The 72,089-nt window shown below is 37.3% G+C and overlaps 2 protein-coding genes across 3 annotated transcripts in view; both read right to left on the bottom strand.

Annotated features, from left to right (window-relative positions):
• Positions 1-20,084: 20,084 nt before the first annotated feature.
• slc22a31 (solute carrier family 22 member 31) lies at positions 20,085-49,488 on the bottom strand. The gene is made up of 9 exons (XM_067452124.1): positions 48,989-49,488; positions 46,707-46,810; positions 43,590-43,744; positions 29,400-29,568; positions 26,611-26,756; positions 24,667-24,775; positions 23,617-23,831; positions 22,894-23,005; positions 20,085-20,666 (listed from the first exon to the last, which is right to left on the bottom strand). Exons 1-9 carry the CDS (start codon positions 49,376-49,378, stop codon positions 20,234-20,236), a joined length of 1,833 nt encoding a protein of 610 aa, XP_067308225.1. The 5' UTR covers positions 49,379-49,488; the 3' UTR covers positions 20,085-20,233.
• Positions 49,489-52,210: 2,722 nt separating this feature from the next.
• ankrd11 (ankyrin repeat domain 11) overlaps positions 52,211-72,089 on the bottom strand; it is a 218,477-nt gene continuing 198,598 nt past the window's right edge. The window contains exons 7-13 of one of the 2 annotated variants that reach the window (XM_067452027.1): positions 70,798-70,940; positions 69,514-69,661; positions 62,403-69,418; positions 60,614-60,712; positions 60,130-60,273; positions 59,941-60,033; positions 52,211-55,243 (exon numbers count right to left, since the gene is read on the bottom strand). In XM_067452027.1, coding sequence (XP_067308128.1) covers positions 55,058-55,243; positions 59,941-60,033; positions 60,130-60,273; positions 60,614-60,712; positions 62,403-69,418; positions 69,514-69,661; positions 70,798-70,940 — 7,829 coding nt within the window. In that variant the 3' untranslated portion in view covers positions 52,211-55,057. The remainder of the gene's footprint in view (positions 55,244-59,940; positions 60,034-60,129; positions 60,274-60,613; positions 60,713-62,402; positions 69,419-69,513; positions 69,662-70,797; positions 70,941-72,089) is intronic. The other variant, XM_067452034.1, reaches the window with a different exon arrangement.

The raw sequence follows: 72,089 nt of genomic DNA, 5'->3' as shown, positions 1-72,089 counted from the left end.
TTATGACTATATCTCACAATTATGACTTTATATCTCACAATTATGACTTTATATCTCACAATTCTGACTTTATATCACTCAATTATGACTTTATATCTCTCAATTCTGACTTTATATCTCACAATTATGACTTTATATCACTCAATTATGACTTTATATCTCACAATTCTGACTTTATATCTCACAATTCTGACTTTATATCACTCAATTATGACTTTATATCTCTCAATTATGACTTTATATCTCACAATTCTGACTTTATATCACTCAATTATGACTTTATATCTCACAATTATGACTTTATATCTCACAATTATGACTTTATATCTCACAATTCTGACTTTATATCTCACAATTCTGACTTTATATCACTCAATTATTACTTTATATCACTCAATTATGTCTATATCTCACAATTATGACTTTATATCTCACAATTATGACTTTATATCACTCAATTATGACTATATCTCACAATTATGACTTTATATCTCACAATTATGACTTTATATCTCACAATTATGACTTTATATCACTCAATTATGACTTTATATCTCTCAATTATGTCTATATCTCACAATTATGACTTTATATCTCACAATTATGACTTTATATCACTCAATTATGACTATATCTCACAATTATGACTTTATATCTCACAATTATGACTTTATATCTCACAATTCTGACTTTATATCACTCAATTATGTCTATATCTCACAATTATGACTTTATATCTCTCAATTATGTCTATATCTCACAATTATGACTTTATATCTCACAATTATGACTTTATATCTCACAATTCTGACTTTATATCTCACAATTATGACTTTATATCTCACAATTATGACTTTATATCTCTCAATTATGACTTTATATCTCTCAATTATGACTTTATATCTCTCAATTATGACTTTATATCTCTCAATTATGACTTTATATCTCACAATTATGACTTTATATCTCACAATTATGACTTTATATCTCACAATTATGACTTTATATCACTCAATTATGACTATATCTCACAATTATGACTTTATATCTCACAATTCTGACTTTATATCTCACAATTATGTCTATATCTCACAATTATGACTTTATATCTCACAATTATGACTTTATATCTCACAATTATGACTTTATATCTCACAATTATGACTTTATATCACTCAATTATGACTATATCTCACAATTATGACTTTATATCTCACAATTATGACTTTATATCTCACAATTATGACTATATCTCACAATTATGACTTTATATCTCACAATTATGACTTTATATCTCACAATTATGACTTTATATCTCACAATTATGACTTTATATCACTCAATTATGTCTATATCTCACAATTATTACTTTATATCTTACAATTATGACTATATCTCACAATTATGACTTTATATCACTCAATTATGTCTATATCTCACAATTATGACTTTATATCTCACAATTATGACTTTATATCTCACAATTATTACTTTATATCTTACAATTATGACTATATCTCACAATTATGACTTTATATCACTCAATTATGTCTATATCTCACAATTATGACTTTATATCTCACAATTCTGACTTTATATCTCACAATTATGACTTTATATCTCACAATTATGACTTTATATCTCTCAATTATGACTTTATATCTCACAATTATGACTTTATATCTCACAATTATGACTTTATATCACTCAATTATGTCTATATCTCACAATTATGACTTTATATCTCACAATTATGACTTTATATCACTCAATTATGACTATATCTCACAATTATGACTTTATATCTCACAATTATGACTTTATATCTGACAATTCTGACTTTATATCACTCAATTATGACTATATCTCACAATTATGACTTTATATCTCACAATTATGACTTTATATCACTCAATTATGACTTTATATCTCTCAATTATGTCTATATCTCACAATTATGACTTTATATCTCACAATTATGACTTTATATCACTCAATTATGACTATATCTCACAATTATGACTTTATATCTCACAATTATGACTTTATATCTCACAATTATGACTTTATATCTCAGAATTATGTCTATATCTCACAATTATGACTTTATATCTCACAATTATGACTATATCTCACAATTATGACTTTATATCTCACAATTATGACTTTATATCTCACAATTATGACTTTATATCTCACAATTATGACTTTATATCTCACAATTATGACTTTATATCACTCAATTATGACTTTATATCTCACAATTATGACTTTATATCTCACAATTATGACTTTATATCACTCAATTATGACTTTATATCTCACAATTATGACTTTATATCTCACAATTATGACTATATCTCACAATTATGACTTTATATCTCACAATTATGACTTTATATCTCACAATTATGACTTTATATCACTCAATTATGACTATATCTCACAATTATGACTTTATATCACTCAATTATGACTATATCTCACAATTATGACTTTATATCTCACAATTCTGACTTTATATCACTCAATTATGTCTATATCTCACAATTATGACTTTATATCACTCAATTATGTCTATATCTCACAATTATGACTTTATATCTCACAATTATGACTTTATATCTCACAATTATGACTTTATATCTCACAATTATGTCTATATCTCACAATTATGACTATATCTCACAATTATGACTTTATATCACTCAATTATGACTATATCTCACAATTATGACTTTATATCTCACAATTATGACTTTATATCTCACAATTATGACTTTATATCTCACAATTCTGACTTTATATCTCACAATTATGACTTTATATCTCACAATTCTGACTTTATATCACTCAATTATGACTTTATATCTCACAATTCTGACTTTATATCTCACAATTCTGACTTTATATCTCACAATTCTGACTTTATATCTCACAATTATGTCTATATCTCACAATTATGACTTTATATTACTCAATTATGTCTATATCTCACAATTCTGACTTTATATCACTCAATTCTGACTTTATATCTCACAATTATGTCTATATCTCACAATTATGACTTTATATTACTCAATTATGACATTATATCTCACAATTATGACTTTATATCTCACAATTATGACTTTATATCTCACAATTATGACTTTATATCTCACAATTATGACTTTATATTACTCAATTATGTCTATATCTCACAATTCTGACTTTATATTACTCAATTATGTCTATATCTCACAATTCTGACTTTATATCACTCAATTCTGACTTTATATCTCACAATTATGTCTACATCTCACAATTATGACTTTATATTACTCAATTATGTCTATATCTCACAATTCTGACTTTATATCACTCAATTCTGACTTTATATCTCACAATTATGTCTATATCTCACAATTATGACTTTATATTACTCAATTATGACATTATATCTCACAATTATGACTTTATATCTCACAATTATGACTTTATATCTCACAATTATGACTTTATATCTCACAATTATGACTTTATATTACTCAATTATGTCTATATCTCACAATTATGACTTTATATTACTCAATTATGTCTATATCTCACAATTCTGACTTTATATCACTCAATTCTGACTTTATATCTCACAATTATGTCTACATCTCACAATTATGACTTTATATTACTCAATTATGTCTATATCTCACAATTATGACTTTATATCACTCAATTATGACTACATCTCACAATTATGACTTTATATCTCACAATTATGACTTTATATCTCACAATTATGACTTTATATTACTCAATTATGTCTACATCTCACAATTATGACTTTATATTACTCAATTATGTCTACATCTCACAATTATGACTTTATATCTCACAATTATGACTTTATATCTCACAATTATGACTTTATATCTCTCAATTATGACTTTATATCTCTCAATTATGACTTTATATCTCACAATTCTGACTTTATATCTCAGAATTATGACTTTATATCTCACAATTATGTCTATATCTCACAATTATGACTATATCACTCAATTATGACTTTATATCTCTCAATTATGACTTTATATCTCTCAATTATGACTTTATATCTCTCAATTATGACTTTATATCTCTCAATTATGACTTTATATCTCTCAATTATGACTTTATATCTCACAATTCTGACTTTATATCTCAGAATTATGACTTTATATCTCACAATTATGTCTATATCTCACAATTATGACTTTATATCTCACAATTATGACTTTATATCTCTCAATTATGACTTTATATCTCACAATTATGACTTTATATCTCACAATTATGACTTTATATCTCACAATTATGACTTTATATCTCTCAATTATGACTTTATATCTCACAATTCTGACTTTATATCTCAGAATTATGACTTTATATCTCACAATTATGTCTATATCTCACAATTATGACTTTATATCTCACAATTATGACTTTATATCTCTCAATTATGACTTTATATCTCTCAATTATGACTTTATATCTCAGAATTATGACTTTATATCTCACAATTATGTCTATATCTCACAATTATGACTTTATATCTCACAATTATGACTTTATATCTCACAATTATGACTTTATATCTCACAATTATTACTTTATATCTTACAATTATGACTATATCTCACAATTATGACTTTATATCACTCAATTATGTCTATATCTCACAATTATGACTTTATATCTCACAATTATGACTTTATATCTCACAATTATTACTTTATATCTTACAATTATGACTATATCTCACAATTATGACTTTATATCACTCAATTATGTCTATATCTCACAATTATGACTTTATATCTCACAATTCTGACTTTATATCTCACAATTATGACTTTATATCTCACAATTATGACTTTATATCTCTCAATTATGACTTTATATCTCACAATTATGACTTTATATCTCACAATTATGACTTTATATCACTCAATTATGTCTATATCTCACAATTATGACTTTATATCTCACAATTATGACTTTATATCACTCAATTATGACTATATCTCACAATTATGACTTTATATCTCACAATTATGACTTTATATCTGACAATTCTGACTTTATATCACTCAATTATGACTATATCTCACAATTATGACTTTATATCTCACAATTATGACTTTATATCACTCAATTATGACTTTATATCTCTCAATTATGTCTATATCTCACAATTATGACTTTATATCTCACAATTATGACTTTATATCACTCAATTATGACTATATCTCACAATTATGACTTTATATCTCACAATTATGACTTTATATCTCACAATTATGACTTTATATCTCAGAATTATGTCTATATCTCACAATTATGACTTTATATCTCACAATTATGACTATATCTCACAATTATGACTTTATATCTCACAATTATGACTTTATATCTCACAATTATGACTTTATATCTCACAATTATGACTTTATATCTCACAATTATGACTTTATATCACTCAATTATGACTTTATATCTCACAATTATGACTTTATATCTCACAATTATGACTTTATATCACTCAATTATGACTTTATATCTCACAATTATGACTTTATATCTCACAATTATGACTATATCTCACAATTATGACTTTATATCTCACAATTATGACTTTATATCTCACAATTATGACTTTATATCACTCAATTATGACTATATCTCACAATTATGACTTTATATCACTCAATTATGACTATATCTCACAATTATGACTTTATATCTCACAATTCTGACTTTATATCACTCAATTATGTCTATATCTCACAATTATGACTTTATATCACTCAATTATGTCTATATCTCACAATTATGACTTTATATCTCACAATTATGACTTTATATCTCACAATTATGACTTTATATCTCACAATTATGTCTATATCTCACAATTATGACTATATCTCACAATTATGACTTTATATCACTCAATTATGACTATATCTCACAATTATGACTTTATATCTCACAATTATGACTTTATATCTCACAATTATGACTTTATATCTCACAATTCTGACTTTATATCTCACAATTATGACTTTATATCTCACAATTCTGACTTTATATCACTCAATTATGACTTTATATCTCACAATTCTGACTTTATATCTCACAATTCTGACTTTATATCTCACAATTCTGACTTTATATCTCACAATTATGTCTATATCTCACAATTATGACTTTATATTACTCAATTATGTCTATATCTCACAATTCTGACTTTATATCACTCAATTCTGACTTTATATCTCACAATTATGTCTATATCTCACAATTATGACTTTATATTACTCAATTATGACATTATATCTCACAATTATGACTTTATATCTCACAATTATGACTTTATATCTCACAATTATGACTTTATATCTCACAATTATGACTTTATATTACTCAATTATGTCTATATCTCACAATTCTGACTTTATATTACTCAATTATGACTTTATATCTCACAATTATGACTTTATATCTCACAATTATGACTTTATATCTCACAATTATGTCTATATCTCACAATTATGACTTTATATTACTCAATTATGTCTATATCTCACAATTCTGACTTTATATCACTCAATTCTGACTTTATATCTCACAATTATGTCTACATCTCACAATTATGACTTTATATTACTCAATTATGTCTATATCTCACAATTATGACTTTATATCACTCAATTATGACTACATCTCACAATTATGACTTTATATCTCACAATTATGACTTTATATCTCACAATTATGACTTTATATTACTCAATTATGTCTACATCTCACAATTATGACTTTATATTACTCAATTATGTCTACATCTCACAATTATGACTTTATATCTCACAATTATGACTTTATATCTCACAATTATGACTTTATATCTCTCAATTATGACTTTATATCTCTCAATTATGACTTTATATCTCACAATTCTGACTTTATATCTCAGAATTATGACTTTATATCTCACAATTATGTCTATATCTCACAATTATGACTATATCACTCAATTATGACTTTATATCTCTCAATTATGACTTTATATCTCTCAATTATGACTTTATATCTCTCAATTATGACTTTATATCTCTCAATTATGACTTTATATCTCTCAATTATGACTTTATATCTCACAATTCTGACTTTATATCTCAGAATTATGACTTTATATCTCACAATTATGTCTATATCTCACAATTATGACTTTATATCTCACAATTATGACTTTATATCTCTCAATTATGACTTTATATCTCACAATTATGACTTTATATCTCACAATTATGACTTTATATCTCACAATTATGACTTTATATCTCTCAATTATGACTTTATATCTCACAATTCTGACTTTATATCTCAGAATTATGACTTTATATCTCACAATTATGTCTATATCTCACAATTATGACTTTATATCTCACAATTATGACTTTATATCTCTCAATTATGACTTTATATCTCTCAATTATGACTTTATATCTCAGAATTATGACTTTATATCTCACAATTATGTCTATATCTCACAATTATGACTTTATATCTCACAATTATGACTTTATATCACTCAATTATGACTTTATATCTCACAATTATGACTTTATATCTCACAATTATGACTTTATATCACTCAATTATGACTTTATATCTCACAATTATGACTTTATATCTCACAATTATGACTTTATATCTCACAATTATGACTTTATATCTCAGAATTATGACTTTATATCTCACAATTATGTCTATATCTCACAATTATGACTTTATATCTCACAATTATGACTTTATATCTCACAATTATGACTTTATATCTCACAATTATGACTTTATATCACTCAATTATGACTTTATATCTCACAATTATGTCTATATCTCACAATTATGACTTTATATTACTCAATTATGTCTATATCTCACAATTATGACTTTATATCTCACAATTATGACTTTATATCTCACAATTCTGACTTTATATCTCACAATTCTGACTTTATATCACTCAATTATGACTATATCTCACAATTATGACTTTATATCTCACAATTCTGACTTTATATCTCTCAATTATGACTTTATATCTCACAATTCTGACTTTATATCACTCAATTATGACTATATCTCACAATTATGACTTTATATCTCACAATTATGACTTTATATCTCACAATTCTGACTTTATATCTCACAATTCTGACTTTATATCTCACAATTCTGACTTTATATCTCACAATTCTGACTTTATATCTCTCAATTCTGACTTTATATCTCACAATTCTGACTTTATATCACTCAATTATGACTTTATATCTCACAATTCTGACTTTATATCTCTAAATTCTGACTTTATATCTCACAATTATGACTTTATATCTCACAATTCTGACTTTATATCTCTCAATTCTGACTTTATATCTCACAATTCTGACTTTATATCACTCAATTATGACTATATCTCACAATTATGACTTTATATCTCACAATTCTGACTTTATATCTCTCAATTATGACTTTATATCTCACAATTCTGACTTTATATCACTCAATTATGACTATATCTCACAATTCTGACTTTATATCTCACAATTCTGACTTTATATCTCACAATTCTGACTTTATATCTCACAATTCTGACTTTATATCTCTCAATTATGACTTTATATCTCACAATTCTGACTTTATATCACTCAATTATGACTTTATATCTCACAATTCTGACTTTATATCACTCAATTATGACTTTATATCTCTCAATTCTGACTTTATATCTCACAATTCTGACTTTATATCTCACAATTCTGACTTTATATCTCACAATTCTGACTTTATATCTCACAATTCTGACTTTATATCTCACAATTCTGACTTTATATCTCTCAATTCTGACTTTATATCATTCAATTATGACTATATCTCACAATTATGACTTTATATCTCACAATTCTGACTTTATATCTCTCAATTATGACTTTATATCTCACAATTCTGACTTTATATCTCTCAATTATGACTTTATATCTCACAATTCTGACTTTATATCTCACAATTATGACTTTATATCTCACAATTCTGACTTTATATCTCTCAATTATGACTTTATATCTCACAATTCTGACTTTATATCACTCAATTATGACTATATCTCACAATTATGACTTTATATCTCACAATTCTGACTTTATATCACTCAATTATGACTATATCTCACAATTCTGACTTTATATCTCACAATTCTGACTTTATATCTCACAATTCTGACTTTATATCTCACAATTATGACTTTATATCTCACAATTATGACTTTATATCTCACAATTCTGACTTTATATCTCTCAATTATGACTATATCTCACAATTATGACTTTATATCACTCAATTATGACTATATCTCACAATTATGACTTTATATCTCACAATTCTGACTTTATATCACTCAATTATGACTATATCTCACAATTATGACTTTATATCTCACAATTCTGACTTTATATCACTCAATTATGACTATATCTCACAATTCTGACTTTATATCTCTCAATTCTGACTTTATATCTCACAATTCTGACTTTATATCTCTCAATTCTGACTTTATATCTCACAATTCTGACTTTATATCTCACAATTATGACTTTATATCTCACAATTATGACTTTATATCTCACAATTCTGACTTTATATCTCACAATTCTGACTTTATATCTCTCAATTCTGACTTTATATCTCACAATTATGACTTTATATCTCACAATTATGACTTTATATCTCACAATTCTGACTTTATATCTCTCAATTCTGACTTTATATCTCACAATTATGACTTTATATCTCACAATTCTGACTTTATATCTCACAATTATGACTTTATATCTCACAATTCTGACTTTATATCTCTCAATTCTGACTTTATATCTCACAATTATGACTTTATATCTCACAATTCTGACTTTATATCTCACAATTATGACTTTATATCTCACAATTCTGACTTTATATCTCTCAATTATGACTTTATATCTCACAATTCTGACTTTATATCACTCAATTATGACTATATCTCACAATTATGACTTTATATCTCACAATTCTGACTTTATATCACTCAATTATGACTATATCTCACAATTCTGACTTTATATCTCACAATTCTGACTTTATATCTCTCAATTCTGACTTTATATCTCACAATTATGACTTTATATCTCACAATTCTGACTTTATATCACTCAATTATGACTATATCTCACAATTCTGACTTTATATCTCACAATTCTGACTTTATATCACTCAATTCTGACTTTATATCTCACAATTCTGACTTTATATCTCTCAATTCTGACTTTATATCTCACAATTCTGACTTTATATCTCACAATTATGACTTTATATCTCACAATTATGACTTTATATCTCACAATTCTGACTTTATATCTCACAATTCTGACTTTATATCTCTCAATTCTGACTTTATATCTCTCAATTCTGACTTTATATCTCACAATTATGACTTTATATCTCACAATTCTGACTTTATATCTCACAATTCTGACTTTATATCTCACAATTCTGACTTTATATCTCACAATTCTGACTTTATATCTCACAATTCTGACTTTATATCTCTCAATTCTGACTTTATATCTCACAATTCTGACTTTATATCTCACAATTATGACTTTATATCTCACAATTATGACTTTATATCTCACAATTCTGACTTTATATCTCACAATTATGACTTTATATCTCACAATTCTGACTTTATATCTCACAATTCTGACTTTATATCTCACAATTATGTCTATATCTCACAATTATGACTTTATATCACTCAATTATGACTTTATATCTCACAATTATGTCTATATCTCACAATTATGACTTTATATCACTCAATTATGACTTTATATCACTCAATTATGACTTTATATCTCACAATTATGACTTTATATCTCACAATTCTGACTTTATATCTCACAATTATGACTTTATATCTCACAATTATGACTTTATATCTCACAATTATGACTTTATATCACTCAATTATGACTTTATATCTCACAATTCTGACTTTATATCTCACAATTCTGACTTTATATCTCACAATTATGACTTTATATCTCACAATTATGACTTTATATCTCACAATTATGACTTTATATCACTCAATTATGACTTTATATCTCACAATTCTGACTTTATATCTCACAATTCTGACTTTATATCTCACAATTATGACTATATCTCACAATTCTGACTTTATATCTCACAATTATGACTTTATATCTCACAATTATGACTTTATATCTCACAATTCTGACTTTATATCACTCAATTATGACTTTATATCTCTCAATTCTGACTTTATATCTCACAATTCTGACTTTATATCTCACAATTCTGACTTTATATCTCACAATTCTGACTTTATATCTCACAATTCTGACTTTATATCTCACAATTCTGACTTTATATCACTCAATTATGACTTTATATCTCTCAATTCTGACTTTATATCTCACAATTCTGACTTTATATCTCACAATTATGACTTTATATCTCACAATTCTGACTTTATATCTCACAATTCTGACTTTATATCTCACAATTCTGACTTTATATCTCACAATTATGACTTTATATCTCACAATTATGACTTTATATCTCACAATTATGACTTTATATCTCACAATTCTGACTTTATATCTCACAATTCTGACTTTATATCACTCAATTATTACTTTATATCACTCAATTATGTCTATATCTCACAATTATGACTTTATATCTCACAATTATGACTTTATATCACTCAATTATGACTATATCTCACAATTATGACTTTATATCTCACAATTATGACTTTATATCTCACAATTATGACTTTATATCACTCAATTATGACTTTATATCTCTCAATTATGTCTATATCTCACAATTATGACTTTATATCTCACAATTATGACTTTATATCACTTAATTATGACTATATCTCACAATTATGACTTTATATCTCACAATTATGACTTTATATCTCACAATTCTGACTTTATATCACTCAATTATGTCTATATCTCACAATTATGACTTTATATCTCACAATTCTGACTTTATATCACTCAATTATGACTTTATATCTCACAATTCTGACTTTATATCTCACAATTATGACTTTATATCTCACAATTATGACTTTATATCTCACAATTATGACTTTATATCACTTAATTATGACTATATCTCACAATTATGACTTTATATCTCACAATTATGACTTTATATCTCACAATTATGACTTTATATCACTTAATTATGACTATATCACTCAATTATGACTTTATATCTCACAATTATGACTTTATATCTCACAATTATGACTTTATATCACTTAATTATGACTATATCTCACAATTCTGACTTTATATCACTCAATTATGTCTATATCTCACAATTATGACTTTATATCTCACAATTCTGAATTTATATCACTCAATTATGACTTTATATCTCTCAATTCTGACTTTATATCTCACAATTCTGACTTTATATCTCACAATTCTGACTTTATATCACTCAATTATGACTTTATATCTCTCAATTATGACTTTATATCTCACAATTCTGACTTTATATCACTCAATTATGACTTTATATCTCACAATTATGACTTTATATCTCACAATTATGACTTTATATCTCACAATTCTGACTTTATATCTCACAATTCTGACTTTATATCACTCAATTATTACTTTATATCACTCAATTATGTCTATATCTCACAATTATGACTTTATATCTCACAATTATGACTTTATATCACTCAATTATGACTATATCTCACAATTATGACTTTATATCTCACAATTATGACTTTATATCTCACAATTATGACTTTATATCACTCAATTATGACTTTATATCTCTCAATTATGTCTATATCTCACAATTATGACTTTATATCTCACAATTATGACTTTATATCACTCAATTATGACTATATCTCACAATTATGACTTTATATCTCACAATTATGACTTTATATCTCACAATTCTGACTTTATATCACTCAATTATGTCTATATCTCACAATTATGACTTTATATCTCTCAATTATGTCTATATCTCACAATTATGACTTTATATCTCACAATTATGACTTTATATCACTCAATTATGACTATATCTCACAATTATGACTTTATATCTCACAATTATGACTTTATATCACTCAATTATGACTATATCTCACAATTATGACTTTATATCTCACAATTCTGACTTTATATCTCACAATTATGACTTTATATCTCACAATTATGACTTTATATCTCACAATTATGACTTTATATCTCACAATTATGACTTTATATCACTCAATTATGTCTATATCTCACAATTATTACTTTATATCTCACAATTATGACTTTATATCTCACAATTATTACTTTATATCTTACAATTATGACTTTATATTACTCAATTATGACTTTATATCTCACAATTCTGACTTTATATCACTCAATTATGACTTTATATCTCACAATTATGACTTTATATCTCACAATTATGACTTTATATCTCACAATTATGACTATATCTCACAATTATGACTTTATATCACTCAATTATGTCTATATCTCACAATTATGACTTTATATCACTCAATTATGTCTATATCTCACAATTATGACTTTATATCTCACAATTCTGACTTTATATCTCACAATTATGACTTTATATCTCACAATTATTACTTTATATCTTACAATTATGACTATATCTCACAATTATGACTTTATATCACTCAATTATGTCTATATCTCACAATTATGACTTTATATCTCACAATTCTGACTTTATATCTCACAATTATGACTTTATATCTCTCAATTATGACTTTATATCTCACAATTATGACTTTATATCTCACAATTATGACTTTATATCACTCAATTATGTCTATATCTCACAATTATGACTTTATATCACTCAATTATGTCTATATCTCACAATTATGACTTTATATCTTACAATTATGACTATATCTCACAATTATGACTTTATATCACTCAATTATGTCTATATCTCACAATTATGACTTTATATCTCACAATTATGACTTTATATCTCACAATTATGACTTTATATCTCACAATTATGACTTTATATCTCACAATTATGACTTTATATCACTCAATTATGACTATATCTCACAATTATGACTTTATATCTCACAATTATGACTTTATATCTCTCAATTATGACTTTATATCTCACAATTATGACTTTATATCTCACAATTATGACTTTATATCACTCAATTATGACTATATCTCACAATTATGACTTTATATCTCACAATTATGACTTTATATCACTCAATTATGACTTTATATCTCTCAATTATGTCTATATCTCACAATTATGACTTTATATCTCACAATTATGACTTTATATCACTCAATTATGACTATATCTCACAATTATGACTTTATATCTCACAATTATGACTTTATATCACTCAATTATGACTATATCTCACAATTATGACTTTATATCTCACAATTATGACTTCATATCTCACAATTCTGACTTTATATCACTCAATTATGTCTATATCTCACAATTATGACTTTATATCTCACAATTATGACTTTATATCACTCAATTATGTCTATATCTCACAATTATGACTTTATATCTCACAATTATGACTTTATATCTCACAATTATGACTTTATATCACTCAATTATGACTTTATATCTCACAATTATGACTTTATATCTCACAATTATGACTTTATATCACTCAATTATGACTTTATATCACTCAATTATGACTTTATATCTCACAATTATGACTTTATATCTCACAATTATGACTTTATATCTCACAATTATGACTTTATATCACTCAATTATGACTTTATATCACTCAATTATGACTTTATATCTCACAATTATGACTTTATATCTCACAATTATGACTTTATATCACTCAATTATGTCTATATCTCACAATTATGTCTATATCTCACAATTATGACTATATCTCACAATTATGACTTTATATCACTCAATTATGACTACATCTCACAATTATGACTTTATATCTCACAATTATGACTTTATATCTCACAATTATGACTTTATATCTCACAATTCTGACTTTATATCTCACAATTATGACTTTATATCTCACAATTCTGACTTTATATCTCACAATTCTGACTTTATATCTCACAATTATGTCTATATCTCACAATTATGACTTTATATTACTCAATTATGTCTATATCTCACAATTCTGACTTTATATCTCACAATTCTGACTTTATATTACTCAATTATGACATTATATCTCACAATTATGACTTTATATCTCACAATTATGACTTTATATCTCACAATTATGACTTTATATCTCACAATTCTGACTTTATATCTCACAATTCTGACTTTATATCACTCAATTATTACTTTATATCACTCAATTATGTCTATATCTCACAATTATGACTTTATATCTCACAATTATGACTTTATATCACTCAATTATGACTATATCTCACAATTATGACTTTATATCTCACAATTATGACTTTATATCTCACAATTATGACTTTATATCACTCAATTATGACTTTATATCTCTCAATTATGTCTATATCTCACAATTATGACTTTATATCTCACAATTATGACTTTATATCACTCAATTATGACTATATCTCACAATTATGACTTTATATCTCACAATTATGACTTTATATCTCACAATTCTGACTTTATATCACTCAATTATGTCTATATCTCACAATTATGACTTTATATCTCACAATTATGACTTTATATCTCACAATTATGACTTTATATCTCACAATTCTGACTTTATATCACTCAATTATGACTTTATATCTCACAATTATGACTTTATATCACTCAATTATGACTATATCTCACAATTATGACTTTATATCTCACAATTATGACTTTATATCTCACAATTCTGACTTTATATCACTCAATTATGTCTATATCTCACAATTATGACTTTATATCTCACAATTATGACTTTATATCTCACAATTATGACTTTATATCTCACAATTCTGACTTTATATCACTCAATTATGACTTTATATCTCACAATTCTGACTTTATATCACTCAATTATGACTTTATATCTCTCAATTATGACTTTATATCTCACAATTCTGACTTTATATCACTCAATTATGACTTTATATCTCACAATTATGACTTTATATCTCACAATTATGACTTTATATCTCACAATTCTGACTTTATATCACTCAATTATTACTTTATATCACTCAATTATGTCTATATCTCACAATTCTGACTTTATATCACTCAATTATTACTTTATATCACTCAATTATGTCTATATCTCACAATTATGACTTTATATCTCACAATTATGACTTTATATCACTCAATTATGACTATATCTCACAATTATGACTTTATATCTCACAATTATGACTTTATATCTCACAATTCTGACTTTATATCACTCAATTATGTCTATATCTCACAATTATGACTTTATATCTCACAATTATGACTTTATATCTCACAATTATGACTTTATATCTCACAATTCTGACTTTATATCACTCAATTATGACTTTATATCTCTCAATTCTGACTTTATATCTCACAATTCTGACTTTATATCTCACAATTCTGACTTTATATCACTCAATTATGACTTTATATCTCTCAATTATGACTTTATATCTCACAATTCTGACTTTATATCACTCAATTATGACTTTATATCTCACAATTATGACTTTATATCTCACAATTATGACTTTATATCTCACAATTCTGACTTTATATCTCACAATTCTGACTTTATATCACTCAATTATTACTTTATATCACTCAATTATGTCTATATCTCACAATTATGACTTTATATCTCACAATTATGACTTTATATCACTCAATTATGACTATATCTCACAATTATGACTTTATATCTCACAATTATGACTTTATATCTCACAATTATGACTTTATATCACTCAATTATGACTTTATATCTCTCAATTATGTCTATATCTCACAATTATGACTTTATATCTCACAATTATGACTTTATATCACTCAATTATGACTATATCTCACAATTATGACTTTATATCTCACAATTATGACTTTATATCTCACAATTCTGACTTTATATCACTCAATTATGTCTATATCTCACAATTATGACTTTATATCTCTCAATTATGTCTATATCTCACAATTATGACTTTATATCTCACAATTATGACTTTATATCACTCAATTATGACTATATCTCACAATTATGACTTTATATCTCACAATTCTGACTTTATATCTCACAATTATGACTTTATATCTCACAATTATGACTTTATATCTCACAATTATGACTTTATATCTCACAATTATGACTTTATATCTCACAATTATGACTTTATATCTCACAATTATGACTTTATATCTCACAATTATGACTTTATATCTCACAATTATGACTTTATATCACTCAATTATGACTTTATATCTCACAATTATGACTTTATATCACTCAATTATGAATTTATATCTCACAATTCTGACTTTATATCACTCAATTATGACTTTATATCTCACAATTATGACTTTATATCTCACAATTATGACTTTATATCTCACAATTATGACTTTATATTACTCAATTATGTCTACATCTCACAATTATGACTATATCTCACAATTATGACTTTATATCTCACAATTATGACTTTATATCTCACAATTATGACTTTATATTACTCAATTATGACTTTATATCTCACAATTATGACTTTATATTACTCAATTATGACTTTATATCTCACAATTATGACTTTATATTACTCAATTATGACTTTATATCTCACAATTATGACTTTATATCTCACAATTCTGACTTTATATCACTCAATTATGTCTACATCTCACAATTATGACTTTATATCTCACAATTCTGACTTTATATCTCACAATTATGACTTTATATCTCAGAATTATGACTTTATATCTCACAATTATGTCTATATCTCACAATTATGACTTTATATCTCACAATTATGACTTTATATCACTCAATTATGACTTTATATCTCACAATTATGTCTATATCTCACAATTATGACTTTATATCTCACAATTATGTCTATATCTCACAATTATGACTTTATATCACTCAATTATGACTTTATATCACTCAATTATGACTTTATATCTCACAATTCTGACTTTATATCTCACAATTATGACTATATCTCACAATTATGACTTTATATCTCACAATTCTGACTTTATATCTCACAATTCTGACTTTATATCTCACAATTATGACTTTATATCTCACAATTCTGACTTTATATCTCACAATTCTGACTTTATATCTCACAATTATGACTATATCTCACAATTATGACTTTATATCTCACAATTATGACTTTATATCTCACAATTGTGAGAATTGTCAATTATCTCTTAAATTGTTGTATTCTGTGGTGTTAACTTCCATAACTCTGTGCAGCTGTCATGATGTATTGTTTATGTTTTAAAAGTTCTTATTTTAATCAAAGTTCTCTTGTATTTTATTCTATTTATTTAGTTTCATCTTTTTTTATACACTTTTTCTTTAGACGTCTTAGGCCACAGCAACGATCCCTTCATCAATCAGACATCACTGGATTCAGCACAAGCAGCACTTCTTCAGATTAGCACAAAGTTTATTTCCATTTCAAATGATAAAAGAAATAATAAAAAAAAGTGACAAAACAGTTCCCTTGCTTTGCCAGGTTTGACACACATGGAGAAAACAACAACATTAACAAAAACAGAATAACAACAACAAAAATAACAAAAAAACTACAACAACAACAACACAAATAACAAATTACAACAACATGACACTGAGATGAAACCGTAGACAGACAAGAATGTGACGCAACAAAACTTCACGTGAGGAACAAATGAGATGAGAAACGCTTCCACAAAATCAAACACTTTCACTCTCCAGGCGTTTCCCAGTGATTGCGATCACTCAGAGGAAATAAAACCCCACGCTGAGCTCCGGTCAGTGAGGTGAAGGGAGTTTTTATGCGGACTCTGCTTTAGTCACAAGACTCCATAATGAGAGGCATGAGGCTAAGTGGACAAGCGATGGCTCAAGTGACTACATTACTAAAGCTTAAACTTCATTCAAACGAGGAGGACAGACATGATGTTAGAGCATATAAACTATGGACAGAGTCTCCCAGCAACATCTGAGCATAGAGATACAAAATAACTGTACACTTCAAATGTTTACAAGGTTAGTTCACTCAAAAATGATATGTCTGTCATTAACTCCTCCCCCTAATGTCGCTCCACACCCGTAAGACCTCCGTTCATCTTCACACACAGTTTAAGATATTTTATATTTAGTCCGAGAGCGTATGCAAGTGTATGCACACTATACTGTCCATGTCCAGAAAGGGAATAAAAACATCATCACAGTAGTCCATATGAGACATCAGTGGGTTAATTAGAGTCTCTTGAAGCATCCAAAATACATTTGGGTCCAAAAATAACAAAAACTACGACTTTATTCAGCATTGTCTTCTCTTCCGGGTTTGTTTTCCGCTGCTGACGTGTTATCTGGTGCACGCAAGCTTCTTTATGGTCTGAGGAGACACACGCTGTAAACTAAACAAACATTTTTTTGCCCAGCCATATTTATTTGAACCCGAATACGTCACTGAACAGACCCGGAAGAGAAGCCAATGCTGAATAAAGTCGTAGTTTTTGTTATTTTTGGACCCAAATGTATTTTGGATGCTTCAAGAGACTCTAATTAACCCACTGATGTCTCATATGGACTACTGTGATGATGTTTTTATTCCCTTTCTGGACATGGACAGTATAGTGTGCATACACTTGCATACGCTCTCGAACTAAATATAAAATATCTTAAACTGTGTGTGAAGATGAACGGAGGTCTGACGGGTGTGGAACGACATTAGGGGGAGGAGTTAATGACAGACATTTCATTTTTGGGTGAACTAACCCTTTAAGCACCTAGATGACGTCTTCCCTGGGAAAAGAGGCTGTGACCACATGGCCATGCTGAGATGAGGACCTTTGATTTTTTGGTTAAATGCTAGGATGAGTCCTCATGGGCGTCCGGAGCGATACCATTACTGGCCAGTAGAGGCGCTTGTGGAGACATGGAGATCTTGAATGGCACGGCGTCTTTGGCGAGCATCTTTTTGGTGGCGCTGACGAGACGCGCGTAGCTTTCGCGGTTGTATTCGGCGGCGTGCGGCTGCGTGCGGAGCAGCGGCGGGTTTTCCCGGTTGACGCGGGACAGGAAGAGAGAAGGACGCCGCTGCCTCTCTCCATCTTTCATCGAGTCCGGCAGCGGCTTGTTTTTGCTCTCCGGCAGCAGCATTATGCACAGCACCGAGAGAACGGCGAAGGACGCGAAGACCACGTGATGAAGGAAATAGCCTCCGTTATTCTGCAGCTCCATCAGGGACGACGCAGCCATTCCCACGCAGCCGGCAGCCATGATCAGACCCAGCGTCCCGCCACTGAGGGAGACACACAACAACATCAGTTCACTGTGGTCAACTGAGATAGACTTTTAAAATGTCAAATATTTAGCCTGGATGGCAGCCGAACCAAGCCCACAACTTTTGAGCTCGGGCAGTTCGGTCTGGACTTGATCCATAGAGGAGTAATCGACAGAAACTGACCAATGAGATCATCAGGGCGGGCTTTAGCCGATGACGGACAGATGATCGACAGAAACTGACCAATGAGATCATCAGGGCGGGCTTTAGCCGATGACGGACAGATGATCAACAGAAACTGACCAATGAGATCATCAGGGCGGGCTTTAGCCGATGATGGACAGATGATCAACAGAAACTGACCAATGAGATCATCAGGACGGGCTTTAGCCGATGACGGACAGATGATCAACAGAAACTGACCAATGAGATCATCAGGGCGGGCTTTAGACGATGACGGACAGATGATCAACAGTAACTGACCAATGAGATCATCAGGGCGGGCTTTAGCCGATGACGGACAGATGATCAACAGAAACTGACCAATGAGATCATCAGGACGGGCTTTAGCCGATGACGGACAGATGATCAACAGAAACTGACCAATGAGATCATCAGGGCGGGCTTTAGACGATGACGGACAGATGATCAACAGTAACTGACCAATGAGATCATCAGGGCGGGCTTTAGCCGATGATGGACAGATGATCAACAGAAACTGACCAATGAGATCATCAGGGCGGGCTTTAGCCGATGATGGACAGATGATCAACAGAAACTGACCAATGAGATCATCAGGACGGGCTTTAGCCGATGACGGACAGATGATCAACAGAAACTGACCAATGAGATCATCAGGGCGGGCTTTAGACGATGACGGACAGATGATCAACAGTAACTGACCAATGAGATCATCAGGGCGGGCTTTAGCCGATGATGGACAGATGATCAACAGAAACTGACCAATGAGATCATCAGGGCGGGCTTTAGCCGATGATGGACAGATGATCAACAGAAACTGACCAATGAGATCATCAGGGCGGGCTTTAGACGATGATGGACAGATGATCAACAGAAACTGACCAATGAGATCATCAGGGCGGGCTTTAGCCGATGACGGACAGATGATCAACAGTAACGTAATCATCACGCCATCAAAGGGGCTTGGGTTGAATTCGTTCAAATCCTAAACGGAGAGCTTGTTTGTATCTGCATCACCTTCACAGTTTCTCTCAGAAATGATGATTGTGTTGGTAAGTATCGTTACTCTGTGTATCCTTAAAAGTCTTTTTTTTACAATACCGACAAAGAAAATGCCCTCTTCTCTTTTTTCAGAATCTTTTTTTTCTGCTATACTGTAAAAAATGCTCTTCTTATTTAATATTTTTGTCTTGTTTCCGGTCCAAATATATACAAATTCTTAAATCAATATTCATTTGCTAGATAAGTAAAATGACAACAGATATTTTTGCTTGTTTTCTGGGGGGGAAAAAATCTAAATGAACAGGCAAAATGATCTGCCAATGGGGTGAGAAAAATAATCTTATTTCTGTTTGGGACGGAAACAAGAAACAAGATTTCAATCAGAAGATTATTTTTCTCACCCCATTGGCAGATCATTTTGCCTGTTCATTTAGATTATTAAATTTTTAAGAAAACAAGGAAAAATATCTTATGTTGTTTTACTTATAAAGTAAATGCATCTTGTTTTAAGAATTATTAGATATTTAGACTAGAAACAAGACAAAATGACTGAGTAAGAAGATCATTTTTTTGCAGTGTGACGTTACTTATTCCAGCGCGCGTGCACACGGGGTTGCCAAGTTTTTACAACAAAACCCGCCAACTACTAGCCCAAAACTATAGCTCCTCGGGGGGGTTCTCCAGGGGAAAATGGCATTTGGGGGGTAAAATGTGTGTTATTTTGGCAAGGTTGCTGCTAAAATTGGCATTCGTGGGTCTATATATCACATAATAGTTGCTTCAACCCGCGGACATAGAAAACAACCGGTGGGAAAACCGCAGACTTGGCAACACAGTGCAGTCAAGTTCTGTTGACATTTGACAACTAACATTATGCGTCGCTCCATTGCTCTGATTGGTTGTAGGTCTGTCTAATCGAGGTCTTAAACACGCCCCATAATCACAGCCCAATGGAGCATCAGACTCATATTCTGACTAGAATTGAGTATGACCACGTCAGGCTATCAAATATTGCATGCTGTGTGTGAAAGCTGGAGATTACCGCACAACCGTGGGCATGACTTCACTGCCGAAGAACACGCTGAGCATGGCTAAAGCCTGAGATGAGAGGAGACCCACTACTGACAGAACGAGAACCAGCCCTCCGTGCAGATCTGAGAGAGAGAGAGAGAGAGGAGAGAGAGAGAGAGAGAGAGAGAGAGAGAGAGAGAGAGAGAGAGAGAGAGAGAGAGAGAGAGAGAGAGAGAGAGAGAGAGAGAGAGAGAGAGAGAGCAACATTATATAGTGGTGGATTTAAAAAAAAAAAAAAAGAAACTAAATCGCTTTACAGAAATTCTATCAATAGACCATTAAGAGCTCCGCACACTCAGAGCGGATCTATGTATTTATTCACTAACAAAGAATCTCTGAACTTCAAAAATATTGTGTTATATAGCAGATGTAAGGATGAAACTAGCATCCCATTTCTGGACATTTAGACCTTTTCCCCAAAAAATGGACTAAAATGTATTTTGGATGCTTCAAGAGACTCTAATTAACCCACTGATGTCTCATATGGACTACTGTGATGATGTTTTTATTCCCTTTCTGGACATGGACAGTATAGTGTGCATACACTTGCATACGCTCTCAGACTAAATATAAAATATCTTAAACTGTGTGTGAAGATGAACGGAGGTCTTACAGTTGTGGAACGACATTAGGGGGAGGAGTTAATGACATCAATTTCATTTTTGGGTGAACTAACCCTTTAAGGGGAACTTACACTGCGTGAGGGCCAGCAGCAGCAGCGACGACAGCCCCGTGACGATGGCCGCCAGCAGCAGCATCCCCCTGCGGCCGAAGCGGTCCACACACACACACAGGAATATGCAGGACAGAGCTCCAGTCAGCACACGCAGGAAATAACTGAAGTAGAAGTGCGGCGAGTAGATGTGCAGGTTACGGGTGAAGCAGTACTGGATCCCTGTGCCGATGAAGCTGACGGGGAGAAGTTTATACTTCAATCAGAATGGAAAGACTTAAAGGGCTAGTTCACCCAAAAATGAAAATTGTGTGATTAATTCCTCCATAATCATTTATGAAGAGGCCAGAATAGTTTTTGTGTGCAAAAACAAAACAAAATAACGACTTATATAGTGATGGCCGATTTCAAAAAGATTCGAACGGTTATGAATCAGTGAATCGATTCATGATTCGGATCGCGTGTCAAACTGCTGAAATCATGTGACTTTGCCGAACCGAATCATGAATTGATTCACTGATTCATAACGGTTCGAATCTTTCTTTTGAAATCGGCCATCACTATATAAGTCATTATTTTGTTTTGTTTTTGTGCACAAAAGCTATTCTGGCCTCTTCATCAATGATTGTCGAGCCGCTGTAGTGAGATGGGCTTTGTAACGACGTCTTTAGTGCCTTTATGGGTCTTGAGAGAGGAAATGACATTGGTGTCAATGAAGGCCTTTCTGAGCCATCGGATTTCAACACTAATATCTTCATCTGTGTGTGAAGATGAACGGAGGTCTGACGGCTGGCCAACCACAGGAGGGTGAGTAATTATTGAGATAATTTTCATTTTTGGGTGAACTTTAATACATTAACTAGCAATACATGTGTTACAGCATTTATCCATCTTTGTTAACGTCATTCATTGTTAGTGCAGGTATACACAATATTTCTTTTTCTAAATTTAAACTAAGAGTTAACTAATGTTAAAGGGAGCAACAAAGGTGTGGTCTAGAATTCCACAACACTTTTTAAATACTGCATACTCAAATGTGAGACAGAAGTGTGAGTTTCTAGTGTAACTCACAGAGTGAAGCCCAAAATGAGGCAGTTCTTCCAGATGGATCTGGTGTGGCGTAACTCAACCACATGATGATACTCCGGCTGGACGTCTTCAGGGAATGCCACATCTATCTCTACAGACAGAGAGAAGCAAAGTAGAGAGTTATGGAGGAAAGAGAGATTTCTGACTAGCACATTCCAGTGAGATTCTCAGGGAGGGATGGGCTTGATTCCTCAATTTAAACTCTCTAAATGGGTCTATTCACTCTCCATGATGGGTCTTGATTTGTAGTAATGTGATTCGACTAGTGAGCTGGGATATCATGTATCACAAGAAACAGAGAGCAGTCTCATCATGAGACCAACAATTCCCTCAAGAGCTAGCTGCTTTCCTTCATTATATCCTGTAAAAAGTATAATCACGCCATAACGGCTCAGCTGACTGATTAGACAGCGTTCCAGTAGCTAAGCATAAAATATCATCACTAAAATATCACATCACTGCCCTCAGGCTTTAGGGTCTGTTGGGTAGTACATTTGTGTTAACACGTGCACTTGAAGACTTGGGCCAATGAAAATGCACTATGTTGCCAAAAGTTTTGAGACTCCTGCCTTTACATGCACATGAACTTTAATGTCATCCCATTGTTAATCCGTAGGGTTTAATATGGAGTCGGTCCACCCTTTGCAGCTCTAACAGCTCCAGCTCTTCTGGGAAGGCTTTCCTCAAGGTTTAGGAGTGTGTTTATGGGGATTTTTGACCATTCTTCTAGAAGCTCATTTGTGAGGTCAGGCACTGATGTTGGACGAGAAGGCCTGGCTCTCAGTCTCCGCTCTAATTCATCCCAAAGCTGTTCTACGGGTTGAGCTCAGGACTCTGTGCAGGCCAGTCAAGTTCCTTCACACCAAACTCCTCATCCATGTCTTTATGGGCCGACGCTTTGTGCACTGGAGCGCAGTCATGCTGGGATAGGAAGGGGCCGTCCCCAAACTGTTCCCACAAAGTTGGGAGCATTAAATTGTCCTAATTGTCTTGGCATGCTGAAGCATTAAGAGTTCCTTTCACTGGAACTAAGGGGCCATGCCCAACCCCTGAAAAACAACCCACACCATAACCCCCCCTCCACCAAACTTTACACCTGACACAATGCAGTCAGGCAAGTCCCGTTCTCCTGGCAACTGCCAAACCCAGACTCGTCCATGGGATTGGCAGACAGAGAAGCGTGATTGGTCGCTCAGAGAACACGTCTCACTGCTCTAGAGTCCAGTGGCGGCTGCTTTACTCCACTGCATCCCACACTTTGCATTACTCTTGGTGATGTAAGGCTTGGATGAGCTGCTCGGCCATGGAAACCCATTCCATGAAGCTCTCTCCGCTGTTCTTGAGCTCATCTGAAGGCCACAGAAATCTGGAGGTCTGGAGGTGTTGACTCTGCACAAAGTTGTTGACTTCTGCCTACTGTGACCCTCAGCATGCGCTGACCCCGCTCTGGGATTTAACACTTCGTGGCTGAGTTGCTGTTGTTCCCAATGACTTCCACTTTGTTATAATCCCACTAACAGTTGAGCGTGGAATATTTAGTAGTGAGGAAATGTCAGGAATGGACTTATTGCACAGGTGTCAGCCTATCACGGCCCCACGCTTGAGTTCACTGAGCTCCTGAGAGCGACCCATTCTTTCACTAATGTGTGTAGAAGCGTCTGCAGGCCGAGAGCTTGATTTATACACCTGTGGCCATGAAGGGATTGAACTCCTGAACTCATTTGGAGGGGTGTCCCAATACTTCTGGAAATATAGTGTATATTATGAAAGTAGACAAGTGGTCCAGTGTGTGTGTGTGTGTATTGGGACAGGCCCACCGGGTCTCGGCTACACATATACAGTATACAAGAGAATGTGGTATATCTAAAACCCACAACATAAGAATGTAATTTAGTTTTTTTTGGTGTTTGGGAGGCTGAGACTCACCTGACAGCAGTGTTTCAGCAGGGAAGAGCTCATCACTGACACACATCCCGTTTCGTGCTGAAAACGACTGGAGACACTTCTTTGCTTGAGGAATCTGATACGTGGCCAAAAGCCAACGAGGGGATTCTGGGAACACTGAAGCACAGCTTTGTGTGCACAACACACACAAATCACATTATTAGTGGGCGTTACTCTTACATTTTTCATCTGTCTTAATTTTGGTAATCTAACAGGAATAATGTACGTTTAACAATACACTAAACGTCCTGTTAAGGCCTAGTCATGTTTACATCTTGTTTAAATTATAATTTTTGGTGAACTATCCCTTTAAGTCAGGGGTCTCAAAGTCAATTTACATGGGGGCCATTGGCGGTAGACTCTGGGTCAGGCTGGGTCGCGTCAAGTATTACAACTTGATATTTGCATTCATTTGAATTAAATATATTATGAGTTTATATTATGAAAAAATACGCATGTCCGCTGCTTATATCAGAGTTCCTCAGTGGTCTATTAGTAGACTTTGAGTAAATCGTCTTAAAGTTTTCGAGTTCTATAATCCGCTCATATAGTTTTCTTCTTCATTAAAATGTTCATCAATGATTGTATATTAAGAGCATGGATGGACACGTTGCATTTTTTGTGCATTTGTGTGTGCATTTAGTTTTGTGATTTCACCAGAAAGAATAGTCTCTCCGCAACGGCATTAAGCGACAGATCGACGTGCTCATGTGGGTGTGTGTGAACCTGCCCGAGCCAAAAGAGAATTGATATGTGATTTGATTGTTTCGACTGTCTGATCAGCCTCTGTTCCAGTCAATCACGTGGTGTCAACCAATTATACTGCATGAAGGAGGGAGGGCTGAGCTAACTCTCTCACACACACACACACACACACACACACACACACACACACACACACACACACACACACACACACACACACACACACACACACACACACACACACACACACACACACACACACACACACACAAAGTGAGGCAGAAAGCATGGCAAGCACGGCACACGCAACGACTCCGCAAAAAGATGCTTTTCAGTAAAATACGCAGGCCACACTAACACTTAACTTTGGTGTCAAGTAGGGGGCCACAAAATATCATCCTGCGGGCCCCAAGTTTGAGACCCCTGCTTAAAGTAGTTAAAATGTTCTGCTCCCTTAAAGAAAAACGGTGTATAACACACATGCACATTGACAGCCTCAAGCTGCAGATCCAACTTTTGCATCACGACTGAAGTGTGGTGTCGGGATGCTTCCCCTCATGTGTACATTCATCGGCGTTCCTGAAGTTTACTGCTATGGCCGTGCTTTTGAGCCAGCTGGGAATGAAAATCAAAGGACCCGCGAGAGACTTCCTCCGGTCTCCATGTGCTCTACTTCTATTGGGATAGTCGTGTCACGTTCAATGGATTAATTTGCATAAAGATGGGAATCGGTCAGCTTTTTTGACGCGCAGCATTTTTGTATAATGCAGCACCGCCTTCCGGGAATGCTTTGCGGGTGCGTTAAAGTCGCTTGACGTCACCCATAGGAATAAAGTGGAGTGCAGCGCGACAGAAGTGTTGCATGGACAAGTGGATTCCCATCTTTATGCAAAACAATCCGTTGAACGTGACACAACTATCCCAATAGAAGTAGAGCACATGGAGACTGGGGGAAGTCTCTTGCGGGTCCTTTCATTTACATTCCCAGCTGGCTCGAAGGCACGGCCATAGCAGTAAACTTCAGGAACGCCGATGAATGTACACATGAGGGGAAGCATCACACCACACTTCAGTCGAGATGCAAAGGTGGATCTCACAGCTGGACAGTATCAGCTCATTTCCTCGAGTACTGTACTGAAGTTCACTTTTTGAGTATCTGTACTTTACTGGAGTATTATTTTTTCTGTAAACTTCTGACTTTATCTTCACTCCATCTGAAAGACAAATATCGTCCTTTTTACTCCACTACATTTCTATCAAGGTCCTCGAAGTGGAAAGTCGTTTCTGTCGCAGCTTTGAAAGTCAGTGGATGATTTTTTTCTTCTTTAAAAGGTGTTTGGGTTTTTGCAGAAAGACTTTCAGGAATCACTCTTGTAGAGTCTCGTGAAGTTCAATGATTTCACAGCATTTATTAAACACTGATTTATAGTTTAGAGCAAAATGGAAGAAGACAGATGTCCAAATGCTCATTTTGTGGAGGATTCACATAAACAAAGTTGATTCTGTCTTCAGTGAAGGTGAACAGTGTGAGAATATCAGATGTGTATCAGTGTATTGGATCCGTGCATTCGGCCTTAAAGTGACAGCAGCTTTATTAAGAGCTTTGTAACGTTTATACAAGTATTTAAATGAGTTTAAGTTAGTCGTATGCTAGTATAGTGGTTCTCAAACCTGTACTGAGGACCCCTATCCAGTGCACATTTTGTATTTTTCCCTCATCAGATACACCCAATTCAAGTCTTGCAGTCTTTACTAATGAGCTGATGATTTGAATCAGGTGTGTTAGATGAGGGAGACTGGTGAGGGGTCCCCAGGACAGGTTTGAGAACCACTGTACTACTATGTCAGATGGAGCATCACTGACTGGCTTAAACCGTGATGGCATAATGTGCATTTATACAACAATAATACATTGACATAAAAAAGGACATTTACTTTTAATACTTAAGTATTTGTATTTATTACTTTTGAAAATAAATACAAATTTTACTTGCAAAGGAATAATATTGGACCAGCAGTACTTTTACTTTTACTCGAGTAATGAAGTTGTGTACTTTGCGGCTCACCACCAATAGGACAGCAGCAGCAGGAGGGGCAGTGTGGTGACAGCCTGAAGAACGGGCCAATCACGGCAGAGCACTGCAAGCCCCGGCAACAGCAGCTCTGCAAACACGGCAAAGAAGCCACTGACCATGGACACCATGAGCCTATGAGGCGGGTCACACCATTCCAGCCCTGAAGGAATACACGAGAGAGTGAGAGTGAGTGAGTGAGTGAGTGAGTGCACTGCCCTAAAATACACCGCCCTAAGAGACTCACTGTATGGGCAAATACAACACATTATCCCTGACTTCCAGTCACTACACCATCCCGAAAAACTGAAGGTCTTACTCGGTGAAGGACCTGCTTCCACTTATATAGCACAACATATCTATAAATGCCACAAACTGAGATGTACTGAGTGAACACATCCTGATTAATAATATATGTATTGCTTATTATGTGTATATATAAATATAATTGTGAATATGTTTGATGTATGTTTCTGTTTTGCTTTGTGAAATGCTTTGGCAATATGTACCGATGTATATCATGCCAATAAAGCACAATTGAATTGAATTGAATTGAGTGAGCGAGCGAGCGAGCGAGCGAGTGAGTGAGTGAGCGAGCGAGCGAGCGTGTGAGTGAGTGAGCGTGTGAGTGAGCGAGCGAGCGTGTGAGTGAGGGAGCGTGTGAGTGAGCGAGCGTGTGAGTGAGCGAGCGTGTGAGCGAGCGTGTGAGCGAGCGTGTGAGGGAGCGTGTGAGTGAGGGAGCGTGTGAGTGAGAGAGCGTGTGAGTGAGGGAGCGTGTGAGTGAGCGAGCGTGTGAGTGAGGGAGCGTGTGAGTGAGCGAGCGAGCGTGTGAGTGAGCGAGCGAGCGTGTGAGTGAGCGAGCGAGCGTGTGAGTGAGTGAGCGAGCGAGCGTGTGAGTGAGGGAGCGTGTGAGTGAGCGAGCGTGTGAGTGAGCGAGCGTGTGAGTGAGCGAGCCTGTGAGCGAGCGTGTGAGGGAGCGTGTGAGTGAGGGAGCGTGTGAGTGAGGGAGCGTGTGAGTGAGCGAGCGTGTGAGTGAGGGAGCGTGTGAGTGAGCGAGCGTGTGAGTGAGCGTGTGAGTGAGCGAGTGTGTGAGTGAGCGAGCGTGTGAGCGAGCGAGGGAGTGAGCGAGGGAGCGTGTGAGTGAGGGAGCGTGTGAGTGAGCGAGCGTGTGAGTGAGGGAGCGTGTGAGTGAGCGAGCGTGTGAGTGAGCGAGGGAGTGAGTGAGGGAGCGTGTGAGTGAGCGAGCGTGTGAGTGAGGGAGCGTGTGAGTGAGCGAGCGTGTGAGTGAGCGAGGGAGTGAGTGAGGGAGCGTGTGAGTGAGCGAGCGTGTGAGTGAGGGAGCGTGTGAGTGAGCGAGCGTGTGAGTGAGCGAGCGAGCGTGTGAGCGAGCGAGCGTGTGAGCGAGCGAGGGAGTGAGCGAGGGAGCGTGTGAGTGAGGGAGCGTGTGAGTGAGGGAGCGTGTGAGTGAGGGAGCGTGTGAGTGAGTGAGGGAGTGAGCGAGCGAGCGTGCGAGTGAGCGAGCGTGCGAGTGAGCGAGCGTGCGAGTGAGTGAGCGTGTGAGTGAGTGAGCGTGCGAGTGAGCGAGCGTGTGAGCGAGCGAGCGTGAGAGTGAGTGAGTGAGCGTGTGAGTGAGTGAGTGAGTGAGCGAGCGAGCGAGCGTGTGAGTGAGTGAGCGTGTGAGTGAGCGAGCGAGCGTGTGAGTGAGTGAGCGAGCGAGCGTGTGAGTGAGCGAGCGTGTGAGTGAGGGAGCGTGTGAGTGAGCGAGCGTGTGAGTGAGCGAGGGAGTGAGTGAGGGAGCGTGTGAGTGAGCGAGCGTGTGAGTGAGGGAGCGTGTGAGTGAGCGAGCGTGTGAGTGAGCGAGCGAGCGTGTGAGCGAGCGAGCGTGTGAGCGAGCGAGGGAGTGAGCGAGCGAGCGTGTGAGCGAGCGAGGGAGTGAGCGAGGGAGCGTGTGAGTGAGGGAGCGTGTGAGTGAGGGAGCGTGTGAGTGAGTGAGGGAGTGAGCGAGCGAGCGTGCGAGTGAGCGAGCGTGCGAGTGAGTGAGCGTGTGAGTGAGTGAGCGTGCGAGTGAGCGAGCGTGTGAGCGAGCGAGCGTGAGAGTGAGTGAGCGTGTGAGTGAGTGAGTGAGTGAGCGAGCGAGCGAGCGTGTGAGTGAGTGAGCGTGTGAGTGAGCGAGCGAGCGTGTGAGTGAGTGAGCGAGCGAGCGTGTGAGTGAGGGAGCGTGTGAGTGAGCGAGCGTGTGAGTGAGCGAGCGTGTGAGTGAGTGAGCGAGCGTGTGAGCGAGCGTGTGAGGGAGCGTGTGAGTGAGCGAGCGTGTGAGTGAGCGAGCGTGTGAGTGAGCGAGCGTGTGAGTGAGCGAGCGTGTGAGCGAGCGAGGGAGTGAGCGAGGGAGCGTGTGAGTGAGGGAGCGTGTGAGTGAGGGAGCGTGTGAGCGAGCGTGTGAGTGAGTGAGGGAGTGAGTGAGGGAGCGTGTGAGTGAGGGAGCGTGTGAGTGAGGGAGCGTGTGAGTGAGCGAGCGTGTGAGTGAGCGAGCGTGTGAGTGAGGGAGCGTGTGAGTGAGCGAGCGTGTGAGTGAGCGAGCGTGTGAGTGAGCGAGCGTGTGACTGAGCGAGGGAGTGAGTGAGGGAGCGTGTGAGTGAGGGAGCGTGTGAGTGAGGGAGCGTGTGAGTGAGGGAGCGTGTGAGTGAGGGAGCGTGTGAGTGAGCGAGCGTGTGAGTGAGCGAGCGTGTGAGTGAGCGAGGGAGTGAGTGAGGGAGCGTGTGAGTGAGGGAGCGTGTGAGTGAGCGAGCGTGTGAGTGAGCGAGCGTGTGAGCGAGCGAGGGAGTGAGTGAGGGAGCGTGTGAGTGAGGGAGCGTGTGAGTGAGGGAGCGTGTGAGTGAGGGAGCGTGTGAGTGAGCGAGCGTGCGAGTGAGTGAGCGTGTGAGTGAGTGAGCGTGCGAGTGAGCGAGCGTGTGAGCGAGCGAGCGTGTGAGCGAGTTTTTTACAGTGTATCGTTGTTAGGACACGGTGTAAAAGTTTATGAATGAATTATATTTTAATAAAGTAATAAAGTCTTAAAAGTTCACAGAAATAAACGCATTCGGTTTTCTGTCCTCGGCGGACAAGACTTAAACCCAGAACCCTTAGAGAAACCAGTGGAGAAGGGCTGTGCAATATATCGAAATGATCCAAATATCGCAAATGTACATATCGCAACGGCACACAATATCTGAATGATTTTAATAGTCTACTTCAACATTGGAAAAAGTGTCTGTTTAAGGTCAGCATTTAGCAGAGAATGGACTGGGCACACGACTACTGTTACTTATGGGACTTGCTTGGTGTTAAAAAGAGTTATTATACGCAATAACTAGCGAAAAACAACTCCTTGCAGTCCCGCGCTGTCTGACACACACACACACCGAAACGTGCGCACAAGTCAACACTCTGAAAGCACGTGATCCCTTCAGGTCTGTTTCGTGTTGTTACACAATTAAACTACCAAATACACACACTCATTTTTTTTACATAAATGTTTGCTAAAACACTGCTTTCAGAAGTTGTAGCGAGTAGCGGCGCTTTCTTATTCCAGAAAGAATGTGAAACACAAATGGTATCAGTCTCAGTTTTTAAAATATAATTTAAATAGATTTTACACACGTATCGCATATCGTATATCGCATTATTTAACAAGGTATTGCATATCGATTTTTCTTCAATATCGCACAGCTCTAAGGTGGAGTGATGCTGGAAAACTGTGGCTTATATATAAATGTGTGTGTGTGTGTGTCCTCAGATGCTGATTGGTTGGATTGAATGAACATGTTCCTCCCAAACTTGTAAAATGAACTCTATTTTGAGAGGTGTGTCAAAACACAACAGGAAGTGCTCTCGTCCTCCATCCGATTATTGTTCCTGAAGTCTTGCCACACAATAAATCACTGAAACGACTCTCATTCTTTTCCCATCTGGCTTTAATTTTCACAAAATATTTCAGAATAGAACTACATGCGCTCACACACACTGCCACCTGAAGTCTGGATATTAGACTTATGATCTGAAACATTTTTTAAAACAACAGCAAACGAATATTAACTATGCCTGTGCACAATCCAAATGTATAAGGAATAACTAAGATTGTTTTAATTTAAATGTTTTTGTAAGAAGTCTCTTCTGCTCAGCAAGGCTGCATTTATTTGATCAAAAATACAGAAAAAAGTGAAATATTATTACAATATAAAATAACTTTTCTATTTAAACATTTTAAAATATAATTGATTCCTGTGATCAAAGCTGAATTTATCAGATCCTCATCTGAGAATGATTAGTGAAGGGTCATGTGACTCTGAAGACTGGAGTAATGATGATAAATTCAGCTTTGATCACAGGAATAATGGAAAATATGGAAATGGATAACAGCTGATTTACATTGTAAAATGTTTTCACAATTTAAACTCATTTTTACAGTATTTTTGTGTTCAAAATTTTTGACTGTGTTTTTGATCAAATGAACAGTCTTGGTGGACACAAGAGACTTCTAACATATTTCTTTATTGAACTAAATAAACAGTTAATACGTGTCCAGCATGTGTGTAAACGCATTGCTATTGTAAATGTGGACGGCTGTAATAAAGATTGTGTAAGTGTGTCTAGGCATTTAACTGGTACTGTACATGAGCAGAAAATGTTATGTAGATCGATCGAGTGTGTGTGTGTGTATGTGCCTGTGCTTACGTCCAGCTATCTCTAGTTCCTCACCACACACACTTTTCCATGAGAGTTCACTAGAGGGGGTTTGCATGTGCACCTTTAACACACACACACGTTTGTTTTTGTGACATATGGGGACTCTCCATAGGCGTAATGGTTTTTATACTGGACAAACCGCATTTTCTATCCCCTTACACTGACCCTGCCCCTAAACCTACCCATCACACACACACACACACACACACACACACACACACACACACACACACACACACACACACACACACACACACACACACACACACACACACACACACACACACACACACACACACACACACACACACACACACACACACACACACACACACACACACACACACACACACACACACACACACACACACACGCAGCCCCTAAACATACCCATCACAGGAATCATTCTGCATTTTTACTTTCTCATAAAAACTCCTCCTGTGTGATTTATAAGCCTTTTGTAAAGTGGGGACATGGGTAATGTCCTCATATTTCACCCTCTCCTGTAATACCTGTGTCATACCCATGACATTATACACTTTTGTGTCCTCATATACACATTTGAATTTGAGGACACAAATACCCCCCCCCCCCCCCCCCCCCCACACACACAGAACAATCACAGGAAGTGCGTCGACAATAACACAGACTCTTTGCAATGGAAAGAACAGGGCAGATCTACAGAGCGCCTCATGTTTCAGTCATCATAACACAGATTCGTAGATTAAAATTTGAATATGTATTGCGGCTCAGCACCCAAGGCTCTATAACTATTGCTTAATGATCTTCAGTGTCTTTGTGCGGGATTTATTACCTTGAAGCCAATACGGAAGTTATGTAAACTGCAATTCCTCGAATGCCTCCAGAAGGAGCAGAATCTCAACGAGCCCCACGTTAAAATGCCCAACTTTACAGCAGAAAAAAACATGTTTACAGCCTGGTACAAATTGTGGTTTTGGCCTATACGGCTAATTTGGACCTCCATGACGACTGTGAGGAGGTGATTTTTTTTATAACTCATTCGTTTACATTATATAAAGCCTTAAAGTTCTGCATAATTAAGGGCGTGGTTACTTTGAGTGACAGGTGGATAGCCGTTTATTCGCCATCTATAGTCATTGAGTCACATAAGCTCCGCCCACATCCCGCCTCTTTGCCCATTTTCAGTTATCCGGGAGTGACATGTGATGACGCGCTCGCAAGATGGCGGCGCCTCGTCTCTACTTTAAGCTTCAGAACGGCTTATCGTAATCCTATGGCTGACGTCACAGACACTACGTCCATATTTTTTTTTTTTACAGTCTATGATTGTGAGCTGTAAAAACCAAACTCTGGTCCGGCCAATCACATCTTGTATAGAGTCGGTGGGCGGGGCTTAACATAATGACGGCAGAGTTGCGTGCTACTAGTAAACACAGAAACTGGCGAACAGCGGCGGTCTTTCGAATCAGCTCTGACCGCGACTCTGGAAGACTTGGAGTTAAGCTTTTCTCTGAGAAAAGAACGGCACTGAAGTCATTCTTAAGAAGGGAAGATGTGTTCGGAGTTTAGCCGACCGGATACGGCGAATGTTTAATCTGTCAGCGAGCTCTGCTTCACCTTCGTTGCTCTGATTGGTTGTAGCGCTATCCTATCGCGTGCAGAGGGAGTTTAAAAGACAACCGTTTATCCCGCCCCTCGGATTGAGCTGTCAATGGTGAGTTTCCAGACCAAACATCTTGATGTGGGTCTGGCTTGTCAGGCTAGTCTGATGCCAGAGTTGAAAAATCTGAACTTTGCCGTCAATTCACGCCGCGTTAACCAATCAGGAGCCTGCTTGCTGCAGTCACGTGGTGAAGTGACGGATGAGAAATCCAGCGTAATTTAAAAATACTACTGTTAGTGTCACAAAATGTAGTTTTAAGACTTTTCAGGCGAGAATGTAGTAGTTTAAAGCTCAAATCTGTGGTTTATTTATAACGAGAGCACCTATTTGAACATTTGAGCTGGCATTGTTGGAGTGTGAGATCCAGTCGATCAGCGGGCGCTCATTAACCCCGGCGAGAGCAGCCTGTCCTCCGCTAGCCCTTCTGGCTCTGTAGTGGTTAAACATCAGATATAACTCGTCTTGTGTTGATATAACGGCCGACCTTTGGTCTCATAAATCTATAATTTGTTGCCTCCCAAAACGCATTAACTGAGAGCAAAGTGGAGTTCTTAACTTTATTTTTTTTTGCCTATAAACTTTACCGTTGTAGCCTAGAGCGCTGACTTTATAGCCTACATTTGACTTAATTGTTTGCTTTATTTCTTATACAGCTTCTTGTCCTTATACTATAATGGCTATTATTGATCGCACATAAACTACTTTTAACAAAAAGAGACTGGGTTGTGTTTTGTGCCATATTTTATTAGGCCAACAGTGATAATCATATATATATATATGCACACTTATTGTCTGAACCACATATTAATGTGTTTACATTTTTTTTTTAAATGTAAATAAAAAGAGGTAGAGAGGTGTTTGATGACATATTTAGTTTTATTGTAGCCTAAAATATACATACAGGAAAGAGAGCAAGCTGAGCTCCAGGGGCGCCTTAAACTTGCGTCTATTTCACTTCAAACTTTATTTATTTATTCGCACAAATGGATTAAAAATGTTCAAGCGTCCAGCTAGACATGATCAACGCGAATTTGACGCTCTATTCGCGTTCGGTGTGAACGCAGCATAACGCTTCACAGATTTAGAAGCTAGCTTTAGTGCTAGAATGCGTTGTAAAAATATTCTGAGCAAAAATCAGGAGTCCTAAAATTAGGATTGACACCCATTATTTAAGAGTTTCTCCTAAATTGGCAAGTTATGAGCTACTTTTAACCTTATGTTGTTTTGTGAATTCAGCCCCAGACCTTCAGAACGCTTCACGCTCTCACACAGAGAAACGGGACGGCACACAGAACCCGGTGAACTTTCCTCAGCTGATTACACACACACACACACACTGATGTAACAGCATTCTGAGGTTAGGAACAGTGTGTTCGTGAGATACAAGCTGTGCATCTGCTCCCTGTCAATCCCTCGACCCGCCTCTGCAAACGGAGAAACATTCCAGACGCCCTCCTCCAAAACAACAGAAGAGAGAAGTCTGAACCTCCTTATCAAAAGCCTTCTATTGATCCCGTCTGAAGGCTGAAACGTGTCAAGAACATCTGCACACACACACGCGCACGTTTGTTTTTGTAAAATGTGGGGACATTCCATAGGTGTAATGGTTTTTATACTGTACAAACTGTATTTTCTATCTCCTTACACTGCCCCTAAACTTACCCATCACACACACACACTGCCCCTAAACTTACCCATCACACACACACACTGCCCCTAAACTTACCCATCACACACACACACACTGCCCCTAAACTTACCCATCACACACACACACTGCCCCTAAACTTACCCATCACACACACACACACTGCCCCTAAACTTACCCATCACACACACACACTGCGCCTAAACTTACCCATCACACACACACACTGCCCCTAAACTTACACATCACACACACACACTGCCCCTAAACTTACACATCACACACACACACACTGCCCCTAAACTTACACATCACACACACACACACTGCCCCTAAACTTACACATCACACACACACACTGCCCCTAAACTTACCCATCACACACACACACTGCCCCTAAACTTACACATCACACACACACACTGCCCCTAAACTTACCCATCACACACACACACTGCCCCTAAACTTACCCATCACACACACACACTGCCCCTAAACTTACCCATCACACACACACACTGCCCCTAAACTTACACATCACACACACACACACTGCCCCTAAACTTACACATCACACACACACACTGCCCCTAAACTTACCCATCACACACACACACTGCCCCTAAACTTACCCATCACACACACACACTGCCCCTAAACTTACCCATCACACACACACACTGCCCCTAAACTTACACATCACACACACACACTGCCCCTAAACTTACACATCACACACACACACTGCCCCTAAACTTACCCATCACACACACACACTGCCCCTAAACTTACCCATCACACACACACACTGCCCCTAAACTTACACATCACACACACACACTGCCCCTAAACTTACCCATCACACACACACACTGCCCCTAAACTTACCCATCACACACACACACTGCCCCTAAACCTACCCATCACACACACACACACACACACAGAGCCCCTAAACCTACCAATCACACACACTGCCCCTAAACCTACCCATCACACACACACACACACACACACACACACACACACAGAGCCCCTAAACCTACCCATTACACACACTGCCCCTAAATCTACCCATCACACACACACACACACACACACAGAGCCCCTAAATCTACCCATCTCACACACACACACACAGCCCCTAAATCTACCCATCACACACACACACACACACACACACACACACACACACACACACACACACACACACACACACACACACACTAACACACACACACACACACACACACACACACACACACACACACACACACTGCCCCTAAACCTACCATCACACACACTGCCCCTAAACCTACCCATCACACACACACACTGCCCCTAAACTTACCCATCACACACACTACCCCTAAACCTACCCATCACACACACACACACACACACACACACACACACACACACACACACACACACACACACACACACACTGCCCCTAAACCTACCCATCACACACACTGCCCCTAAATCTACCCATCACTCACACTCACACACACACACACACACACACACACACACACACACACACACACACACACACACACACTGCCCCTAAACCTACCCATCACGGGAAACATTCTGCATTTTTACTTTCTCATAAAAACTCCTCCTGTGTGATTTATAAGCCTTTTGTAAAGTGGGGCCATGGGTAATGTCCTCATATTTCACCCTCTCCTGTAATACCTGTGTCATACCCATGGCATTATACACATTTGAGTCCTCATATTTCATGTTCATCATTTTCACCCCCCCCCCCCCCCGCTCATTCTGTATTATTATTATTGCCTTATCTGAGAATAACAGTGTTGCAAGAGTGTCCTGTCCATGTATGCTGGACACAGTTTGCTGCTTTTCAATTTCTTATAGTTTGATAACGAGTATGTGCGTATCAGGATTATTATCATTAAAGGATTAGTTCACTTCAAAATATATATTTTTTTTAACTCATTCATTTACATTATATAAAGTATTTGATTATATACTTGCAAGTTGGATTTCAGCAACAGCCATTAGGATTGTTTAGTGATTTGGTCTTAGTGACTTACGAGTCCTCTTGACTACTAGCCTTTCCTGCATTTAGGAGCTAGTTTTAGTGCTAAAATGCTTTGTGAAATACTCTAAGAGCAAAAATTTAGGAGTCCCAAAATTAGGACTGACACGCCCATTATTATTAAGAGTTTCTCTTGAGTTGGCAAGTTAGGAGCAACTTTAAGCTAAAGCTTTTTGCTAAAGACCAGAGCCCGTATTCATGAAAAATCTTAATGCTAGGAGTAGCTCCTACTGACAATTATTAAAGGTGCACTGTGCAGCTTTCCGTCCACTGGAGGGCGCCTGTTCTAAACAAATGCGTAGTTTGATGACGCCAAGTGTGAGCGCAGCATCTTGGGCAGGGCCGGCGCGTGCCTATAGGCGAACTAGGCAGCCGCCTAGGGCGGCGGCTCAGCCAGGGCGGCAAGAGAGAGAGAGAGTGTAACTGTGTAAGCGAGAGAGAGAATTAAAAAAAATATGTATTTTTACATTAGGTAGGTTACAATTATGGCACTTATATCAACAACATTTTTTCCCACTCCATTAGTATAAATTTAAAAATAAAAATTTCCGCCCGGCCGCGCCCCCACCTCACTTAGAGCGGCATCGATTAGTATATGCGTGCAAAATACGCTCGACTGTGCCATCCGTTCCGTGGAAGAGCGCTTTTCGCTGCTTCGAGACCATGGGCGCGTATTTGGGTTTTTATATGACATCACATCTCTCAAAGAAAAGGAGAATAGCCTACAATAGTTCTTCAGGATTGCTTAAGACTGGAAAAGGCCCTGACTCATGGAGACTCACGGGATGTTGATAGGCATAAATAGTTTGAAGAGCTGACTGCTTTGGGTAGACGCCTGGTTGCTGGATCTAAACCACTGGATGCGCTTAAATTCATCTATGAAAAAGGGATGGAATACATTTTTCTGAGCCCGATCTCACGAAAATGCATAGCCTATAAATAGTTTGCAATCTCGTGGAATGTATACGCCAAAATGAGTTTTGGCATGCATATGGTAGGCTACGTGGTTTTTCGCGTGCATATGATACGCACTTTATGGCGTATTATACATATGAACCGTATTATTAGGGTTATGGCGTATTATAGGCTACATACGCATAAAGTGCGTATCATATGCACGCAAAAAAGATTTTACACTCTTAGTATTTATACGCATGACCATGAGATTGTGTTGATTTTTCCCAATGTTTTTATAGCATTGAGAGTGCTTCTCACTCTCCCCGTCACTGTGAGCTCAGTTTCTCAAAGCTTAAACTGATTAAAAATTATCTCCGACGTACAATGACACAAGACAGACTCAATGGACTAGCAACAATTGCAATTGAGCACGAACTGGCTGAAAAAGTTAAACTCGAGGACGCAATCAAAGCCCTTTGCCCTGCGAAAGCCCGACGAGCACGCTTCTGAAATGTAGGCTATTATGTGAATGTGTGTTTGTGTGTATCAGTCAAGAAAAAAATCGAAACCTCCAATGAGCTAAATATTTGTTTGCATATTGCATATGTTTAGAGATGTTCTGCTGGTGGAAACAACAGGAGACCATAATAGCTAACGCGACTGTCAAGATATGGCTCGCACAGTGTTCAGAGCATAAGTTCAGAGTCCGCGCCAGCAGCAGCGCGCGTTTCTTGTAAGCGTGGCGTTTATGATGCGTGTCATCCGTGGGGCGTCTGCTGCTAATAATGTACAGGGAAGCCCTATACTTCATGTTAAATATAAATATATTGCCTATTGATACAGCAAAGACAACGCCGGCAGTAGCCGGCCCATACCATATCCATGGTATTGACGGCAAAAGGCTACAGAATATTTCGTTCTGTATTGACTGGTTTAATATTTCAAAATCGATATTGTTTTTTATTATTACAATTCGGCCTATATCTGCATTTATGTACAGACTTTCAAACATGAAAATGTCATTTTTATTGATATGTATTCGTGTCAAAATGGCATATACACATCTTTTCCTATTATATTTCGCCTGGAAACGCTTCCAACACGCTCGCGTGTCGCGTGAAAATAGGCGTATCTTCTATTTGAAGCACGCTTTCCGCGCGGCTCGGACCGACGTAGGCAGTATGCAAGCTCTAACCGGTTAACATGGGAGCCGAAATAAAAACGGACACGCCACGCAGCCGAGATGCTCACGACACGCTTGCAGTGCGTCTCCGGCGTTATGGCCTTTTCACAACTGGTTCCTTCATTCGTTATTTATAACAGGTATTTATCTGATTGCGAAATGACTAAATTATCGTGCGCTTAGGTCGCGCTCTCTCTTATGTGGTCTTTGAATTTGAAATGAGCTGCTGAATAAAATGCATCTAATCTTATGCTTTCGTTGCTGTAAACTCCGTTGAATGAGCATATACCACGGGAATTGAAGATCGGATTTATATTCATTTTGCGTAGGTGTAAGGTAGGCTATAAGACAACCTGCATGTTCTTTTTTTATTTTTATTTGTTTAGCTCCGTTTGGGAGAGCCGCGAACAGAATCAGCCTGCCTCAGCTCGTCAAAAATGCCTTTTATTGTGGTGGTAATAGTAGGCGAAATTAACTAACATTGTGATGCTTGAAGTGTTTTATATCTATGGATTTTATTATAAGCAAGACAAGCCAAGAGTTGATTTGAGAGACTAAATCGATTAAATATGCGGTTAACTCACTGTCGGCCGCTGGCCGCTTGGTCGTCACTTAAAAAAAATAAAACTTTAATTTAACAAACAAAAAAATGCTCTAAACATTTTTCTAAATTAACTTAATAAAGAAACGAAACGAAATATATCTACTTTGACATTAAAAACAAAACAGAACTATTTTAATGGCTGCAACAATGTAAAAAAAAAAAAAAAAAAAAAACCCGGCCTCCAGTCGGACTCGGGCCGAGAATTTTAATAAGCCTAGATTTGAGGCCCCTGCAGGGCTCTAGTTTTATTCTGTACACTGTTATTAAAAAACAGAAATGATATGCAGCTGTAGCACTGTGTACTTTTTTCACGTTGCAGAATGAAAAATAAAATCTGAAAACATGCCTGCATGTTTTTATTTTAGTGTCATTTTATAGATAAAGAACATATTAATTTGTATGTACATGCATCTTAAGGATACCTAATTGTGAGTGTGAGGTGGGGGGCGGCACGATCGTGCTCTGCCTAGAGCGGCATTTGAGCTAGCGCCGGCCCTGATCTTGGGACATGTGGTCTTCACCTCACAGCCGGTGGAAAATAGGACTCGGGCAGGAATCACGTTGATGGATGCGGTTATTAATGTTACTGTAGTGTGAAGCAGAGCAGGACCGAGTGTTGTGGAGCTCCTTAACCCTTTTCTGTTCCTGACGCCTAAGAATAGAATAGCACAAAAAAACCGTACCGAACTGAAAAAATGTGGTTAAAAATCGAGGTAGGTGTTGAACCGTGGACTAACTGTATTGTTGCATCACTAATTATATATATATATAGTGTATAGAGTGTTTGTGAGCATGTGTGTGAGTGAGAATGTGTGAGTAAATTTGTGAGTTACTGAGTGTATGAGTATATAAGAGTGTGTGTGTGAGAGTGAGAGTGATAAAACAGGAAAAATTAAACCTGTAATTTCAAAGTGAAGGTTTATACAGACTCTACACTTAAACGCTTTTTTCCCCCTTCTTAGACAACCAACCAATCAGCAACGGGGTCAGCCCCGCCTCCTCACTGAGATAAAAGTGTTTGCATTGTCCCCGCTCAGAGATACTCTCAGATCCTGCACAGAAGATTTTAAGGTAAATCACGAGCTTTCTCAGAGGATTCTTAGACGCTTTACGAATACGGGCCCAGAAAATGTAACAGCACTTGCTTAAAATCTTTGCATTATATCTTATGGAAATTGAAGCCAGTTTTAGTAGCTTCACGGATCTATTGTGCTTCAAGACTTCAGGAACCATAATTGGACGAGGAGACAATGGGACTTCTGACTGTGTAGATGATTTTAGGAAGTGAAAATTAACTTTAGCAAATCTATCAAATATTGTGAACAGCAATCAGCCCTTAGTGTTTAAGTCCTTTTGAGTATTACAAAACTTATCAGCTGCAGATATGAAAAGAGGTCATGTGATGGAGTGTACTTGCGTGCAATGTAAGATGACAGAAACACTCCGGCTAATGTTGAGCCTTGGCAGAGGCGGAGGAATGGGAAAACAGAAGGACTGTTGGAGAGACAAGACAAGACTCCCAGAAGACCGGAGAGAACCACGGAGAGCAGCAGAGCACACCGACGGCCCAACCTGAGACACACACACACACACACACACACACACACACACACACACACACACCATTAGCACAATGGACACGAGTAATCGTTTGGTCTTCTGAAATATTGAGCAACCATACAATCATGAAACTACTGAGACACCTAAGAGCTTAAAGGGATAGTTCACTTTAAAATGAAAATTGTCATCCTTTACTCACCCTCAAGTTGTTTCAAACCTGTATGAGTTTCTTTCTTCAGCTGAACACAAGGGAAGATATTTTGAAGAATGTCAGTAACCAAACAGTTAAAGGTCCCGTTCTTCGCGTGTTGAAGCTTTGATTATGTTTACAGTGTGCAATATAACATGAGTTCATGTTTTGCGTGTAAAAAAACAGTATTTTTCACACAATTGACTTATCTGTCCAGCGCTGTTTCCTCTGTCCTAAAAACGGCCTGATGATTTCCTTGTTCTATGAAGTCCCTCCTTCAGAAACACGTAACGAGTTCTGATTGGGCCAGCGCTTCCCACGCTGTGATTGGACAGCAGCTTAGCACGTTGCCCGGAAAGGTCCCGCCTCTTATCATAACAGGGAGATACGTGCGCTCAATGTTATTGCAAAAATGTCTATATTGCCGTATCAATTTGAGCCGGAATCAGACCCGGAGAATATCGAAGAGGATCGATTACAACCTGCTCAGGAAAGACTTTTGCTGGATGTTTCAGAATGGTCAGCTGTCTATTCAGGAGTTTAAACTGATCATTACAAACACCAACAATCGATGTGTCTGAATGAATTACTACACTTTTATATGCTAAGTTTTTCGGATTAGTTTCAATTACCATCTAACGTTAGTTAACAAAGCTAAACAGCGATGCACTTTGTGTCATGAGTTACATAAACTGTTAAACTGACCGACTTAAATAATAAAATACACTTACCGGTTGTGGCTCATAAACAACGCCTTCTCCAGACAAAGAGGGAACTCCGTCGTCTTTTAAGAATAATCTTTCTGCGAATCCGGCATTAAACTGATTGAGATTGAGGAAGCAGTCCTCAGCAAAATGTGCTGCACATAGTTTTAAATTGTGATTATAATTTTCCAGAACCGAGTTAACCATAAACTGTAGCCATTGATCTCTACGTGCAGTGTCCGTGGGAAGGCCAGACAAAGGTGATTTGACTCCGGGATGAAAATAACAGCGTTTCAATAGCATGACGACAAACACACTCTACAAAAACAGCGCTTCCTATTCTCGACCTGCGAGAGCAAAAGGACCACGCCCCCGAATCTGCGTGTTCTTGTGGGCGGGGCTTTAGTCAACAAACGGTTCTAGTGACATCATCACAGCAGGAAGTGCAGCGGTGTAGTCCAAACCGGCCGCTCGCTGTAGGCTTCGAAAGGGAACTTCTGTTAAATAAAATATCTCGCTTGGCATTGAACTTTGAGCTTTATAATTTTACAGGTATTATTTATGCTCTAACAGCAACATTACACACTAACTAAAGTTTGAAAGATGGAATCGCAAAGAATGGGACCTTTAACTGGAGCCATTGACTTCCAAAGTATTATTTTGTTTTTTCCTACTATGGAAGTCAATGGCTCCAGTTAACTGTTTGGTTACTGACATTCTTCAAAATATCTTCCCTTGTGTTCAGCTGAAGAAAGAAACTCATAAGGGTGAGTAAAGGATGACAGGATTTTCATTTTAAAGTGAACTATCCCTTTAAACAGAGAGTTCCCCCAAACATTTTTTGTCATCGGTAACTCGTCCTCGTCAACCTTAGAGAGCTCGATGTTTAAATGTGAATTCATCATAAAGCGGTCGTGTCTCTTCAGAAGACTTGGCTTAAACCGCTCCATTCATATGCACTGCCAGAAATGCTCTTCTTATTCAGTATTTTTGTCTTGTTTCCAGTCCAAATATCTAAATATTCTTAAATCAAGATGCATTTACTAGATAAGTAAAATGACATAAGACATTTTTTGACTTTATTTTAAGTTTATAATGATTAATCATGCAGCTCTAGAACATATTTCACTCCGGGGGGAAAAAATGGACACTGTCAAATGTTATGGGTCCCGCACACTGTGTGATATTTCGAAATCCTTTGCGAATGTCCCTTGTCAGACTGTACGAACATGATCCCCGCTGTAAGCCATGTCACACTGTAAGATCTCAGTTGGCATTAATGTCAGACTGTACGATAGTGAAGGAGCTAAAAATGGACGCGCACAAGAAAACTCGTCTGGAGTTTTATATCATCGATGAATGACGCGTTCGGTGACAGTGAGCTGCATTACACGCGGGACTGAAATGCTGGCTACAAAGAAATCTCTAGCTCTCGCTTTGGTCATAGTTTGTCTCGAAAAACTGAGATATTTGGCTGTCGTCGCAGGAGAAGTCACACTGCAGGATTCTGTGCCAAATCTTCTGCCATTTCGTCTGATGTAAAATTTGATCGCAGCGCTCATTAATCGGCTGCCGGTAAACATGTCAAACTAACGACCAAAGACGTCAGATTTTAGCCTCGGATCAGAGGAATCTTTTAGGATTTGCTAAATTTGTCTCAGACGGCCAAATCGTGGGCAAAATCGCACAGTGTGCACCCGGCTTAAGTCAGCTTGAGAACTGACTTCACAATCATTACAGTAGTTCACAAAAGTAAGAGCAAAAACCTTCTAAAAGTATCATTTATTTGCACGTCACTTGGTTCGATGTTTTATTGCAATGAAGCTTAAACCTTTTAAGTAGAAATACTTTGATCACATTAAGAAATCAACCAGTTAAAAAGACGAATAATACTCTAGGAAGACATCACAACTTTTTTTGTGTGTTGATTGTTTTTGTTTTTATTCTATATTTTTACTTTTTATTAATTTTTGTTATTTTTCCTTTTCCATTGTAGCACTTTTGAGATTCTTCAGAATGAAAAAGTGCGTTATAAGTCAAATCTATTATTATTATTATAATTATAATTATGAAGACTGACCAGTCACACAGAGTGCCGAGCAGGATGTAGCCCAGGGTCCAGCCGGTCATGAAGCAGATGTGCTGGAGCGGGATCTTCCAGTGGTCGGCACACACCAGGTTCCACTGTCCAAACGCAGAGGAAAGAGAGAGACGGTCTTTTAAAAATAATTTCTGGGGGAAAAATATCCTGTCGGAAAAATCAGGTAATGACGGCTTACAGTGGTCACGATGTTTGTCGCTCATTCAAGGTTGTGTTTTCCAACCCGAACAAGCTTGACCGAGACACACACCATAATACTGGACCAACTAATGACTATACACCAGTTTCTAAAATAAAAACCACCAGAAAACACACTTTAAGATGATTACAGTAGGGTAATGCAAAAAAGACATTATATAAAAATATAGAGTCTCTCACTGATGCCAATTACATTCAAATATTAAAGAAAAAAACAAAAAAAAAAACGATTTTTTAAAACACATTTAAAACACTTTCTTGCTGATACAAAACACACCCAGTTAGTCTGAGGAAGGCTGGCGATGCGGTGATGTGTATTATTACATTACAGCTAATGTGAAGCCACGCTACTCCAGTTTTACACACTTTCTCAGCCTCCAGGATCTTCCTACAAACAAATCCACAGATTTCATGGCACCTAAAAGCTTTTTTTCCATCATGAAAAAGGAAACATTTTGCGAGTCAAGGCCACATGAAAAGCTTGCAGCTTTTTACTTCCTGTGGAACAGGAACTCCACTGTTCCCTGTGCTTCCAGCGATGAGCTCAGGGGCTCATATACTGTAAATATATATACACACACCGATCAGGCATAACATTACTGGTGAAGTGAATAACACTGATGATCTCTTGATCACGGCTCCTGTTAGTGGGTGGGATATATTAGGCAGCAAGTGAACATTTTGTCCTCAGAGTTGATGTGTGTGAAGCAGGAGAAATGGGCAAGCGTAAGGATTTGAGCGAGTTTGGCCAGATTGTGACGGCTAGACGACTGGGTCAGAGCATCTCCAAAACTGCAGCTCTTGTGGGCTGTTCCCGGTCTGCAGTGGTCAGTATCTATCAAAAGTGCTCCAAGGAAGGACCAGTGGAGAACCGGCCACAGGGTCATGGGCGGCCAAGGCTCATTGATGCACGTGGGGAGCGAAGGCTGGCCCGTGGGGTCCGATCAAACAGACGAGCTACTGGAGCTCAAACTGCTCCAGAAGTTAATGCTGGTTCTGATAGAAAGCTGTCAGAATACACAGAGCATCTTGTTGTGTATGGGGCAAAATAATAAAGGGGGGACAAAAACAATAATGGGGGACAAAAATCATAATGGGGGACAAAAAACAATAATGGGGTGGACCGAAACCATAACGGGGGTTCAAAAATAATAACTGGGTGGACAAAAATAATAACGGAGGACATAAACAGTAACCGGGGGGGGGGGGGGGGGGGGGGGTGATTTAGGGAAACAACATTTAAAGCGTTGCCACCGAACCTTACTCAATTTTAAACAAATTACTTTGACAATCACTGTCTTCACTCTGAGTGTCTATGAACGCATCACAATATAACGCTCATTTAAAGGGACAGTCAAAAACAACAGGGTGGACAACTCATTGAGGGGCAATCTAAAAACCTTGAATATAATTGTTAAAACAAATATAATAATCACAAAAAAGGATATACCCAACAAAGATCATGTATAAGTGTGTATTTATGTTAAAAATGGGATATCTGTGGACAGAGGAAACATGCCACTGTAAAAAATAATTTAGAAAAAAAGTAACCTGGTTGCCTTAAAATTGAGTTCATTGAAATAAAAAAATGAGTTAATACAATGAACATTTTTTGAGATTCGACAACCTTTATTAAAATATTATTTAAAGATTTTGTAAGCATATTGGGTAAGTGTGTGTGTTTTATTTGTAATGACGCAGTGAAACATGCCAAATCGTGCTATTTTCATGATTTATCACATTGTTTGTGGTTCAGATACAATAATATTTTGAGTTTCTATTTTTTAAACAAATTTTCTCCATTGTATCAACTCAAATTTTTAATTTCAATAAACTCAAAATTTTAAGGCAACCAGGTTACCAGGTTAAGTTGGTTTAGTTAAACCAACAAACATTTTTTTTTTTTACAGTGTGTTGATGTGAACCTGGCTTTGTTTTATTTATGACAAAGCCAGGTTTAAAATTGATATTGCTAAACATTTTAAGGGATTAAGATCATGATCTTTACTGGGGACACAAAAGCCACCGACTCCAAGGATGACCCACACACTCCGCGTACTAACCTCGGTCACCAAATTGTTCTGGAGTCCCGCGGGCTTGGCGAACTCCCATCCGCTGGTGCAGGGCACGGCGTCCCGCGGCGTGAGCTCCGTGAAGTTGCTGAAATTCCGCGGATACTTGTAGAGTTCGCAGTGACTGAACCCGGAGCCCTTCAGCCACGGGACGGTGAGGTTGAGGAACTCCTGGCCCGAGAGGTTCCCCAAAACAGAGGTCGGTGGCAGCAACGACAGGTCAGGTTTGCAGTGGTACGACTCGGGCACGAGCGTGAAGAAAACATCGCTGAAAAGATTCAAAGACACAGCAAAGTTCGGAAACCAGCTGAAAAGCGTTATGATCCGGTTGTAGCGCCCGTATCCACCAATCTGAGGGTAGATTTTACTTTCAAACTCCATAACTTCAGCCCTTATCGAGGGAAACAGCTGCTTCTCACACACATCGCTGCTGGGAAATGAACGGCTGTCCACAAACTACACACACACACACACGGAATGATAGTGACGTAGCACATGGAAGTCCGATTCATTTGAAGATTCTGTTCACAGAGCCGATTCACTGATTCATTTTCGCGCTAAAGAGTTCTCAAGAACCCTTGCGCAATAAGTATGAATTTTAGTAGGAAATAATATAACTAATGTTTATAAGTCTATTAGTAGGAAATATAACTCAATTTATAAGTCTATTAGTAGGAAATATAACTCAATTTATAAGTCTATTAGTAGGAAATATAACTCAATTTATAAGTCTATTAGTAGGAAATATAACTCAATTTATAAGTCTATTAGTAGAAAATATAACTAAAGTTTATAAGTCAATTAGAAAGTTACCTAGTGCTGATTTAACTGCCGTTGCCAAAGAACATAAAAATAACTAAGCAACAATAAAGCGAACGGCATAATGGATAATTTAAAATGTAATGTAAATGTAAAATGCACAAAAAAAAACAAGAAGATTAAATTATAGATATTTGGCATTAAAATATACAGATACAATTAAAATGTCACATAAAATATACCATGTACGTATCTAATCTGTCACGTATTAGCCATATTATGATATTAACGACTAAATCAGCTGATCTCCCAACGTCAAGAAGTGGCAGTTAAAGTCGCGCATGCGCAATAGAACGCCGTTGCCGTTCCATCCGCGGCTGTGCGGTGTTCTCTGCTATTATATTAATTATATTATATTAAGAATGATTATATCTATATCGTTTGCATTATTATAGTTGTAGTCCGTTTAGATTGAGTGATGTAAAATGGTTTTGACCGAATCAAGTATCGACTCAAAAGAAGTCCAGTTCATGAACACAAAGGAAGGATATTTTGAATAACGTCAGTAACCGAACAAGTCAATGAGGACCATTAACTATTTGGTTACTGACAATCTTCAAAATATCTTTATGTTCATCAGAAGAAAGCTACTCGTACAGGTTTGGCATGACTGAGGGTGACAAATGACAATGTTAATGTTTGTGTGAAGTGTCCCTTTAACTCTTGGTTCATGTCATGTAAAAGCAGATGATAGTCACTATCTATTCAAAATAAGTTCCAGTGAAGTCTTGTGTGTGTGTGTGTGTGTGTCGTATTCGCACAAGGGCTGTATATCAGTCACCAATACTTTGTTTATGAACCCTGTCCTCCAAACTAAAATTAGCATATTTTTTTTATAGCTGCTAAGCAAACAATGACTCGCCGTAGGCACACACTGCATCTCTACTACAACTCATTATTTACTCACCTACCTGTATTTATAAAAATCATTAAATATTCATTAATTTCTGTTGATCACAAGGGATTGGTTTGTGTGATTTCATAGTTCAGGATATGTAATCTTCTCAGATATAGTAACTGAGTGAAAACAATACAGGCTACGCTATACAAATCTATCATTAGTACTTTCTACTCACTGTAAGAATGTTTTATATTAATGTATTTTAAATCACATTTATTTTTATTTTATATGCCATTTTATGTTGATTTATTATTTATTTCTTTTAATCTAATTTACTTATGAACTTAATTTAATTTAAATGTTTTTCTCTAAACATTTGCACATTTATGCAAGTGAATTTACTTGTTAATTTTATTATAATATTTATATATTATTATTTACTCTAGGCTATTCCTACTTGTATTTATTTTAATGTCATTTATTTACCAGTCAATAATTTATTTTAATCAAATTAATTTATTCACTTAATTTTATATTTTCTCTATAGGCTACTACTTTCTCTAGAAATTAAGCGCATTTATTTTTAATTTATTGATTTTTGTGGAGGTTTTATGTTAATTTAACATTAATCACAATTACGTTTTTTTCTCGAGACTTTCCCCTGGACCCCAGATTGAAAACCCCAGTGTTTTTAATCACATTTTTATTCATTTTAATCTTTTTTTTATTTTATTTGACATTTTGATATATTTTAATTTAACATTTAATAATAATTTATATTTTTATTTAATTTGATGTACACACACACACACACACATATATATATACTTTTGCATGTTTATTTAGGCTAATTCATTTATTATTATATATTTATATATTATTATATTCACAGTTTTACTGTAGGCCTTTCCACACCCATTTATTTTAATCTCATTTATTTACTTTTTACAATTTAATCATGTTAATTAACCATTCAATCCTTTATTTTTTTTAATCAAATTATTTTTTTTCACTTAATTTTCTCTACACTTAAGCAAATAGATAAATAAGTAAATAAATGTGCTTAATTATTTATAAATGCATTTAATTTCTTATTTATTTTAGTGCATGTTTTATATGTTAATTTAACATTTAACCACTTATTTATTCATTATTGAATCCAAGTTATTTATTTACTTGAATCTTTTTATTTTAATTTATGGTTATTCTCTAGACTTTCCCCCGGATCCCAGTGTTCAACGAACCATTTGTTTATAGCACTTAACAATAAACAGAAATATTTATTTTTTATATAATAGTCTCTATTATATGTCAGAACATGAAATATTCAGTGCAAACCAACACCTGTGTGAAGTGCTAATCAAATGTTTGAGTTTGTGGGTTAAAGATGTGCCGTGTGGAGTAAAATATGACACATTTGTTAACATTTGCATGGCAAGAATATCCTCAAATGATTGATATGACATTTAGCAGCTCTTAAATCAGACATGGGTTCCCTCTTGTGGCAGATGTGTGGTGGTGCATCTCAAAAAACAAAAATCACAGAAGACAAGTCATTTCAAAAATTTATTTACGAACATAATCTCTGAGGAACAACAGCAGTTCTCGCGCTCTCTGTACATGCAAGTGTAGAAAATAACAATTTAGAATTTTTCCTCTCCGTTAAGTTTTTTTGTTGTAATTTTTTAGTTTGTCGCTTTTTGAATTGCAGGATATCAACACAGCTAAAGAGGTGAAAGTACTGGATCTCTGAACAGCACTGACATAGCATCAACAAACCCCGCCCTCCCATAGCTGCTCCAACAATATGTACACAATTCAACTACATTGTACAAATAAAAAAAGATACATTGTTACATCACCGGCAGCGAGTGCGACACGTCTCGTTGCTGTTAGAATCTCACATTCTACGCAAGTTTGGACTAGTACAAAGAGGAGGGTGCAAAACGTCCTGGAATATTATTTACAGCTATGTACAACGTCTCGTTCACGCGTTACAAGAGGAAAATTTACACAGCGGAGACCTTCAACGCAAACATACCACAGGTGTCAGAAAGATAATAAATAGGTTATTTCTCACTATGTATATAGAGTTCGACATGACATGATTTAAAACAAGGCTTGAAATCGTGGCTAATCTAGAAATGGTGTAATTAGTAGAGGTAATGTGTTGCAGACGGAGGTCAGTGAGTCGACAGGCAAGCGTGTGTGTGTGTGTGTGTGCTGTTTCTGTTGTCCAATAGAGCGAGTGTTAGAAGTTTAATGGCTTTATGACAATTTCAAGCCTTTTAAAACGCGGGAAGTTAAAATTCACATATTTTGTAAACAGGGGCTTAGTGATGATACACATTTCGATTTTAATGGGGGCCAATAATCATGCAACACACACACACACACACACACACACACACACACACACACACACACACACACACACACAAAAGCAATTTGAATTGCAAAGTTGACTTTTGTTTTTGCACTGGACAGTACTCACAAAAACAGCAGGACGCGAGTCGTCCGAAACCATTACCTGTGGAGCTAGTGACACCTGTTACACACACACACACACACACACACACACACACACACACACACACACACACACACACACCTGCGTCAAGTGGGATCGGCACAGACTCACAACCACACATGAAAACCAACCGAAAGAAAAACACTAGCCTGGATGGTTAAGCAAACGTCACACCTCAGGCGGAAGTACAGGCAGGTAATGAGAAAGGGTAAAATATAGAAAAAACACCATAAAAAAAAAAAAACATCATTAGAAATTAAAATCTTTAAAAAACAATGATCTCGCACTAGTCCTCTCAAGATGCATTTGAACATCTAGAAAAATACCATGAGGGGAATACAACAAGGGTGTTAAAACAGTCAGCGAGCCCATGTGTGTGTGTGTGTAAAAAAGTCATCACGGACAAGCGATAAAAGCACAAATTAAAAACGGCTCTGGGACTGAAACGACTGACGTGTGTGAAACCGAAGAGCTGGAATGGAGCTCGCGAGACTCTTCTAGTGCATTAATAACGAGACACACACACACACACACACTCCCGTGATTACACAACTGTACAGTGTGTGTAGTGTGTACTATACAGGTCATGGGTGGGTCTCTCCAAATCCTATCGGATGACTTGTGCAGCTTTAGGAAGAAAAAAAAAAATCAGAGACGTTAACTGTATAAAGGCATTTTCTTGGTTTATACTTTTTTTGTGTGTTTTTATTTAAAGATATATACTTGTGTAATAAAACGATGAATAATATACCTCTACTATTCTTTAAATAAATCCATCGTGACTCTGCTACATCTGAGAACTATGATCCTGACAGAGTAACGGTGTGGCTGAAGATGGATTCGAGTGGAATACTGTTCCGACTTTTGGCCCGTTTGGATCGCGGCGAGGGAGGGATGATGGGAGTGCTGCCCGAAAGTCAACTGTACATACAATGATAACTTTAATTCATTTATTTTTTTTTTTGTTGTTTTTTTTTTTACACTTAACTGAGTGATGTTACAGTACATAAGTTATTTACAACTGTGCAGTAATGTGTGGCAAAATAAATTATCTAGAAGGCAGCGAGAATACATTGGTTAATGATTATAAAAACTGTACATCATTTACGGAATACTTTTTTTCGGTTTTCTCTTTTTTTTCCATTAAACTAATGTTGGCTCTGTAGTGTTTCAAGTCACTTCCTCAGAAAGGGAACAATGAAATGCCCGAGTAAAGAAAGACATAAACCAAAAAAAACCAAAAACAAAGAAAAACTATAACCTTGTTAAGTCCTTGTCTCGTGATTTGCGACGGCATGTCATTTGTCCTTTGGGGGCCGTCCGTGCCCATGCTTTATTTAATCCAGCATTCGCGCTGTAGTCCGTCCTCTTCTTCTGTCCTGAATGCGGGCCGCTTTCTCCACCGCAGGTCCAAACAAGCAGAGGGGATGCTAGCACTCTTTCGTGTCTGTTTTTGTGCCGTCTTTCCCCTCGTTTTGGAGCTCAAAGTTGGACGAGCCCGTCTCAAGCGTGTCCGTTGTAACCTAATAATCGGGTGGGACAGAGAAAAATGCTGTCCCATATGTTCGCCCGAAGAAAGGTGAAACGTGGGTCAAAGCAGTTCTGCTTTTTCAAAATCCCAAACAAAACCATAAAAACTCAAGGACAAAAGTGCAAGTTGTGTTTTTCTCCCCCCGTTTTTAAAAAGACGGCTCCTCCTCCTCGGGCAAGAAAATGATGAGTTTTATGCCATTTATCTATATAATATATATTTTTCTCTCCTCAAAGAAATCTCCTCAAACCGGCTAGCCCTTACCGAACTTTGTTTGATGTCTCTTTGATAGATGGTTAATATTAGACCGAACTCTCAGAGTCTGAGTGTGTGTCGTTGTCACGCGGGCAACAGTACGAAGTCGTCGTTGACGTCCACCATTGGCACGTAGAAGGAGGGGACCTCGTTCACACACAGAGATTTGTGTCCCGCCGGATCCAGCTCTTGTACCTTGAGTTGCCACTCCATCCTCTGCACTGCATTCAGAGCCGCGGCCTCGTGCTGCTGCCGCATCAACAAACACGTCTGCCGGAAAAAGAACCACAATTAGACTTATAGGGAAAATGTACACCTGAGGGCTTAAAGGGCTAGTTCACCCAAAAATGAATGAATGTGGTTGGCCAGCCGTCAGACCTCCGCTCATCTTCACACACAGATGAAGATATTAGTGTTGAAATCCGATGGCTCAGAAAGGCCTTCATTGACACCAATGTCATTTCCTCTCTCAAGACCCATAAAGGCACTAAAGATGTCGTTACAAAGCCCATCTCACTACAGCGGCTCTACAATCATTTATGAAGAGGCCAGAATAGTTTTTGTGTGTGGAAGAAAACACTAAATAGCGACTTGATGGCCGATTTCAAAACAAAGCCTCGAACCGTTATGAATCAGTGAATCGATTCATGTTTCGGATCGCGAGTCAAACTGCTGAAATCACGAGACTTTGCCGATCTGAATCATGAATCGATTCACTGATTCATAACGGTTCGAATCTTTGTTTTGAAATCGGCCATCACTATATAAGTCGTTATTTAGTTTTCTTCCCCACAAAAACTCTTCTGGTGTCTTCATAAATGATTGTAGAGCCGCTGTAGTGAGATGGGCTTTGTAACGACGTCTTTAGTGCCTTTATGGGTCTTGAGAGAGGAAATGACATTGGTGTCAATGAAGGCCTTTCTGAGCCATCGGATTTCAACACTAATATCTTCATCTGTGTGTGAAGATGAGCGGAGGTCTGACGGCTGGCCAACCACATTCATTCATTTTTGGGTGAACTAACACTTTAAAATGACTCGAAGAGCTCTGGCTGTCATTCATGCATGCTGATTTCATAGGGCCTAATAAAAGTATTATCAATAAGAGTGTATTTTACACATGAACATAGGAATGTCCCGATCCAGTGTTTTGTGTCTGTGAATAGTCCTGATCCCCATTCCTAGCGTTTACTGCATGTTGGGGATGTTTTCATCCACTATGGGGAGCTGTTGAGTCTTAATTTGGTCACAATGTTTTCTATGTCTCAACAAATGGAAGGATTTTTTGGTGATAAATCTGATTTTGGGAAAACATTAACAAAGCCGTTTTCATCACATGAGGCATATGATTAATAATGAATGCTGTAAATTCATTTAATAAACTTATTTACATAGCGTTCATAGCCTTCAGTAAATTAATGTGTCTATGAAAATGTTTAATAAATCATTGGCTAAATATGAGTTGATCCTAAGTTTACTTTCTTCACTCACACAGACGACAATGAAAAGACTCTTATTAAAGCTCAGTGGGGATTTAAAAACCCTGACTACGGCCCTGTATATATATATATATATATATATATATATATATATATATATATATATATATTTGGACTGTTGATTTAACGCGTCATTTAAATTAATTAGTTATGGTAAATAAATAACGGCGTGCAATTGTTAACGCATTCAACGCACCCGCCACAGACCTACATAGTTCATCTTATATTTCATTCAGTTGATTGGTGACGAACATGAAGCATGTGATGGAGCCAAGAATGCAGTTAACACTAAAACTCAAGATATCAGGGCAAAAACGTGTCTGTACGAGTTGACATCGCATCACAATATAGTTAAGCAATATCCCGAGTAACGAGCAAGATATCGCAGGAGTGCTGTTTTAGTCCTGGATAACACGAGTGAACAGCTTATTAAATACGAAGTTAATATTTTGTTATAGTGTTGTCACGATACCAAAATGATGACTTTGATACAATACCACACTAAAATACCTCGATACCGATACTAAATCAATACCACAGTGTAAAAACAAACAAACAAAAAAACATAAATAATAATGCCAACAGAACTTATTATTCATCATTTTATTTTTTTAAAACAAAATTCACTTGGCCAGCAGTTCCTGCCCTGGTTTTTGACCATTCCCTCCTCTTATGGCTGCCAGTGTGAAGATCCTCACAGAGATCATCATTATCAATCATTATCATTCACTAACCTTTCACTTCTCAACAGGTTGGGATGACCAAAGTCTTATTTCATGATACGAGTAATTAAATATTTTTAAGTGTAATTTTATAATTATAATATAGATTTTTAATTGTATCTTTGTTTTAAAAAATAAGCAAAAAATGCAAATTCCAAACAATATGACAAAAACAGTGCTTTATTTTTCAGCTTCATTAGGTCTATTTAACAGTAGCAAGCCAAGAAAGAAATTAAATAATCAAATATCAAACTGCTTAGTCTTCACTCTATAATTTAACTATACACTGATTCTTAATAAATATATTTTAGTTATTTAGCCAAGCATGTGGTGGTTTTCTATTTTTAATTGTTTGCTTAACAATAATCACAGAATATTAGGTCTGTCTTAAGACCTGCACGGATCATATTACCTCAGCTGTTAGGCTACAGGTTCACTAAAGACATATCCGACTGTGTTTAACTTTTGATGAATACTCGCCGGACTGTGCATTATTATGTTTGAACATTCAAACCCAAATAATAATCCGCGAAAGAACTGAATGGCGTTCGCATGTTGTCTGAAATGCATGTGGGTGGGCTTCAGGTCAGAGTCCGGCTCGAGCACATCCCGCGCCGCGCTTTATCTTCTCATGCCCGCATATTTCTGGTGCTTTCTTTATCATGCACTGCGGCTATATTCAACTCTTCTACTTTTAATGTTTAGTGAACGGCTGAAGCTGAGCTCACACACACGTCCTGTCATCTGCTGTCACACATCCACGCAAATTAAGAAATACAGCCATGTTAGCGCTGTCCTCCTTAAAGTACCGGTACTAATAAAAGTCCATATCGTACCGTTTGTAGTAGCAGGGTATCTGGTATACCGGTATATCATGCAACATTTTTGTGTTATATTTTACACACAATATTGCATGTTTTTGCTCAATTTTGCCAAGAAAAATATACCTATAAAGCCAGAGCAGAACTGTTGGGTGATTCAATGACTCATTCATCAAGAGAGCCATTTACTTGATTCCTGAATGAATCAGCGAATCAAACAAATGAATGATTCGATGTCTCACTCCTTTAGGCATTTACCACTACCTACTGGTAGTTTAAGTTTCTTATTTAGAATATAATTTCAATTTATTTTCATATTTCCGTATTAATAATTAAAAAATAATAATAAAGGTGTATGTGTAATAAATTCTATACTAATCATATAAAATATATTTTGTAATGTCTATTTAATGCTTTTTCATTTAACACAATGACTTTAAATAATCTTTTGGGGGTAATTTGATGTGCGATTCATTGGAAGACTTTGTAAACACAGTTGTCATAACAATTATGATAATACTACTGATGTAAGCTTCTTGTATTTTATTTATTCAATATTCAGAATAATTTCTTCAAAAATAAAAAGTGGATTTAAGGTTAGAAAGCATTAAGTTCTCAGCGTCCGATTGCCAATCTGTCAGTCGAGTCTGAAGCAAGAAGTTATGTCAATGACGTCTCAGAGACAAGATACAAATAAACCCCAAATAAATGACTTTCAAAGTGATTAGTTACAAAAGTGGCATCAAATATGCTAAACACGAAAGCTCAAACAAGCATGTTTGATGCTAGAACAGACCTCATTGGGTCTCACAGACATAGATATCCATAATAAAGGCTAGATGTCTCGTGCACACTGTATGAGGTCGCCGTCCGCAACTTGCGGCCATCTTGTCACAGGCAGCTCGCTCACTCGTAACAGTGTTTTAATGGTGCATGTACTTTTAAATAGCCATAACTTGCTCAATTTTCAACTGATTTTCAAACTGTTTCGTTTGTTATAAACTACACTACATACTTATGAATAATTATAACCATGGACTTCAATATGAAAGTAACATTGAACAGAACACACAGGTGCAATAAAAAAAGGTATTTATGTCAAATCAATATATAGGCTACTAAAACTGTGTACCGAATGGAAACATGAGAAATGTATTAATTATATATCACACACACACACGTATAGCTCTGAATTTTTTTTCCAGAGCTAGCTATAGCTAATATATATATATATATATATATATATATATACATATATACTTTTATAATAAGAATATCACTATAATAAAATAAAATATATATATATTTTTAATTAAAACAAAAAACATGCAAACTAAGTTTATTTTAACTAGACAAAAGATTGATTGTCATAAAATCGTTATTGGTGTCAATAAAACCTATATAATTGAACAGCTCGATTGTGGTCTCAGCCTTGATAACGTGCATGTAAGTTAGCCGTGGCCCGTGATACACAAGCTGCACAATTAAGTCGTTTATCGAAACGAAAAGCTACAATTTCAACGTGTTAAAGCATCCAGATTTGTAGCCATGTTAAAAACGTTTGTAAGAAACCAAACCATTTGTAAATCCGTCAAGATTTTAGCGAGATAAGAGTATTTATGTTCGTACAGATCACTCATCTTACATCAGGTTCCACAGAGCCCGACAGAAAGCTTGCCTGTGACAAGATGGCCGCCAGTGTAGACGATGGTGACTCCGCCGTAAGACATCTAGCCTTTATTATGGATATCTCTGCTCATAGACACATTTTAGCTTCTTTTCCCTTTAATGGCGGCTGGCAAACGCACTTAAAGATGCATATTGCCACCTACTGGACAACATGTAAAATAAAGGATCGGGCTTGAGATTGGCTCGGGACATCCCTACAAGAAAGTGTACTGTGCGTGCATAAATAAAAATCCTCACCTTCATGCGGTCGTACTTATCATCCACATCTTGAATCCAGGAGATAAACTGCCGAGCATTGAAGCGATCTCTCACAGACTTGTTTTCATCCCCCTGTAGATCAAGACGTGTTAGAAATGTAATAAAATCTATATTCGTTGGCTTTATAACATCTTTGAGGTGTTAAAAATAGTTTGAATGAGGACTCACCTGGCTCTCCGATGGCATGTTGTAGACTTCCGAATCCAGCAGCATTGTGCAAGCACTAAAGGGAACGGCCTGATTTGCGATCGTTCTTGCTGCTCTGCAATGAACACGCAGCACTTCCTGCTCACAAGATACAATAAGCTTCTCCTGTAAGGGAAGATAAAATCGGAGTGAGACTAGATATCCAACTGATCCTCTATGAGCATTCATCTAATCAAGGGGCAAAACTGTGTTTTGAAATGATCAAGGTCTGCAAATCACAGTAAGAACATCAGAAGAAAATCAGATGAAATGGGGAGTATGATCATACTGCAACATGTGTACTTAGTTGAAATTTATATTGCAGATAACTTGCTGTTCTATTACACAAAGCCTTTGATGAATCAAAGGATTTGTGCCGTGTGATCATTACATCCTAACGGGGTGACTTCTGAAATGAGCTCAGGGGGGAGAAAATGGAGACTAAAGGCAAAGAGTAAGAGTTTACCCTCTCGATGCTGTGCTGCAGTCTTAGTTTTCCTCTCACTGCCTCTTGCTGTCTGAATAGCTCCTTCAGGGGCTCCGACAAAGATGGAGGTGGAGCAATCTAAGATAGCAGGGAAAATGGTTTAGCAGGACATCCCTATATCTCAACAATAGAGACAGAGCGACATGCGTCAATGTGAAAGCCACACACACCGGGAAAGAAACAAACCAAATGTCTCCATTGACTTTCTATTGCAGGAAGCGGCCTCCTTGTCATTTCTGACTTGTTACAAAAAAATCTAATAATGTCTAAAAGCTGATATGTGACAAGGTGTACAGAAACCAAAAACCCAGAAGCGTTTATTAGCAGTTGACTCAAAAAACGAGCGTTTAAAGACACAAAAGAAGATACAGGCAATTGAGACAGAGCTCGACAGGAAATATAATATAACGTATGTCCCAGAATATAAGACGACCCCCCAATTATTATCCACTTATTTTTGGGGAAAAAATCTGGTTTTCAACAGAAAATAATTTTATTTGAAAATTCTACTGATAATTCATTGGAAAAAACATTTTAACACGATTCATTACAGGGCTCAGCATTAAGCATGTTCATGTGCTTGTCCTTTAGATAAGTAAATCAGTCATTCCCTCATCCAAGTAAAAAATGTGCTTGTCCGGAAGATTTTTTTTTGGGTGTAAATATAATTTATTCTGAAGCAAAATTCTCACCAGTGTTTAATCGGCTCCGGCATATTGAAATCTGCATATTTGTGATAGGTTTACCTTCTTTGTACCTTCTTTGATAGGTTTACCTTCTTTACGCGTCTCATATTTGTGAGAGGCATCTCCCCCCTAATCTTATATTATATTCTTAAATTTTATCTATACATTCAATTAAAATAAGACACTATAGGGATGCTGTGAGACGTGTTCTGGTTCTGGTGTTTGAAACTATTTTCGGTGCTAAAATGGAACAAAAAAACTCAATATAGCATCTAAAATGTAATAAGTGACTTCATGTTTTTAATTAATGGTTTATGGAGCTGTCATATCAAATCAGTGTCATTTTCAGTCGTGATGGTGGTCAGGAAAACACTCTTGGTTAAATTATGTTGTTTAATTGTATTATATGTTATAAATATAAAAACTTAACATGTTAAATGTTTAGTGCAGTTTTTCAGTGTGAGCAGCAGAGATTTCTCCTCGAGAGGCTGTGCGAAGCGTCAACAGTGCGACCTTATTATTGTCAGTTCATTATACATTATACTATTATTCACTATAATAGATCGGTGATTGTCTATATAGCAAATATAAGACGACCCCCCATTTTTCAGCCTATTTTTAGGACACAAACCTCACCTTATATTCGGGTATATACGGTATAAAACTGACATTTGGATATTTGACTAAATGTTTACGGCACACAGACATACTGAGTGTCAGGATCCCAAAATGTCCCCATTCCTCCTTCTGAAGCTTCACGTCTTATTGCCTGTGTCCACTTCTGCTCCTGAAACGCTCGTTTTTTTGGGGCGACAGATTATAAAAATGTAGTTGTGTTTTTTTATAGCTTGTTTGCTGTACACCATGTCACATATCAGCTTTTAGACATTGTTCTGTTTTTGTTATAAGTAAATGACAAGGCGACCGCTTCACGCAATACAAAGTCAATGGAGAGCGTTGGATTGCACCCCCCGGTGTGGGCATGGCCTAAATACGCTCTGTCTCTATGCATCTCCTCTGCATAATTATGCTGCATCTTGTTAGGTGTTAAGACACATTGAACACAAAAATAATAATCTTACCACTGGAATATGAAGCTTGCTCAGAGGTTTGCCATCAAGTAGATAGGAGCCTGTGTACGTCACATACTCTGCGTAACACTGGGGAGCTTGAGGTGTTATGTAACACAAAATCTTCCGCTTTTCCTCGATTTTCTTGCGGATCTGAAGGTACTCAAAATAGGGGTTGGAACGGTCACTGTGGTACGGCTCGATCTCATCCAATTTGATGGCATTCACAATGACAGCCAGAGTCTGCTGGATCATCTCCCGAGTCTGCTTCATTGCGGTGTTCACAAGCTGAACTTGCACCTGTTGCTGGCCTGATTTTGGAAACTTCCTCTTGCGTGGATGTTGGGACTGGTTGTCATCGTCCTCAACAGCCCGGCCTTTTGATTTGGTGATTAGTGCAGGTACAGAAGGAGCGGATGTCTGAGCTGTGGTTGAGCTGATGGGCTCTTTCTCCTTTTCTACAGTGACACAGGAAGTGGTCACACTTGTGGTGATTGGTAAGGTTGATACCGAAGTGGTGATGCTTGATGAGCTTTGCTTGTTCTGATTGGCCAGCATCTGAGCCTTTTTCCGGGTCATCCTCTGAGGTATTTCCTCAATTTTCTTGGGTGCCTCAGACACTGGTATAGTCACAGACAATTTGGCGGTTGTCTCAAGAGCCTCTGATATTTGGGTGGTGCTAGGAATTGAGACAGCTGGAACCTGAACCGAAGGATGAGGGCTACATGAAGGGCCCAATGCTACGACAGGATTTTGTCCTAATAAATGTGGTTTTGTGGTGGCTGATAGTTCCAAATACTGTACCATAACAGATGGCATCATTGAATCTAGGGTTGTTTCTTTTTGCCTGTATTCATTGTCCTTTTCACTGTCAGTAGAAAACAAATTTCCATTGTTTTCACCCAGTTCTTCAAATGCTTCCCTCTCCTCTGGGATTGTTTCTTTTATGGGAGGAACATCTGGGATGTTCTGAGGCTCTGGCTCCGACTCACACCGTGGTCTATATCCATCCTCACTAATTGGAGGAACCAAATCCGGACCAGATTTAGTGGGAGGCACGACTGCAGGAGAACAAGACGTTTTGGACAAACTTGGCAAGTCAACATCCATTATTTCAACATTTTCGCTCGCCTCAATGACTGGAGGTCTTGTCTGAGAAGGTGGAAGCTCACTCTCTGCAATCTCCGGGGCTGTTATATCAGGGTCAGGCAACTCTTTCTCTTGAAAAGGAAGCTCCGGTATAGAGAAGGGACCCATGTCGTCCATTTCATCAGCTGCACCAGGGAACGGATCTGCCCATGAAACAACAGGTTCTTGGCTGACTGGTGGGACTACAGACATGCAGTTTTCTGCAGCATAAGTGGGAGGCTCTTGTGTATCGTCTTTCAACATACATGGAGGCTCAAGGTCCATCTCTGCTTCCTCAGGATTTGGTTTGCAATCAGAGAAGAAAGTTTCTAGCCGAGGTGATTCTGACTCCAATGTCTCCGTTACAGGTCTTTCTGGTGATGGGATGTCTTCCACTGTGTCTTTGTGGACCTCATAATGAGAGTCAGATATTTGTGATGGACAGTATGCTCTGGAATATGTAGAGTGAGGTGGTGTAACTGGCATTACACTTGGGATATGCTGCATATCGCAATCGGAGTGGGAGTATGGACTGCTAATCTTTGACACAGCCGCCTCGACTTCTCTGTAACTCTCATTGGGTGATTTCATGAGAACTTCTGAATTCCAGCCTAAGGACTGATCGCATGAGTTGTCCATGTAGTTGTCTTGCGCATGGGATGGCGTTATGGGAATCTCATCAGGATCTCTTCTATCGGGACATTCAAGCCAAGCCTTTTTGTCAGGTTCCTCAATCCCGAGCGAGTATGTGGGATCGTTTCTTGACTGGATGGATTCGTCGACAGCGTGGTGACCTTCTGTATCATCCTCAACGAAATCATCATCTTCCTCCTCATCCTCTTCTTGCTCTTCAACAACAGGAGGTAAGTAGTCACTCACACTGACAGGGTGAGCTGGCATTAGAACGGGTCCACTTTGCTGTGGTTCGGAGAGATCATCAATATCCATGGGAGGCAAGGCAGCAGGGGCTGGAGTTGGCGGAGCGGCTATATCAAGACAAGGCTCCTGGGGTTCAGGTCTATGGACTGGAGTTGAGGGCTTCATGAGATAGTTGTTATAGACACTCCCCAAGTGTTCACTTCCATCTATGATGGAATTTACAGGAGGCGCTTCATCTGGTACTCTATCGAGTTGGGATAGGTCAGGCCTGGGAGACATCATGTCAATAGGGGGTGAAAAGTACGCTGGGGAAAGGCAATTAAGTCTGTCAGCTGCAATCTTGTCCTCGGTAAGTTGTGAGGCTGAAGACTCAAAAGCTGTGCCTTCTGGTATATGTTGCAGTCGTAAGAACTTTTCTGCCTCTACTTTGAACTCGCTCTCAAGTGGTCTTCTAACATCTGAGGTGACAGAGCGACTTACAAGGGGTAATTGCATGTTCTTAGCTGGTGTTATGCATGTTCCCTCTTGGAAGTTATTCGACGAGTTGGAATATCTATCAAAGAAGGAAGGGGAGCAGGCGTTCATGGACATAGTGGTGGCTGAGGAATTCTGACAGTCAAGACCATCAAATATGATATCTGGATAGTCCTCCGCACTGCAGGACGGAGTGCGTGGCGTTTGCATGACTTCCTCGTAGCTCGGACATGAGATCACAGATGTTGGGGTGGGGACACCTGTTGGTCTATTCTGGTCAGGTCTTGGAGATGCAGGTAGACTTTCCTTCATTTGGTGGCCAGCAAGCCAGTCTTTCGAGTTCTGACTGTCCAGCGGAATTGGTTTTCGATCAGGCGACATCATTTGGGTTGGAAGGCCAGTCTCTTTGATCTTTTTATCTTTCAAAGTACTTTCAACTGAACCAGATTTTTTGGAAAGGTCACTGCGGTTCTTCTTCAGTTCTTCATTAGATTTAGTTTTATCTTTGAGCTTTGGGTCACCTGATCGATGCCTCAGCTTTTCCATCTGTTTCATTCTTTCTTTGTGTTTCTTGTGGCGCTCTTCGATCTCTTGATCTTTCAAACTAAGCATTTTGCCAAAACTTGTTAGTCGGAGATCGCCATCAACCAAAAGCTTTTCTCGAGGACGGTTGTCCTTTCGAGTTGTTTCTTTTGACTGGCTGAATTTGTCGTTCTCATCTTTGACCTTTGCTTTGAGATCAGTTCTGTCTTTGTCCATGATATCTTTATTTCTCTCTTTATTTTTCCCATCAAATTTAGAACTGTCTTCTTTAGATTTCTCTTTAAGACCTGTGACTTGAGTGTTTTCCTTCATTCCAGATTTTTGTTCTTCTTTTGAGTATCTAAAGGACCCAAATACATCTGAATATTTGTGCTTTTCCTCTTTCACTTTTTCCTTGTGTTTCTCTTTCTTCTTTTTGTCTTTTATTTTAATGTCACTGTTAATGACACTATTTGTCTTGTCTTTTTTGGACATCTCCTTCTCAAACTCCAGAGTCTTTTCCAAGTCATCCTCACCATCCACTTTGGAACCATATGGAAAAGTGTAAGGGTCAGCCTCCAAAGGCATGGGCTCTTTTTCAAATGGCAAGCTTTCTCTACGGCCATATGGTTCTCTGATCTCTTCGGACTTATCTTTTTTATCCCCCTTCTCTTTCTTGACTTTATCCTTTTCTTTGTCATGACTCTTTTTGGATGATGAGGACGAGGAATGTCTATGTCTCTCTTTCTCTCTGAACTTATCCTGTGGATTAGAGATAGACAGTGACTCTCTTCTCTCCTCGGACATATCAGGTATGCTGATGTTGGAGGAATCATAGAAGCTGCTTAGAACAGGCTCATGACCTCTGTCTGTGAAACTGTCTGATGAAATTTCACTATTTCTATCATTAGAATCATCTTTATAATCATTCATCGCCTCTTCCTCAAGTTTTTCCAACAAGGATTTCTCATTTTCACCACTGCCCTTGGAGAGTTTTCGGTCTTTTAAGTGCTCTACCTTATCTTTGTATTTGTTTTTGCTCTTTTCTTCACTGACGTCTTTTTTGTCAAGAAGTTTCTGCTTGCTTTTCTTGTCTTGATTTGAATCCACAGAAGCTCTGTCCTTGCGTTCCTTGTGTTTTGTGTCTGTTGAATCTTTGTCCTTTTTATCTTTGTGTTTTTCCATGGAGGCTTTTCTCTCTTTTCCAGCATCAAATGCCACCTTCTCCTTTTTCTTATCTTTGTGTTCCTTTTGTTTTTCTGTGGAATGTGTTTTCCCCTCAGAGTATTTCTTATGTTTATCTGTTTGGAAATTGTCCATTTCATCTCTGTCTGGTGTGGAATCTTTCCTGTGAGAATCTGATAGTCCGAGAGAGTCACTTAATTTTGCAACACCCCCATTATAGTTGTCGTCTTCATCTTCACTCTCATCTGTAAAAATATCTGCAATTGTATACCATGTCTTCTCTCTCGCCTTTTCAGGTTTTCTCTCCTCTTTCTTAAACTCCAGGAAATCCTTTTCTCTGTCAGCATGTTTGTCCTGTGATGTCTTTTCTTTCTTATCTTTAATCTGTTCAGATGACATCTTCCTTTCTTTGTCCTTGATATGAGAATCTTTATGCTTTTCTTTAGCTCCATCCCGCTTGTCTTTAGGGGCCCGTTCTAGATCTTTCTCTTTCATTGATTTATCAATCGAGTTCTTCTCAGGCTTCTCTTTTTCCTGGTCCAGATTTCGGTCCTTAGGCTTGTCCTTGTGTTTTTCACCTTTGGACTTCTCTTTCTTTTCCACACCATCCATTTTCTTCTCCCTTTCCTTTCCAGAGTGGTTCCTCTCTCTGGGGTCAGACTTACAAGTGGTTTCAATCTCTGGTTTGTCTTTAAAGAAGGCCTCACTCCCATAGTCATCTCTCAAAGATTCTTGTTTTGTTTTGGAGTCTTTTCTTTCTTTAGTGAACTCATAGGAATCTTTTCGGTCTCTGATGCCATCCACAGAATCCTTCTCTTTCTTTTCCTTGACACTCTCTGATGATTCCTTTCGTTTCTTTTCCTTTTCCAACGACTGACCAGAATTACACTTTTGTTTGTCCGTCCAGTCTTTTTTCTTTTCAGTAATCTTTTCAGAGGATTCCTTGTCTTTCTTCTTTGATGCGTTTTCAGGACGCTTATCTCCATGATCTGGCTTTTTATCTTTTACTTTATTTTCCTTTCTTCGGTCCCTGCTCTCCTCCTTCACCGTTTCTACAATTAACTTGACCGCGTTGTTAGATTTGTATTCTTTTACAGGGGCATCCCAGCTATCATCTCCATAAAGCGAACTGTCCGAAGACATGTCTGACTGCCACCGATCATGGGGGTCGTCTGATGCACTCATTTTAGTTTCCTCTAGTAAGTGATTTTTTAAGTCATAGTCTTCATAATCGGGTTCCTCCTTGATGTTTTTATCCCTCTTAGACTTTTCCTTCTCTTCTTTTATGCCTTTCTCAGATTTAAAATGTTTGTCTTCTTTTTGTTCATTCTTTTTGTCAATTTTAAGAGATTTATCCTTAGACTTTTTCTTTTTATCATCTTTATGGGCTTTCTGCTTCTCCTCCTTAGCCTTGTCTTTTATACTTCTCTCCTTCTCAGTCTTCAAAGGTTTGTCCCGCTCTTCTTTGCTCACCTTCTCCTTGTTTGACTCCTTTGTCTTCTTTGACCTCTCTTCTTTGATCACCCTTTGAGTTTCTTTAACTGGCCAGTCCTTGTCTTCAGATTTACCTTTAGACAGTCTGTCTTCCTTCTTAAAATGATCTTTCTCATGTTTTGAAAGTTTGACCCTATTTTCAGAAGGAGACTCCGTCTCAACAATTAGCGATTTCTGCCGCGTATCATCAAAGTCAAAAGAAAAGCTCTTGACAAACTTTTCATTCATGTCTTGACTCAACACCACACTTGGAGCCTTATCCTTTTCCTTACTTTTGTGTTTGTGTTTCACTTTGTGTTTTTTCAACACCTTTCCATCTTTGTCTGTTTTAGAAATGGCTCCATCTGTGTTCGAGTTTTTGTAAAACTCAGAGTTCTTTTTGTCACTGGCATGCGTGTTGTTTTTCTTTCGGTTATCTTGCACTTTCTTTTTCACCTGTTTCACAGACTCGACGCTGGAGTCAGCAGACGAATAGTCTGACTCACTGGAAAGCCTTGTTCTGACCGAGTCCGAAAGGGAGCTGTCATCTGACCATGTTGGAGAAGACACAGTTTTCCAGCCATCTGTCCTCCATTGCTTTGGGTGCTGTTCTGCCAGAGACTGTGTGTGTTTCTGTGAGCTCAGACTCCCATGTGAAGATGATGAAGACGAGACTGACAGAGAGCCAAAGACAGAGGCGTCTTTAAGGCTCAACGTAGAAGAGTCTTTTACACAATTTGCACTCTGCATGGACCCTTTATCGTCCTCACTTTCCAGATCCCCAATCTCAGAGTCTGAGGTGCAGAACTTGTCATTCACTTTACCAAAGCGCACCTCCTTATTAACATTATTTTTCGTCTCCTTCTTCCTCTTCTTCTTAACTTTACTTTTCTCTTTTTGCTGCTTGGAGCTCAGAGACGTTGATTCGCGGCTCTTTGCGTTGGTTTGAGGTGCAGGTTGCCTTGGTGTGGTCGTGGGTGTAAAACACAACGTCCTATCGTCCTCATCCGAGCTGTTGCTGTCCGACAGGATCCTGCGCACAGCCTTCTTTGGTGTTAGCGTGTTGCTTTTGGAATAGGTTTTAACCTCCATCTTGGGTATGGAGATAAAGTTGTTTGTTTTGCTGACGGGTTCCTTACGAAACTCTTTCTTGAGCAGATGCTTGTCGTCCACAGGTGGGACGCGCTCCTCCTCGTCATCCTCGTCAAACTCGTACTCATCCTTGACCGGAGTGGTCATAGATTTGGGTGGGTCCATGCCCTTCCCTTTTAACTTTAAGCCCTTTTCAAACTCTGAGTCTGTATTATTGCCATCAACAGAGCTGGATGGGGCAAATGACGGGGCATCTTCCTCTTCAGAAGAATCTGCTGAGAATGAGAGACACAAGAATTTTTAATATTAACATATGGTACACAAATCCTTTCTAGAGTGTATATTCACACAATAACTGCATGATACACACCTGAGGAACTTTCCTCACTGGAGGTGTACGTGCCTTTTCCCAGCAACAGATTAAGCATTGTTTGCGAATTTGCCACTTTTAATGCAGTCTCTCCTCTTCTGTTGCTTTGACAAGGATCCCCTCCATACCGTAACAGCAGCTTCACAACCTACAAGACCAGAATATGGGTGTCACAAAATCTATCAATATACCAATAAAAGAAAAACACACACATATACAGTACTGTGCAAAAGTCTTAGGCATGTTAGTATTTCCCCCTCCAAAAAAATGTTTTTAAGCCAGTTATGTATTATTTTGCAATAGTGTGTCAGTAGGTAATATACTTTTTCAAACATTTATTTAGCCATTATTTGTAATAATCCATTCCAGTGAGATGTGTGTATGCAGAAGGAGTCTGACAACAGCTGATCCACACGGAGATCTAATCTCACCATCATCGAGTCCGTCTGGGATTAAAGGAAGAAAGAAAAAAAACCCGACAAAATCCACAAGAACTGCCACAACATCAACATCTTTCATCGCCTGAAGAAACCCTCCTGCACAGCTCCCTGAAAAACTATGAGCAAGTGTACCAGGACAAAAGCTGTTTAAAACACAAAGGGTGGTCACACCAAACACTGATTTGATTTATTTATTAGGAGTGATTACATAAAGAAAATGAGACAAAATCCACAAGAACTGCCACATCTCCAAGACGCTTGAGGAAACCCTCCTGCAAAGCTACAGTACTGACAACAGTTTTAGACACTTGCGTAAAAATGCTGTAAAGTGAGAAAGCTTTCAAAAATAATTTGATAAATAGATTTTGTTTATCAATGAACTCCTAATAACTAAATCAAATCAGTGTTTGGTGTGACCACCCTTTGTGTTTTAAACTGCTTTTGTCCTGGTACACTTGCTCAGAGTTTTTCAGGGAGCTGTGCAGGAGGGTTTCTTCAAGCGTCTTGGAGATGTTTTGGCAGTTCTTATGAAATTGTCTCATTTTTTCCATGTAACACCAGACGGACTCGATGATGGTGAGATTAGATCTCCGTGTGGATCAGCTGTTGTCAGACTCCTTCTGCATACACACATCTCACTGGAATGGATTATTACAATTAATGGCAAAATAAATGTTTGAAAATGGATATTACCTAGTGACACACTATTGCAAAATATATAAATAACTGGCTTAAATCTTTTTTTTTTTGGGGGGGGGGGGGGGGGGGGGGGGGGGTAAAATCCTAACTTGCCTAAGACTTTTGCACAGTACTGTATATTGAATGTCTGATCTGAGGTGCTTACTTTAAGATGGCCATTGTTGGATGCATCGTGTAGGGGCGTGTCGTCATCCAGGCCCTTGGTGTTAACCTCGGCCCCGGCTGCCAGCAGCTGCTTGGCCACATCATAATACCCTCTGTTACACGCCTCATGCAGTGCGGTCCAGCCTAAAATAAACAGCATTCTGCTTTAAGAGTCTGCCATGAAAATAATTTCACAAGCATTTTAAACAGATCAAAATATCCTATTCAAATTCCACAGTATGTTACAGGACTAAAGAAGCTCATTTCGGTTAATTTTTTTCCTGACCGACAACCGCCGCTCACGATCTGATTATTTAAATTATTTAAAAAGGCAATTTTGTTTATTTTACTGTGCAGGGCTCGACATTAACGCCCTGTGACCAAAATGCAAGAATGATTCTGCATTGATTTAGTGTACCTGACGATCGATAGTGGATAATAGTATAATACATAATGAACTGACGGTAACAGTTGGCGTTCACGTAGACTCTCGAGGAGAAATCACAACACGAGCGCCGCTCACAATGAAACTGCAGTAAACATTCATAATGTGAAGTTTTTATATTTATAACATATGATACAGTTAAACAACATCACAATCATGTGGGCTGTTTTCCTGAACACAATCACGACTGAAAATGACACTGATTTCATTTGACAGCTCCATAAACCATTAATTAACATTAAGTCACTTACATTTTAGATGCAATATTGACTGTTTTGTTCTATTTCAGCAGCGAAAACAGTTCCAGACAGTAGAACCATAACGCGTCTCACAGCAACAGTTTGTGTTAGTGAATGAATCAGCTGTTTGAATGAATTGTTTGAATGAATTGTTTGAATGAAGCGACTCATTGACTCACTCATTAAGACTCACCTGCTGCCACCTACTGGTGGTTTAGTTTTATGTTTAAACAGTTTTTAACATGTCTTATTTGCTTATTCAAAAAACCTAATCTCATAACATTATTTAATGCAGTAGTAATTTTTCAGTGTAAATGATTTAATTCGACTGGTAACAGCCCCATAGTGACTTATTTTAATTTAATGAATAGATTCAAATTTAAGAATATAATATGAAACCTGAAGCATAGCCTATATTTAATAAGATTAGGCGGGAGGGGGAAGGATGCCCTTTATTAAAGGTTAAAATAATCACAAATATGCAGACTTAAAATATGTCAAAGCTGAATGAACACTGGTGAGAATATCGCTTCAGAATAAATCATATTTACAACACACACACACACACACACACACACACACACACACACACACACACACACACACACA

Source organism: Pseudorasbora parva, chromosome 1 (assembly GCF_024679245.1).
Source record: "Pseudorasbora parva isolate DD20220531a chromosome 1, ASM2467924v1, whole genome shotgun sequence".
Classification (NCBI taxonomy): domain Eukaryota; kingdom Metazoa; phylum Chordata; class Actinopteri; order Cypriniformes; family Gobionidae; genus Pseudorasbora; species Pseudorasbora parva.
Note: the sequence above shows the minus strand (reverse complement) of the source record. Positions and strands in the feature narration are given on the sequence as shown.

Coding starts and splice junctions, on each gene's coding strand:
- slc22a31 (XM_067452124.1), bottom strand. CDS start 49,378: ATGGAGTTTGAAAGTAAAATCTACCCTCAGATTGGTGGATACGGGCGC. Junction 46,811..48,988: donor AGAACAATTTGGTGACCGAG/GTTAGTACGCGG, acceptor GCGTTTGGACAG/TGGAACCTGGTGTGTGCCGA. Junction 43,745..46,706: donor CTCGGCACTCTGTGTGACTG/GTCAGTCTTCAT, acceptor TGTGTGTCTCAG/GTTGGGCCGTCGGTGTGCTC.